Source organism: Aulostomus chinensis, chromosome 18 (assembly GCF_037954235.1).
Source record: "Aulostomus chinensis isolate RoL2024-O1b breed Wild chromosome 18, RoL_Achi_v1.0, whole genome shotgun sequence".
NCBI classification, from domain to species: domain Eukaryota; kingdom Metazoa; phylum Chordata; class Actinopteri; order Syngnathiformes; family Aulostomidae; genus Aulostomus; species Aulostomus chinensis.
Window position 1 is genome coordinate 4,021,548 of NC_141337.1, and position 68,905 is coordinate 4,090,452.

The 68,905-nt window shown below is 43.4% G+C and overlaps 7 protein-coding genes and 1 long non-coding RNA gene across 13 annotated transcripts in view; 1 reads left to right on the top strand and 7 right to left on the bottom strand.

Annotated features, from left to right (window-relative positions):
- Nucleotides 1-9,946, bottom strand: part of ppfia3 (PTPRF interacting protein alpha 3) — a 31,090-nt gene extending 21,144 nt beyond the window's left edge. The window contains exons 1-5 of one of the 2 annotated variants that reach the window (XM_086184379.1): nt 9,865-9,946; nt 7,081-7,721; nt 879-980; nt 475-714; nt 338-397 (exon numbers count right to left, since the gene is read on the bottom strand). In XM_086184379.1, the coding sequence (XP_086040505.1) occupies nt 338-397; nt 475-714; nt 879-980; nt 7,081-7,428 (750 nt within the window). In that variant the 5' untranslated portion in view covers nt 7,429-7,721; nt 9,865-9,946. Of the gene's footprint in view, nt 1-337; nt 398-474; nt 715-878; nt 981-7,080; nt 7,722-8,573; nt 8,730-9,864 lie in introns of those variants that run through there. The other variant, XM_086184378.1, reaches the window with a different exon arrangement.
- Nucleotides 9,947-13,826: 3,880 nt separating this feature from the next.
- Nucleotides 13,827-18,371, bottom strand: nucb1 (nucleobindin 1). 4 transcript variants are annotated; one of them, XM_086184000.1, is made up of 13 exons: nt 18,285-18,371; nt 17,197-17,320; nt 17,003-17,110; nt 16,773-16,905; nt 16,573-16,676; nt 16,237-16,422; nt 16,055-16,145; nt 15,204-15,262; nt 15,038-15,130; nt 14,873-14,962; nt 14,459-14,629; nt 14,237-14,354; nt 13,827-14,149 (listed from the first exon to the last, which is right to left on the bottom strand). In XM_086184000.1, exons 2-13 carry the CDS (start codon nt 17,314-17,316, stop codon nt 14,064-14,066), a joined length of 1,359 nt encoding a protein of 452 aa, XP_086040126.1. In that variant the 5' UTR covers nt 17,317-17,320; nt 18,285-18,371; the 3' UTR covers nt 13,827-14,063. The 4 variants fall into 4 exon arrangements, with proteins under 4 accessions (XP_086040126.1, XP_086040122.1, XP_086040125.1 ...); XM_086183996.1 differs by having other exon boundaries at nt 16,749-16,905; XM_086183999.1 differs by having other exon boundaries at nt 16,749-16,905; nt 18,304-18,355.
- Nucleotides 18,372-18,958: 587 nt separating this feature from the next.
- ccndx (cyclin Dx) lies at nt 18,959-21,736 on the bottom strand. Its single transcript, XM_086185486.1, has 4 exons — nt 21,143-21,736; nt 20,841-21,056; nt 19,280-19,603; nt 18,959-19,188 (listed from the first exon to the last, which is right to left on the bottom strand). The coding sequence occupies exons 1-4, from the start codon at nt 21,383-21,385 to the stop codon at nt 19,045-19,047; spliced, it is 927 nt and encodes a 308-aa protein (XP_086041612.1). The 5' UTR covers nt 21,386-21,736; the 3' UTR covers nt 18,959-19,044.
- Nucleotides 21,737-24,798: 3,062 nt separating this feature from the next.
- Nucleotides 24,799-35,568, bottom strand: tbc1d17 (TBC1 domain family, member 17). Its single transcript, XM_086185669.1, has 17 exons — nt 35,467-35,568; nt 33,420-33,515; nt 33,240-33,317; nt 32,581-32,692; nt 32,315-32,498; nt 31,332-31,443; nt 30,696-30,866; nt 30,496-30,621; nt 30,306-30,409; nt 30,011-30,105; nt 29,786-29,902; nt 29,002-29,102; nt 28,637-28,736; nt 28,260-28,357; nt 27,667-27,783; nt 27,498-27,584; nt 24,799-26,557 (listed from the first exon to the last, which is right to left on the bottom strand). Exons 1-17 carry the CDS (start codon nt 35,512-35,514, stop codon nt 26,408-26,410), a joined length of 1,896 nt encoding a protein of 631 aa, XP_086041795.1. The 5' UTR covers nt 35,515-35,568; the 3' UTR covers nt 24,799-26,407.
- A 2,688-nt stretch (nt 35,569-38,256) lies between these two features.
- Nucleotides 38,257-44,019, top strand: akt1s1 (AKT1 substrate 1 (proline-rich)). The gene is made up of 6 exons (XM_086185659.1): nt 38,257-38,393; nt 39,376-40,143; nt 40,220-40,496; nt 40,579-40,662; nt 40,740-40,915; nt 41,722-44,019. Exons 2-6 carry the CDS (start codon nt 39,754-39,756, stop codon nt 41,857-41,859), a joined length of 1,065 nt encoding a protein of 354 aa, XP_086041785.1. The 5' UTR covers nt 38,257-38,393; nt 39,376-39,753; the 3' UTR covers nt 41,860-44,019.
- Nucleotides 44,020-44,149: 130 nt separating this feature from the next.
- LOC147244730 (tripartite motif-containing protein 16) lies at nt 44,150-51,227 on the bottom strand. The gene is made up of 5 exons (XM_086185660.1): nt 51,189-51,227; nt 46,082-46,105; nt 45,921-45,983; nt 45,449-45,588; nt 44,150-44,826 (listed from the first exon to the last, which is right to left on the bottom strand). Exons 1-5 carry the CDS (start codon nt 51,208-51,210, stop codon nt 44,422-44,424), a joined length of 654 nt encoding a protein of 217 aa, XP_086041786.1. The 5' UTR covers nt 51,211-51,227; the 3' UTR covers nt 44,150-44,421.
- A 6,817-nt stretch (nt 51,228-58,044) lies between these two features.
- emc10 (ER membrane protein complex subunit 10) lies at nt 58,045-64,960 on the bottom strand. Of its 2 annotated transcripts, XM_086184630.1 has the most exons (8): nt 64,823-64,960; nt 64,614-64,680; nt 63,985-64,097; nt 63,737-63,850; nt 60,576-60,760; nt 60,182-60,275; nt 58,795-58,892; nt 58,163-58,327 (listed from the first exon to the last, which is right to left on the bottom strand). In XM_086184630.1, exons 1-7 carry the CDS (start codon nt 64,913-64,915, stop codon nt 58,806-58,808), a joined length of 753 nt encoding a protein of 250 aa, XP_086040756.1. In that variant the 5' UTR covers nt 64,916-64,960; the 3' UTR covers nt 58,163-58,327; nt 58,795-58,805. The 2 variants fall into 2 exon arrangements, with proteins under 2 accessions (XP_086040755.1, XP_086040756.1); XM_086184629.1 differs by lacking the exon at nt 58,795-58,892 and having other exon boundaries at nt 58,045-58,327.
- A 1,154-nt stretch (nt 64,961-66,114) lies between these two features.
- LOC147244732 (uncharacterized) lies at nt 66,115-68,734 on the bottom strand. Its single transcript, XR_015109990.1, has 3 exons — nt 68,562-68,734; nt 68,282-68,407; nt 66,115-66,215 (listed from the first exon to the last, which is right to left on the bottom strand). It is a non-coding gene; the product is annotated as an uncharacterized LOC147244732 (long non-coding RNA).
- Between the last annotated feature and the right edge of the window lie 171 nt (nt 68,735-68,905).

Sequence of the window (68,905 nt, forward strand, 5' to 3'; positions counted from 1 at the left end):
GTAGAGATAATTACAACACAGGTTAATGGCTTATATTTCCTCTGCTGTCATTGGCTACTGAGCGTACACATTAGCAGTCGGGGTGGTCATGACGACTCACTACCTGACAGCGTCCAGACATCATATGTTACACTCCTTCTCACATTTGGAAGAGTCTGTGCCCTTCGCGCACTTTCAGATTTCTGAACATCAAGATCTCAGCTTGAAATATCCAAAAAAATTATCGTGCAGGAATGTGATTTATTTGTGTCACATCCCCAGAAATCTTCCTTTCATGAACAGAGTTGAAGCATTTGTGGAAGCTGTGTATGAGGACTAAGAGGATACATCAAATCACCTCTTTTCCGCCATCCAGTCCTTGCTGTCTTCTTTTGATTTGCTCCCTTAAAGACAAAACCTGAAACAAAGAAGATCAGAACCATCAGCATCGGTTATTTACTGATGCACAAAAACAACACAAGCCCAGAAACTCGCCTCTTGAGAGGAAGTCTGCAACTCCTCCTCCAGCACGGCCACGCGCTCCAGAGCCACCCGTAGCCTTTCTCGAACCTTCTCATCCAGCGCTTTGTGATGCTCAAACAGGGATTTGAGGGCTTTTAGGACCTCCACCTCACTGGAGACCCCTGCCGGAGACTGGGCCTGCCTCTTCACCACCGTCATCCTAAGGCTGCGTTCATGACGAGACACCAGGCACTCCAGATGTTCCAGCAGCAGCTACAAACACATGCGCTGCATGTTAGGAGCTGTCTCACGCCATTAGAGTAAATATTACATGGTGAATCATCTTTCAGCACTAAAAAATAAAACGACTATATTACTTGAATGAATAACACAAGAAGATGAACTTAAGCAGATGTTGAGGGAAGAAGAGCACTGACTCGTGTGTTGTTTCGCTCGGCCTTCAGCTCTGCGATCTCCTCCTCTCTCTCCAGCAGCTGCTCCCGGCAGAGGTTCAGCTCTTTGGTCAGCACTGCAAACTCCTGTAGGGTCACAAGAGGGCGCTATTACTGACCCACATGCGATCCGGATGCACGCTGATCACACACACTCAACAAACTACGATAGATTTTGTTAAAAACACAAAAAAAAAACCACGATTGTTGGCCCCTAAACATCCATCAGTTGCTTTCTCGGGAGGGAGAAGTTGGCTGATTTATGGGTTTTTTTTTCGACCAGTTACACATTTCCCACCATAACAAATGCAACTTACTGTTCATGTTAATTGTGGCAAACAGAAGTACGAAGGACGTAAAAGAATCCCAGCCATTTTTTGTTTTTGTTTTCGTGTCATGTGTTGAGTGAAAAAAAAATACTGCCAATAAACACAGTTCTTTCTACAAGTCCCCCCCACCCCCTAAAATGTTAATCTGAGACGTGTTAGGCGTACATTTCAGATTATCCGATCAAAGATTTTTTTAACAAGAAGTCAGAAGAGTAAAGGTCTTCCATGTTACTACATCTGCACAATCAGTAAAATATATTTTTCAGTCTCCTTCTTGCTTTTTTCATGTAATTCTTCGGTGTACGACTGATAAATGTTGAGTCAGAAGGACTGAAAACAACAAATTACGTCATAATCAGTGAAAACCGTTCCTTAGTGACTGGACTGGAAGCATATCAGCATGATGTAACGTCTTCTAACTTTGGCAGTTATCCAAGGAATATGAGACATACACCACAAAATATTAGATAATAAAAAAAAAAAAGCCCAACTCTGGACTGTAAGTTTTACTGCCCATATTTCCCACAAACCCCCTCAACGCAATTAAGTGCAGCACACAGTTTGACAAACCATTTTTTCATTAGCAAACCTACAAAACGACACCAATTTAAGCTCACGGAATTTTACTGCATTACCTACACACACAAGTACACACGCGTGCAAACATAACGCAGCCACATCTTGGCTGAAGGAGAGAACAACTGAGAGCCCAGCAGCACGTGTAACCTTTGCCATATCCACCACGCAGTTCATAGCCGCCGGGACTCTTAAACCGGTCCTCCAAATAAAGTGTACCAGTCAGGTTTAGTGCAAAAGTTGCACCTGAAATTGGTTTAATTGCACAGTAAGCATGACTGGCAGTGCATTTGGCCATCATTAAAACAAACGCCTGGAGGTTAAACAAGCATGAGCGTAGCGGGATGGAGGCCAACGCAGCACAATGTCTTACAGTTCCAACTGACAGCCGTCCAGTGGAACTGGTGCGATTTTATGTAATTTACTCCAATTATGTGTAATCGTGAGGTTTGCTAGATATGAGTAACCAAAGGGTTTCTATGGTGGCAAATCAAAAGAGAGGACGAGTGGCTGATTGAGTTGAACTTTCAGCAGTGACTTTCTGGCTTGCTGAGATGATGTCATTGGGTCTGAGGTCACCCCCCCCCCCCCCCCCCCACGCCTCTTGGCAAAGTAAAAGACACTGGCTGATAAAACACGCATTCTGTATCAGAACTGCTGGCTGTCCACTGATTGTCCCACCATTTGGACTCGATTATAGCATGATACTTCTGTGACACACAGCTCAGAAACATTCGCCAACACACGAGTGTCCCTATAGAACTTCTATGCTAACAAATGACCAAACAGCACTGACGCTCGTGTCTAGGCAGACATGTCCATTACCTCACACCCTCTTCCGGACAAAAATGTCTTCCAAAAAAAAGACAAAACAAAAAAAAAACAAAACCCAAACATTTAAATATAATATCAATAGACATAATTGATCAATAACTGATCCAGTTTAGGACCAATTCCAAAATCAAATCAATTAATATCGTCCAACCAATTATCATCAAAATCCATCCACAGCTTTTTCAGTTACTCTGGAAATGTACAAACCAACGCCAGAGACCATGTGACCACAGATGTGTTTTTCTTGTCTTTAAAAAACAAGTGTTAGTATTTCTAAAATTGAAAAGTAATAATAATAACAACAATAATGATTAAAAAAAACAGTCCAGGTAGTTTTCTTGTAAAATTTGAGTCGTTCATTGCAAATTTTAGCAATGAATGGAAAAATATTGATTCTGCAATATATTACGATACCTCATATTGATACGATATCGATCTGTTTCTTGTTATAAATTGATTAACCCCATCATCACTTGGTCATGTTCATTTCACGTACGTGTTTGTGTTCAAGAGGCCCTCAGTTTTGCTCCTGCACTTTGTTTTCATCACAGTTGCCAAACTTTCTGAAGCTGCTGCCACAATGTGAGATAGAAGTGTACCGTTCCTGCTGTTGTGGGGTCATTTCTTCTTCCGTCCGACAGGCACTTTCAAGCACCACGAGAAAAGTACGGCGATAGTGTCGTATTCTAAGTTATGAGGGTGTTTCCCGCCCTCATCCTGACTGAGCAAACTCACTTCACATGGGGGGGGGGGGGGGGGGGGGGTCCAGAACATGGAAAAGTTTGGGTACCCCGGTTCTAGGCATCTCACTGCGGGTGGAAAATGAAGATGCTTATTTGAGATGATGGCAGAGAAACTGCTGCGTGCAGATGGCATGTGCTGCACTGGTAATATTATAATTCTGGGATTAATTCAAGTAAGAGATGGTTTGAGGCGGACCGCTGATACCAGGCGCTCTCTGGATTCCTATTAGTCTCCATCACTTTGGTCAGATGAACAACTGCGCTGGCATTCATTTCTTTCACTTTCATGCATCCATTTCAGTCTCCCTTTGTCATGATACATGACATCTAAAACAGACTGTAGAAGCCAGCCGATTAGTATGCAGCAATATGCAAATGGCCTTGATTTGTTAGTCTCTGTGTTTCATATTACCAGGGTTTTTTCTCCCTCTCTCTCTGTGCCATGCTGCTGCTCCATCCATCCCTCTCTCCTATTTGCCTCTCTTGGCAACGTCTCCACACACACAGACGAACCCAGTGAACTCCTCTACAGTCGAATGTATCACAGGCCTCCATGTGTTCCTCTTTCTGTGCTTTCTGCAGATGTGTGCAGCATATTGATCTCCTCTCCGCCAGGCAATATGGCCCTTTAACGTCCAGCAAGGCCGTGAGAAGGTGCGGTGCAGCTACATCTGTTATTTCATTTTGATATTTCAGGCAGAGCGGCAGAGGAAAAATAGATACTAACAATGAGGAGGCATCATCGCTGCCGGAGGCATCCAACAATGACCCGTGCCTGGAAATAGCCTTGTCTGTTGAGTGGAGTTTCAAATTGATTCGGGTGAGGGACGTGTACTTCACATGAGACACAACATCTCTCCCACATCTGCAACTTTGGCATGCAACTTCATAAATTCAAGTAAAAAGTAAACAAGAGACTATTCAGTCATGAGGCTCGTTGTTTTAGTTGCGATTCAGGTGCTCAACTGATATCACTTCTTATTTGTCTCGCAGCTCATTTGTGGTCACATGGCAACATTCATCAGCAACCCGAGGTTGTAAACAAACTCCACGCAAGAGCAAACACATCACTCATTTAGTGCTGCGACTAACGATTAATTACCTCTGCCAGAGCCGCCATGCTTTCAGTGCTGTTTGTGTGTTTATCAGCAGGGTAAGGCCAAAACTACGAGGCAGATTCTTACCACTAGGTGGTGCTATGATGCAAATTCAGCTTGTAGACATCTTCAGGCCAGGACTCTCATCAAAAATAAAAGTTTTTAAAAGATCTGACCATGTGGAGTCCAGTTACAATCGTTCCCTGTTCTATGGTGAAACATTGAATATGGCTGCCTCACCGTGGTAACCACGTCTAACTCAAACTCACTGTCGTCACAGTAACCCACTGGCATGTTATTACGGTGTTTCTGAACAAATCTGAGATGGATCTTGTCGGCCCACGATGAGGAGGACATCAACATGTAAGAAAATTCTGTAAAATAGAAAGTTGTTTCCCGTTGCCACCAGGTGGCGCTTTGATTAATCTTCCCCAACATCTAAGGGCTTCCTCCTATCTAGGCTCGTCACACATCCTTACACCATGTTTGCGGTCAGACATCCAAACATCACCAAAAACATGTCCTCCTTGGCAGAGACGAGAAGGTCAGCTGCAAAAACACCTGTCCACACCTTTCCAACGCTGATTTGGTTTCTGCTTGATAAATAAATCCAGAATATTTATGTTTTTTTAACCTTAAAAAGAGGGTTCTTGTCGGTGCACGTCCCACCCGTCTCATCTCGAGTTACACATGCAGGAGGATTTTTATCATTGATCAATCTACCAACTACTACGACCAGCAAAGATGTTTCCACTTCATCTGTGTGTCTGTTGGCATGACAACTACATAATTCACTGAATAATTAATTGGGTGGATTATTTATCATGATCAGAGCACATAGAGGTGCCGGCTTCAACTGATCTGAACCGACAAAATCCACCAAAATCTTACTTCCATCCATGTTGCTGTGCTTTAACTGCCTCGGTGATGTAATAGAGCAGTCTGACACTGGACCAGCTGCAACATTAAAATCCTGCTTACAGGTTAATGCATCAATAATTCAACGCTCTGATAGGAACATTTTTCACTTTGAGCACTTCTGCTACGCCGCTACATTCTACTGATAATCCTTGTTTACTTTGAGGGAGGTCAGGTTTGAAGCTTCTACTCAGGGCTGATGCGCCCACAAACATGACGGGCTCCTGTAGTTTTCCCTGAGCTGATGTCGAATTGTTGCACAGGTTCAATTGACGTGCTCATGTTTTATTCAGAATGTTACTGTGGGCATCGATTGGCTGATTGATCATTATTGAACTTGGATTTTTTTTTTTACAGTGAAACTCTGCCTGACGGCCGCTCGCCAGCCTGAACCATGCTGGCCCTTCATGTACATGACAACCCTGAAATCACTATTATTATAAAACAGGTAATAAAGAGCTCATTCTGATTGGTTGTCAGCTGACATATAATGAGCGTATCCCTCCGCTATGACATCATTTTCTATTTCTATATACTTAAATAGCACTCTGCAGCGGCACAGAGCTGCCATTCGTGTGTGAGGGCTGCAGGGGAGGTGCGTTTCTAGGGGAGGGGCCCAACATTTTATTGTACAAAAACACAGCGGCTGCTGGAAAGCTAACTCAGTTAGCTGTGCAGCTAATGCTAGCAGTCCTATTAGCTGGCTCAGGCTGAGGTGCCAGGAGCCAAAATCAAACAAGACAACCCCCTGGGCACTGTCACCTTATTCCTTATCGCCAGGCTGAATTCTCTCAGACGTCCAGTTTTACAGTTTCAATTTCCAAGTGTTCATCCAGTCTTTGAATCCTACGCAAATTTGCTTTTTCTCTGGATTTTTGGATTTCTGAATTAAATTCCTATTTAAAAATTTGTGGCCACCAAAAACAAAACAAAAAAACCACAAGTGGCCTACAGTGGATTTTCAGTCATTGCAAAAAAAAAAAAAGAAAAAAAAGAAACTCTGAGGCAAAAATCAAAAATGAATCAAAAACGTACGCTCTTTTGTTAAGATAATCTTAATGGTTCTCAAAGTGAACGTGAAATCACAGTAAGTTCAAAGCAAATATTACTCTGAGAACTTACGACACAGTGGACTCATTACTTGCGCCACACGGTGACGAACTTTGCACTTCCTCTGTTTTCAGTGACATTTAATATCTGTTGCAACCTCTACAGTCTTGTTTGGACTGTTGTTGTTTGAGATGAATAAAATGCTTCAAAACTCACAGGTGTGTTGTTCACCGATGCATTTCAGATCGTAGGACAAAACGTTCATGTAGCTTCGGCTTGTGTGAACTTTCTGGCTTGCGTTTGACAACAACAAACAGGCTTTAAGACGAGGGAACCCAACACTTAATAATGGGAATGTTATTTCCAGGTTTTAGGACTCGTTGCTGCACGACTCAATCTGTGAATCACGTGATGAATGTATAACATGATGGCATTTCAGGCCGAGGGCATTTCACCGGTCTGTTATATAGTTCACACCTTCAGGCTGACCTTGATGAGGCAAACGTGAATATTCCCCCTCTATAACATCTTTTACACTATGGAGGCAGGATGATTAGGAGCTCAGCTGAGGCTTGCATGCGTGTGTGTGTGTGAGAGAGAAGGCTGTCATGTGATTTGTGTGATCTCTCCGTCGCCATACCTGTGGCAGGGCGATGGACAGCTGTCTCTGGAGGGACTCCTTCTCGTGGCCCAGCTCTCGCAAGCGTAGGTGGGCTGTCCCCAGACTGTCCTGGGTCTCCCTCAGGCTCTCCAGCAGCCTCTCCCTCTCCGTCAACATGTTCACCATCAGCGACTCAAGGTTGCCCGTACTGCCCCCCTCGTCACCGCCGCCGCCACTTCCACCACCCCGAGGATCCCGGCTGCTGTAGCCCCCTATGCCTCCCATCCCTCCGCTCATCCCTCCACCACCTCCCGCTGGGGAGGACGAGCCTCCCCCTCCGCCGCCTCGCCCGTCTTCTGAGATGGTGGGCATCACCTCGCACATCATCTTGAGGCCTGCTGTTTAGGACCCCCCAATGGTCACCAGTGCTTTGTTAGCACTACTTTGGTGAGGTGGGTGACCAGGAAGTGTGTGTGTGTGTGTGTGTGTGTGTGTGTGTGTGGGGGGGGTGACGGACTTGTGAATGAATGTGAGGAGGGGAGGGGGGGAGGATGTAAGGTCCAGTGGAAAAGGAGAGGGGTGGTGAGGAGGGGAGGGGGGTAGGGGTGAGAGGGAGAAGTGCAGGTTGGGTAGGTGACCTCTGACCCCCAGCCCAGGATTTACTGAGACCAGAAAGGAACCTGAGAGGGAGAGAGAGAGAGAGAGAAAGACAGACAAGAACGGGAGAAGTGAGACCAGGCAGCAGCAGGAGGCTTCCAGTGGATGTCAACACGCAGAAAAGAAAAAAAAAAAGGACCCGCGCATCTTTTCCAAACCTGACCTATCGCTGCGTCCTAACATCGCGATATCTCGGAAGGAGTCATTCATCCATCAGTCTGTATGTATCCCAGCCTCCATCGTCATGGTGCTAATAATGAATGCGCACGAAAATGACGGCAGCTTGTACCTACAGAGCAATTAGCAGGCCTGTGGGATGGATGAAGACGCGGCGCTGCTTCATACATTCATGTGTAGGGAGAAAAGAAAAAAAGCGAGGAGAAAAAAAAAGGGTGTCATCATGAATCGTAATTACGGGCAGTAACCAGGAGGAAACTGGCTCCTTCCCTCCGGAGCGCATCTGTTAAAACACTCAGGAGGTTTCGGGTGCCGGTGGATGGTTGTCTTGAAGAAATAAGAGGCCTAAATAGAAAATACTCTCATTCCCCCCCAGCATTGGGGTTGAACAGGACAGCCTGACACCGCTATCACATCATGGTGGGAGGTGCCAATCATCCTGTAAATGTAGGCCTAATTAAGAGATTCATTCAACGATTTTACGCCATTTATTTTTTTGTTTTTGATGTACTTCGTATTGGCCTCTTTAGCTTCCCGACTGCAAGGCGTCTATTTCCCATCAACACCCCTGCTGCCCCCCGCGCGCACACAGCACCCCCCCCCCCCTCCGTCACTCCACCACCCATAAAAACAGCTGGACGGTCTAGGATCAGCGATCCGCTGATTCCAGCCACCACCGGAAGGTTTGCGAGTCTTACCCGTTCCATGATCGGACAGAGTGTCGGACATTTAAAAAAGGCGTATCGATCCCGGGTTTCACTCCATCAGAGCATCCGAGAGGCGGAGGCTGCAGGTTATCCCCGTTACAGCCCGGTTACCAGCCTGCCCCATCCCCTCCCTCCGCTGTGGGAGCGACGCTTCAGCTTCAGCCGCGCCGTCAAATTGCAAGCGTTGCGCACACCACGCCAGGTCTTTGTTACCACTTTCAGAATAAAACGACGAGACATCCTCCAACAGGCACGAAAGGATGAGTGGATAGAGACACATTATTTTTGTTTACCATTTTGATCAGTAGTTATGCAAAAAAAATATAATAATTTTAGTAATACAAAAACAATTCAACTGATATCAGTGTTTTCTCATAAAGTATTTTCTTCTCCTTCAAAGCAACCAGTGACTGACTGGCTCAGATAGTGAAGTAAAATTCACTTTTAAGTGTCGTAGAATAAAACTGCAAAGTGCCTTTAAATGCAAATACTCAGGTAGAGAGCAGGTACCTCCGCATGGTACTGAAGTAAAGCGCTTGTGTTAAAATAAACAAAACAAAACAAAAAAACAAAAACGTGCACATCTACCAAGTCACACTCCCTCCTCCCAAGACACCACACAGTTGTGAGTTGTGTTGTGAGTGGTGGGAGGATTTATTTTCACCTAAATTAACAGTCAGTTTTTTCAAATTAAATTTTCATGACTTCTCCACCTCTGTGAGGACCACTTTCATGACTGTACATTCTCTGCTTTGCACTACTACTCAGGTATTAGTGAAACAAAGTCCCATGGCTTTCCCTAATTTCTATTTTCTGGCTCTAATTATCTTTCAGAAAGTTTTTCAGATGTTAAAATTGCTCTTTTAAAACTCCAGGACTACCCCCCCCCCCCCCAGGTTTTTCATGACCAAATGAAGCCTGATAATAAGTCCACACCCACTTTTATTTTCTCTTCAGCCGCTTTATGATAACAATTTAACAGCAGCATGCATGGCCCTGGTTGCGCTGACAACAGTGAATCAATTCAATCTCAATCTATCATCACTAAATGTAGGAAAACTGTATTTTGAATTTTAAGAGTTTTTTTTTTTAATTTAGATCAGTGACTCTCCGTCAGATTTCTTTTTCTTCTTAAGAATGGACAGATACTTTCACAGTAGAGTATGATGCAGTCGACTGAGCAACACGGCAAAATTGATATCCCCAAAATACCCAACACTCCAGACCTGCAGTATGTTGACACTTTATTCTGAAGAGAAACAATGCTACTTCCGCCCCCTACCTGATCTTCCTGTGTAGCTTGACAAGCAGTTCCCATCATTTATCTTCCCTTATCTCCGCCACCAAAAGATGCTGGGTCTTAAAGACACGAGGCTTCACCAGCTGTCAGCATGCCGCCCCCCCCCCCCCCCCAACACACACACACACGCGCGTCCTCTCCGACAACAAACCTACGACAAAAACAAACAAGAAAACACAAACAAACAAAACATTAACTGAAACAAATTTTGAATGAGCGTGACGGTCCCCTGCTGAGTAGATGAAACTTGGTAAAACTACTTAAACAATTGCGCCCCCTGGTGCATGGACAGGAGGAATGTAAGTTGGAGTCTTAAACCAAATGTTTAGATTCAGACAGACGCCCAGGTTTGAGTTGCAGGTTGAGGCACTTTTTAGAAGGCCTGAGAGCAAGAAACTCCAGTTAAAGTTTACATTAAAGCCAAGTATTTGGCTTTAATTGTAGAATTGTAGAAGTATTTTTGTTGTTGGGATATTTCAGACTCAACGTGGCAATTAAACAATTTTATCAGAACTTTTTTTTTTTTTGTATCATAAATACCTTCACTGTGACTTTATTTCAGCAGGAGACAGATGTCAGTAAATTAAAAAAAAAAAAGTCACCGTCAACTCTTGAAAAGCTCAATCCCTCAGCCAATCAGAGATCAGGAGGGGGGTGGGTCTTAGGCTCCACGGTTGGGAGGGAGGACGAGAAGGTGATGTAATGTCCTCTTCACCCACCATTGAGGTTCCAAATTACATTTTTCAAAAATAGTTCTGACATAAAGAAAAGAAAACATTTTTACAATCATGATGTTGGCTGGTTATTGCTGCTGCATAAATATGGGAAAAGTCGTTTTAGTGTTGTAGCTGGTTGAGGAATTGAATTATATTGTAAAGTTTGTTCGATTAATGTCCCATATATTAGCATCTTAATGTTTGGTAAATAAAAAAAACTGAATTCTCAAAGTCGCATGTGACACACAAATGCAGTGTAAAAAAAATAAAAATACTAATTGAAAAGAAACATCATTATTTCAACTTCAGTATCATTTTTGCAGTATAACACTTTTAATATTGTACTATGTGTGAAACTGGTAAACTTAAAAGTGTTATTCCCTTATTCCTGAAATTACATTTGTTCCGTAAAAGTGAACGTTACGCAAAAAATATCTACAAAGGATTAAAAATTTGGAGATTACGAACCAAAGTACTGTCGCGTACGTTCTCCCAAACCTCACCTCAGCGTCACTCATCCGAAATTCCATCTTCAGCGTTTAAATGAACAAGCAAATTGTTCTTACAATTTTGTTTTTGTTTGCAGGTAAATACATTTGAGTGGCCAAAATCAAATGCAACTCTTTATTTCTGTCCTTGACGACATCAAGGAGGTCAAGCGCTACGATTTGGGACTGGAGTAAACAGGCTGTTTTGAACAGCAGCCATTTTTAAACGTCATAGCAGGGTAAACAAAACTGATACAATCAATTAGGGTCCCGCTCCGTGCAGCTTCACTGCCATCCCACTGAGCAAGCACGAACAGTACCAGGTCCTCGGCCCCACTAAATGGAACGGGGCCATAATTAATGTTATCAATTACACCTGCTGCTGTGTAACAGGCCTCTGCTCTGATGAGGATTTAGTACTCTAAGTACAGATTTTCAGTGCTTCATTCCTCTCCGGGTAGAAATGCAGAGTTTCCTTCTGACACGTTTTACTGCAGTTAGACTGCAAAGGGAATGCAAAAAAAAAAAAAAAGTCCCGATATAGTAAAGTAGTAAAAGTATTTTTACAACTGTGAGCCTTTCCCTGCTGATCAACAGTGTGCCACATCCTACCTTGATGTTTTAACAGCCTCTCCTGCTGACAGCTTCACTGCCTCGTCTCCAGTCAAAAACTATCGGATGAAATGTCAGAGCTCCTGCAAGCACAACACGCCAAACTCCTGCCAGAGTTCCCCAAGTTTCTGAGAAAATCCCATCATGAGGAACATTTGACATCTATAAATGCAGAGCAGGTCACCAACTAAAGATAGAGACACTCGCGTTAAAGTTATGAACATATAAATAATTTGATCTCTGTACATATGAAGGGAAGCAGCAATAACAAGACTAAAGCTTAGCATTTGTTGTTTTTGAGTCCCGGTTTAGGTTCTTTGATACAAGCATTGTAAAAAGAACATTCCACATCACAAGTGGAAACAAAAACCTAGTTAAAAAAGATCTTTCCTTCAGTTTTTCTGGCTGGTTCTGGCTAATTTCAACTTTTGCTGCCGTTTCACGTAGTTGCAAAAACATGTCAGGATACAGTGTGAATCACCCAGCACGAGCCATGAAAATATATATGAATATGAAATATTCCAGTACTATTTAACTGCTTTATGGGGAAGTATCACCTTAGCTGTACTTTAAGAATTAGCATCATCATTTTCCATAATGCGCCACTTCTGTCTAATCTGTCAAATAAAAAACTTTTCTGACTGTTTGGGTTGAAGGATTTGTTGAAAAACTGATTTGAAAATCAAAATTCCAGAGACAAATTACCAAGTTAAACACGTTGTTTAAAAGGGTTAACAATTTCCAAAAGGTGCAAATATGCCAATAGTAGCAGGATGGTAGCTCTACAACAAGTATTCACCCTGGAGAGGATGTCTAACGCGCCGCAGCCCAGCCCTTCTCTAGAGTGATGTACAGGCTCTGAATGCACCAGATTGCACCTTTAGGACAGCTTCATCTGGCTGATATGACAGCGGCGTGACTGACAGGAGGCAGCTGCGTGGACACCAGGAGGGGAGGGGCCATGTGAGGCCGCCAGAGGTCAGCGGGTTGGAGGAATGCTGATAGGAATGCCCTGAGCGGCGGCCAGGGGAGCATCGCCTCAGCGGGACAACAACAAGGATCAGCGGGTCCCTGGGGAGCCATGACAGTGGACAACTGGCGCCCGGCGTCTGGTGAGAGGACAGGGTGATACCAAGGTGTTGTACCGTTAACACTGCAGGACATTTGCCAGGATTGCCTCTTTCAATTACCCAGACTATTTATTTCATTAAAGCCATTGCATCAAACCATGGGAGTGAAAGAGTTCCATGAACGCATCAGGATGGGTCAAACACAGGGTCAAGCATATTTGATCAACATTTCTATCCAATCTCATTCTGTGCTAAAGTGGCACATTTATGGATTTAACGGATCTGATCTCTCGTCATAAAATTGCAAGTAAGAAGTAGCACCAAAGCTAGATAAAAAAATATGAATGAGACAACATTATCTTCCATTCATCCGTTTTCTACACCGCATATGCGTCAAGGGTCGCGTGGACAATATGATCTTATTTTAAGAAATTTAAACTAGCATGATAAAAGGTTAGTTGTGCTGTTGTTGAGAGCGAATTATCTGGTTACAAGCACAGACATGACAGCTACACAGACAAGGCCACGCCGGGTTCAACCAGTATCTGGACGAACTCCAGGAACCTCCACGAACAACCAGGAGCTTCTAGGTTACACGTTGAGGTCTCAGTCTCGATTCCTACATCCGTCGGTGCCCTGGGCTATCCATGAACTAGTCTCATTGACAACAGACAGCATATTTCCTGAAGTTATATCTGTAAACGTGTAATATTTCATGGGATGGATGAAAATAAGAAGCACAATTTTACGACAGAAAGCCTATTTTTAAGTGTTGCAGGATATGATGTATAATCAGTCTGTCATATTTCCTGGGAGAACAATGAATATCACTCCAAGTGTCAAACGTTTCCCTATCTGTTGAAGAATCCTTCAATCCACATCTGACAAAATTCAATGGGTTCTTCTTCCTCCCTGGCTTAGACACACGCCTGGCAACATGTTCAATAAAATCCATCCTGCAAGTCCTGCAAACAGACAGACAACCAGAACCAATCACAGAGGAGGTGAAATCTATACATGATTAATTCAGACATGTTACACGTTTAGGAGGCTTTAAATTAAGAATTTATTTGGGGGATGTTACAGTGGAGAACCTGCATGAAATAAAACTTCACCGATACTGAAGATTTGAGAGACCTTCAATCTAATGTAGACCACAGAGATGAACACACAGTACAACATGTCATGATAAAAACAAGACGCCCATCTGGATATCTGTGTCAGTGCAAACACAAGAGTGTGTGTGTGTGTGTGTGTGTGTGTTTGTTTGTTAAGGCTGCGAGAGCGTGCTGCCCTTAAGTGTGTAAAGGCAGATTCTGTGGAGGCTCCGCCGGCAGATTATTCGGCGCTTCAGCTTGATGTTCAGCTGGGGCTTTCGCCTCTGTGAGAGAGAAGAGGATGATTCACTCCCTGGAAATAATTGCAACACAAATCCAAACGCTGGGTTTGTCACACTCAGACTGTTTACCTTTATCTTCCAGTTTTTGTGTCGCCGGCTGAAACTGTAGCTCTCCGTTAGGCCCCGCGGGAGGCTGCCCGTCTGCTGCCTGCTGTTCCTTCTGTCTCTGCGACATCTCCAATACCGCCTTAAATTTAAAGATAATTGCATATCTGAAATCTGGCTCTTCACTTACTGCCATGTAGGTTAAACCTCCAACACAACATGGTTCAGTTTCTGTCAGTAGATCACCTGCTGGTACTCTCTCCTCTGAGCCTCCAGGGCTTTGCCTCGCTCCTTCAGCAGCTCCTGCTCCTGACGCAGCGTCTCTGCCCTCCTCTTCAGCTCTTCCTCTTTATTCCTGAGTTCAGCCTCGAACCGTTGGAGCTCCTCCTCTGTGTACACCGGCTTTGTGTCCAGAGTCTTGAGAGAGCAGCAAACAATAATTTTAGTCTTGCATCAAAAATGAAAATGACATTGAAGAGGGCAGTTTTGGATTTGTGTTAAGTGCCACCAAATGTGTCACATCTTGGCAAATTTTAACAAAATTTCCAGGAAAAAAACAGCCTATTTCACAACTTCCCAGCTCATACTGGGATTTGAACCACAGACAATTTCATCATCTGTCCACTTCCCCATCCTTCTGGCCACCACTGAGGTCTTTACCTCCCACTCTTTTGGATTATTGAACTCCTTCTTCTCAGTGGATTTGAGGAACTCCTCCAGGCTGACGAGGCGGTCTTTATTTACATCCACCTTTAGCACAGAAGTGAACACCAGTCAAACCACAGCTGAGGAAACACTGATAGGATGCAAAGAAGAAAGACTGACATTCTTCATGACATGTTCCCTCATCCTCAGCCGCTCTTCCTCCATCTCCATCATATCATCTTCCTCATTCTTGGGGTCGTAGACCTTCTCCAGCTGGAGGAGGGAAATGACACGATGTTAGCAGCTGTGTTGATACTCTGTCGTAAGTTTTAAGGAGGTTTCCTACCTCTTTAGTGAAGAGAGCCTCGAGTTCCTGCTCATCTAAAACACCATCTTCATTTGTATCTATGGAGTGCAAAGAGACAATGTTTCACATATCAAACTACACATGGTCAGTAGTCAAGGGGGGGGTATCAGCCTAATGAAGGGTGGTCATCAGTCAACATTTCTCCTCACTTCCCATGAAACAATACAGACATCATGAACGCAAAATCCATCAAAGCATGAAAGAGATGTGAAATATGGCGTCAAGATCAATAATCCTGGAGGGCTGAAATAGAAAGTTAGGAACCGAAAAACAATCGGGATCCACAAAATCATATAAATGTGTGTTCAGGTCAACGCATATCAACAAACGTTGCATGCAAATACAAACTCGAGAGTGAAAATTAAAGGGAGGTTCTTCCTTTGCATCCCGTCTTGGATCTGACCCACAATGCAAACAGCGTTCACTCAACTCTGGTCAACTGCACTTTAAATGAGTAAAAGCAGGTGTAAAGAGCTTCAGTTTTTGTTTGAATGAACACTATTTTGAGGTAGCACATCTTAGAGAGACTTCTGATCAGATTACACATGCAATCATTTATAACGGCTGTATGAAGCCAACTAAAAAGGTCTCAATAAATAACCAAAAACAACCAAAACAAAACAAATATTGCTCACTCTCTCAATCACTGATAGAGCTACAGGTACTGGAGAAGGGGAAAAAAAACATTACAGCTACAACAGGATGTATGGCCACACTGAAATCCTGTTTAAATATTTGGTGAACAGGTTCTTGAGTTATACAGCAGACGTAAACCGTGAGCAGCAGCAGTAACAGGGGATACGGCAAACAGACAGGAAAGTGTCACTCACCATGAAGTTTAAAGAAGGTCTTTGGGTTGAACTCCTGAGGATCCAGTCCGTCCGTCTCCTCCCACACTTCCCGCAGCTGAGCAACGCTACCCTGCAAGTGAGAAGGTGCAGCAGCGGGAGGAAGATTCAGCAAAGAGACTTTCACCACTTGAAAAATCAGCATGAATTCATTTGTTCCCTACAGGTACGTTGACTTTGGGGTGCTGGCGATGTTTCTGCTTCAGCTCCTGCATCCTCTTCTCCTCTTTCTCCCGCTTCTCCTGGTCCAGGCCCTTCAGATACTCCCGTCTCTCGTGCTCCTTCAGCATCTCATAGCGCTTGAACTCTTCATGTCTCTCGGCATCATAGTTCTCTAAGTCCCTGGTGGCCTACATGAGGAGACAGAGGCGTCTCTCTGAGATTATTTGCAGGAACAATCAGTACCTGATCAGCCATCTTGTTTTGATGTGTGATTGTTGCCCCCCACCCCCCCCACCCCCTCGGAAATCAAGCATTCATTTATCGCTGCAGGATCTTACTGTAGAAATTAGCAGCTCAAGGTCTTTGGCCTCAAAGGTGTTTTGATTATGTGGATCCAGATGTTCAAACTGTTTCAGCAGGGGGGTGTGGTCCATCTGCAGGCCTGCACAGCCGACACATGAATTAGCAAGTTAAAAACGCACTGTCCTGAACATTTCAGTGAACACAATCTCACTTCTCACACCAATCCTCCACCCACTCTGTGTGTTTGTGCTGTCAAGTTTGGCTTTCAGCAGCATCCTGAGGCGGGAAACCTCCTGCCGCTTCAGCTCATCCAAGCGAGTCCTGACATTGTGACTGACCAGGTCCAGCTCTTTACTGAGACGCCCGTTCTGACAGAGACCACAGACATCCAGGTGAGAAAAAAAACACATTTAAGTCAGGTCCTTTTTAGGGGTAAAAGGTAAGATGTGCTATGCCGATTCAAACCTTTATGTCCTCTGTGTTTGCTGTCTGCAGTTTCTCTCTGAAGTGAGGGTCTGTCTCCAAAACCTCAATCACCTCCCTGAGGTATCTGTCATAGTACAGGCCAGTGTCCTGCAGAAAGGTTGGTGTAAAATTATACCCATCTTATAAAAAATGGTAACGTGTCAAGTGGCAACGGAACAACGGATTGCTGTTACCATGCTCTCCTCCTGTCCCTCCTCTTTGACCTCCTGGTTAACTTCATTGCGATCGATAGGCACTGCCCAGACAGCGGCGGAGATGGAGAGAAGCAGCAGGCAGGAAGGTTTCAACTTCATCCTCCTTCAACATCAACACAGAGGAAAACTGTTGGGTCTGATCACATTCAAACAGTGAAACAATACTGAGACTTTTGAATACATTCTACACACTACAAATACTTCTGGTCCTTCTCAAAGCGTAGAGTAGTAGCTTTACTCCATGGACATCTATACATTCTGTATTCCATCACTGTCTGCTGGATTTCATTTCCGCCATTTAAAGCAACCAGTAAAAGAGGTGGGACTAATGACTCATCGTCTATGTTACCAGTGTGGCATATGTGGCATTACAGGTTTAAACATTGTTTATGTATACGTGTCTTTATTTTCTTCAGATCTTCAAATGATACATGAGTACAACAATAAGCCTGATATAGTAGTCGAATTAATAAATGCATGGCCCTGTCGGTCCAAAGTGAACGTTATCATTTTTGTTGCAGAGCTGTTGCGTCAACCCATGATTATCATAGCTCGTATGCTAATTTTAAATAAATCACATGTCAACCCGATTAGTTAGATTGCTGGTGAGTAAATTATATGCCGAATTAGACAGGGGGGCCTGGTGATCACTAAAATGTGTTGTATTCCTATCTTTTTAAAAAATGTATAGATTTACTGATAAAAGACAACAATAACATACAGTTTAGTAAGTGGAGTTTGGCTTTCCGCTCATTGTTGGATAGCATTCTTTGCTTCCTGAATGAACCGGATACCACTTCAAGACAGCAGAAGAGCTCGACTACATAGACAGGTAAAAAACAGGAAATGGGGTATTTTCCTGTCTAGAGGGTTTAGCTAACCTTATTAGCAAACTAGCTTCAGGAATAGAAAACCGGAGAAGGAGCTAAACGTCTTGCGAACACGAACCCTCCTCCTTCCACCGGCTCCCACATCTCGCTGTGTCCGACATAAGTCATTCTCACTGAGAAATCATTATTTAACAGTGTTAAAATTTGATGAACTCTTTTAAAATTTCAATTTCTTACCGCAGAAATGCCTTAATACCTGTGCCAGCGCCGATTCTCAAAACTGACTGCGTCGGATGGAATGACGTCACGATACTGCAGTGGAAATTCAACATGGTGCCTTCAGGGACGGTTGGAAATAATGTATTTATGCCCGATAAGATTTTTTTTTAATTACTAATCTATGAAAAAGGAAGAGAATTCAACTGAGGATGTTAGAATTTGTTTTAAAATATTTTACCCCATAATCATAAAATCATAAAATCGGATTAAAATCACGCGCATATTTTAACCACCACCGTGAAGACTCGTGTGTACATGCCTACGATTGTCACTTAAAGGCAGCATTACTCCCATATTGAAAAAAAAACCTGATGGGCAAAGTCTGTTCAAAATGTTTTAATTGCTTTGAAAAATAAATTTGTTGTATATTTAATTGAGTACATAAACACAATAGCATGGCAGATTGAAATAAATTAACATCAAGAGTCAACAATTGCACGTGGTAAATAAATTAAAGGTATAAATAGTATGCATTGAAATAAGGTCGAAGTCTACAAATAAAATTAATAGATAATAGAATATGGCACATTGGGAAACACATGGTAACAAAATGGTTCACAAATAAATATGAAATAAATTAACAGCACAGTCACTCAATAAAGTGATTTCATTGTATAAAAATATGTCAGAGCATTTTGAGGTCATATTCAATTTATATCAGTTTGACTGATGAACTTTTGATTGATTCACACTCGCAACACAACAGCTGATTCAGTGTTTAGAAATCAATCTCTCTCATGTCAGTGGGTGTCCCGGCTCTTTCGTCCTCCACCTCATCGCCTTTCTCCATGGAAAGAGCACCACCCCTCAGCCGCTGTTGGAGGGTGCGCTCGATCATCTGGCTGTAGGCCTGCAGCACCACCTGGGATTCAAGGCAGAGAGAACATAGATTATTGTGGATTTAAGTCTGGCTGGAAAGAAAATGCACCCCACCAAACACCTCCCATCCTCACCGGGTCAGTCTGGCACAGCTCAGCCAGAGTCTCACTCATGAGAGACAGCTCAGAGGGTCCCTTGTTGCCCAGACCCCGCAGGGCACAGTTCAGCGATGCAGCAGCAACAAGTGATGGAGGTGTTCCCAGAAAACGGGAGTCACAGACGCACATGGCTGCCAGCGTGTCGCTGTGCCTCCGCAGGGTGGACAGCAGCACCTCAGAGTCTCTGCTGTCTCTGTCTCCTGTCTCCTGCATGGAGGCTAGAAAATGTGGGAGAAAGTCCTGTGGAGTCACCGCTGCTGTGTCCCACCGGAGGGTGGCAAGGATGATGCGCTCCATTTCCTGATGGAGGGAAGAGGGAAGGACTTAGGCTGTGTGACAGTGAAGCAGGAAGTTATTGTACCTCAATACAAAAAGTGGACAAAAGTGAATACAAGTATGGCTTTACTTGAATATTATATGTTGGATATTTTCATATATTAATATCAGCCCAGGTTTGCTCAAGTCTCTTCTTCTCTGCTCATCGTCTGTTGTTCACTCCAACTTTACTGAGTTCAAACAAGTAAATATTGTGATGAGAACTTGATTTATATGTTTAAGTTGGTCTGATGACAAGGAAACTATGTACAGAAAGAGCTTCACTGCCTCTGATTCATAGCGTGGTACAAGAATACACACAAGACTTTGCTGTTCTTAACGTTGAGTTGAAGACAATATTTTGGGGCGAGTTGAGAGGAAACCTCCAAGGTTTGTTTTGTGTTGGATTTCTCTTCGGGACATTTGTGCAATTTCAGTGCAAATTGAATTGGAAACAAGTCTCATTTATATATCTAAACATGACATTTCAGAAAACTCACACAAAAACATTTTTAAAATTTTTTTTTAATGCAGCCTGTAGTGTGTAATGGTTTGTATGAATTTTTTCCAAGTGTTTTTTTTCCATGTGCCCTGTGATAAAGCTCCACTTGCACGAGTCCAAGTTTTATTGATCTATAATCTCCTCCCATTATTTTATCTATAATTTAAAAAGGTTTTCGCACAGTTTATGTAACATTTGATTCCTTAAAAACAATATCAAAACTGATTTTTTTTCAACAGCTGTTTACAGTCATTTCTAATCCATCTCGTAATAAAAGGAGATCCAAAATTCATTCAATATATTTTTTTGATTCTTTTTTGATCCAATGTTCCTTTTAATTTTTTTGGTCTGGAAATATATGCAAATATTTTAATTTTAATGAGAAAATGCCTCCTTTGCATTCATCTGAATTAATGAATTACTTCTTTTTGAGTGAAGTTGAATGAAGAACCTCCTCATATCTCTAGTAGAGGGTGCTATGGCGTCCACTGTCCAGATTAACAACACAATCAAGGGTGTAAAACAAGCTGGGCTTCTAAATCTCTGTCACTGCAAGAAGGATTTTGGCTGGTTTTAGGGCCCAGAGCTGCAGGGGCTTCTCTCTGAGGGAACAGGTCTGCAGGGGTCTCTGTCCGAGGGACCAGAGCTGCATCTGTGTCCACTGCAGCCCTGATGGAGAGCTATGATGTTTAGTACCAGCGTGGCGTGTGACTGACTCACCCGCAGGCTGGAATGCTGGAAGCTGTACTCAGCTGCAGCGCAGAGCGTGTCAGCGCTGACATTGTCGAAGTCGGAGAGTTTGGAGGCGATGAGGATGCAGCCGGCAGCCAGGCAGTATGGAGAGACAGGCAGGGACAAGGAGGCAGACAGGAACCTATCCATCAGAGAGACAGACAGGGGGAAGACCGCCTCATCACAACTGCACTCACAGCACACCTGGAGAAGACAAACACAAGACATCAGCTGGGACGATGACACATCCTAACCTGGACAAACACAGACTGACAGAGAGTGGTCCCTACCTCCAGGGCCCATTTAGCCAGCTCCTCCCTGCGTTCTGGGTCCCGCTGGATGAGGGTGATGTAAAGGATAGAGGGCATGTACCTCTCCTCTACATGGAGCAGCTTCTGGATCACACGATGCCCCGACACAGTGGGGTCCCAGGCGGCTCGCAGCTGAGATGAGCCCCCCGTGAGGTCCTCGACCGGTGCTTCCATTAGGCTCTGGTTGTCCTCCACCTCCTCACACCACAGAGACACCGACATGCCTCCGTCCGTTTGTCTGCTCGGTTAAATATGAACTGATTTATGTCCAATGGAAAGAAAAGCAGCGGCAGTGTTCCACTGTCCCCTGAGGAGGCTGGTTTTCTTGAGGCAACTGTAATCCTAGATCCTCTTTTTAACTTGTTGCACTAGTCGAGCCGCTGACTTTCACACCTCAGCTGTCCTCACTGAGTTTTATACCAGAGAGAGAGAGAGAGAGAGAGAGAAAGAGGAGTGGCTCAGAGGGAAGGAAAAAGTTGGCAGAAAGAGGCGGAGACCCTCGCGAGTGACATAAAATAATAAGAAGACAACAATATGGTCCGTGCAACAATTGCTTCAACAGGTGGGGAGAGGGAGAAAGAAGGAGCGCAGGGGAGAGAGGGAGGCAGGGGAGGAGTACAGAGGAGCAGACAAGAGAGGGAGTGACCCGCAGGGACCGAGCAACAGCTTGTGATCGACAGTGAAAAGGAGAAGAGGGGAAAGAAAAGGGCGCGAGGGGTGAGAGGAGAGAAAAGGTCATCTCCAGACTCTGACAATGGGAATGGATGACAATAGGAAGAGGGTGTTTGTTTACGCTGGAAACGTGAGGAAAGCTGTCAAACCCTGGATGGAGGTTTAATAAGAGATACTTCTGATTCGTGGGTGATTCTATTCACTTCTACGACCATTCTAAGTGTTGCAGCTAATTCATTTCTATTCGCGCATTTACACATTCTGAATCTCCTTTGGTGGGGGGTATTGAAAAAATTGGAGTAGATTTCTTGAAAGTGGAATGAAACTCATTAAAACTAATGAATAAATGATCCTCCCCCTTAATATTTCAGTCCAATAAACAGATAGAAGTGTGCAGCGAATATTATGAAAGTCCTGAATTTTTGTTTTTATTGTTCGTTCTCAGATGTGGTACACGACAAACGCCACAGTAAAAGTACCCAGGAACCTGACAAACTGAAGGATTTGACAGAATACTCATTTCATGGATTCATAACAAGTAAAACATCAAATATACGCACTCTTATGCGGTGTTAATCATGCATCGTATTATCATATTTCATAAGGAAGATGTTTAGTTAAACGTTTTAGAATATAGAGTACCCTACTTCAAATATCACGACTCTGACCACTGGTTAGCATGTAATATTCATTTTAGGACGACTGAGCATACAGCAGTATAAATACCAGATGATGCGTTTGAGAGTTTTGGCAGTTTTGCCGTTACCATTAGCTTCAAGCTAAACATACGTGGCTGAGTCTTTCTGATATCTGGGGTCACGAAGAAGCGACGCAGGAGACAAAAAAAAACAAACATCCTTTTGTGAGTCTTTAAAAGGCAAAATGTTCTTTTTCGGTGAATTGTTGCTTTAACCACTCACCTTATTTCAGCGAATTAACTGAACACCTGTTCAAAAATGGGTTTTTTTGTGTTCATCCCTGATGCATGGAAAGAGTAGATGTCATTTTCTTCAATGATGAATTATTTTTTTATATTTATATATAAATAATATATACGAATACATATATATATGAATATAAAAATAATATATACTAATACATTTATATATATATAGATATAGATATAGATATTGCCTTTAAGTTTTAGCCAATGGCACCTCTGGCGTTTCTTGGAGGATTCTCATTGTCAAAGCAACCCGTGTCCTCCTGGCCTCCCCTCCCTGCGCCTGTGGCAATCTGCTCCTCGAGTTTAAAGAGCAGCGGAGCCAGCGGGGAGGGCTGGGCGAGGTATGTGCAACAGACAGTGGAGCCGTGCAGGTCAATGAGCCGTATTGTCTCTCTTTACAAATCAGTGTCAGACAACAGCCCCTGGCCTTCTGCCTGCTGCTGGCTCCTCGCAGCACACACATACTTCACACATTCATGGGGTAGACACACTTTTCACACACTCCCCAGAGACCCCTCTGACGGTCACAATGGGGTCGCACTCACCCAGTGAAGAATACAGATTATATTTGACACAGTCATTACAGGTGGCTTTCACACCACGCTTTCAATGGGAGCTCCTCTTACAAATAGGAGTTAAATGGACGGCCAGCATGCTGCCGTCACCGGGACCTGATTGGAGCAGCGCATCAATAATTCATACGCATTCACAACAGAACCGGTTTCACTCCAAGTAGATGCAGGTTCATATACTAAGACTTGTGAGTTAAAGTTATATACGTGTAGTGAATCTCCTCACCAGGACGTGATATTTGGGCCGTATCACATCAACGTACAGATAAAGATGAATCTGATAGGATTCTCTGATTTAAGACTTTATTTAGTGAAGTTTTGTGATTCCCGAAAATATTCAGTGTTCCCATGAATGAGTAAAATACAGCAACACTCAACACAGTTCCATATTCCATCAGACGTTTTCTAAGGGCCCTTCCAAGTAGGTGATGTTTTTTGGGCTGTCAGCAGGATTACACATAAACTCTGTTTCAGCAAACATGGTGGCGGGTCTAGGATGGATCAACGAAGAACCCATTCAACTATGGGGCAGATTAGTCATTGTGAAACAGAAAATGACACAAAAATGATTTTGTTGTTGTTGTTGTTGTTTGTTTCAAATAGGACATAATCCTGGATCGCCAGTTCCACCTCAAATGAGGTCAGAATCCCCAGCGTGTCCAGAGGTGCGAGGGCTCATTGCTGCTTGCATCTTGAGTTTGAGGCCAGGGGCTTGAAGTTCACCTTGGTGGAGGCGCAGGTTCGGTGAGGGCTTCTTAGCTGTTTATGAGTCCAGAGAAACCCCATAACTTCCCTGTGAGCGAGAGTGACAGAGGCCAGGAATATTTCCCTTTGACGGAATCATGCTTTACCAGTTATGTGAGATTAAAAACTCAAGTCTCCAGCTGCACGTTCATGGCTTCAAATGTGTGTATTCCGATCAGCTGTGACAACATTTGCCTGTTTTCACCTTGTGTATTATAGTGATGAGGAGGGGAGACACCTGTAGCAGGAACCACAGCAGAGGGGGGGGGGGGGTTTGCGAGTACTTTGAATTTTTATATTTGTTTGTGGGCGTCACAACCGAGCAAGACGCGGTTACAAACTTTACCGCTGCGTAATTTGAAATAAAGAGTAAACAAACATTCATAAATCCCCCAAAAAACCCAAAACAACAACTTGATGCTGCCAGCGAAGAAACAGAACATTCCAGTTCAGTGCGATATTTGCGAAGACGCACAGTTGTTACTGAACACACTCGCTGTAGCTGCCATGACATCATACTGAAAAATAAAGTGCATATAAAGAGTGGATTGCTGCCCTGATACAAATACAGGTTTAGATGTTCTAAGTGACATTCTCCTGACACACACACACACACACACACACACACCTCGGACTGGAACATGAGGCTACACGCATCAACATTCTGGACTGCAGCGTGTCTAAGACGTCCAGCATAATGACACAATGAAGAGCGAGTCATCTTCCAACACTCTGTTGACTGCGGCATTAGTGAGAGAATATGGGGTTTAGAGCTGTCGACAAGACTCCGGCCTATAAAACAAGCTTTGAGAGGGCCTGAAAGCAGATTGACTTTGAATGAAGGAGTGAGTAAGTTTTGCTCTGCTGGTCAAGTAAGGTCAAGATGGGTGGGGGGCAGATCGCTGGCCTGTTTAAGCACCCTGCTAAATTCATACATCGCAGCTGTATTCAAACAACAAGGACGGAGGGGGAAAGAGACAGAGACCAGCCAAAAGAGGAGTGCAGCGGGTCCTGAGAAGGAGGTGTGGCTCCCCGCCCCTCATTTTCCAGCTCATTTCCCGGGACAGTGAGGAACAGAGGTTCTATTTTCCCCTCGGCCATTCACCTCACACAGACACCTGCTGGCTGCTGGGGGAGGAGAGGGGAAAGGCCAAAGTTTAACCAGTTCACAAGTTAAGACGCAACACCGTAAACAACACAGTCGCTCTGACACTGGAATTACTGAACGTTTGGGTTTTATTAGCCAGGTTTTTCATATTCATAGATGAAGAGGGTTTCACAGTAAAGAAAACACTGAATTGGGCCAGTGAACATCCCCCCCGTCAATCAATCAACCTCCAGCTTTTAGCAGCATAAAGCTCAGGGTAATTAGAGACGACTTGTTAACACATACCCTGCCGATACTAACGGCCTTTGTTTTTTCCTTTCCCAGACAGCTATGCAGTGACTCCTTTGTACAGTCGCACTTTATTTCACCTTAAATCTAAAAATCACAGGTAAAGGTTACACAGATATTCCACTAATAGCTGGACAGATTTTTGTTCATGCATAGAGAGGTTTATCCATCCCATTCGTGTGAATCTGAGTTGAGTACTAGAACTTATTTAGATCCTGTTTTAAGCAGTGTTTTTACCTCTGGACTTTAATGGCATTTTGAGTTTTGGACTGCGTCGTTGTCGTGTTACAGAGTGCGAAGTCAACGTCAAAACAACCTCTGCTTCATTAACCATTTATTTGGTCATCATCAGCAGATTAAAACGGTATACTGTGTGACATGAAACGGAGTATTACAAAGCTTAATGTATTACCACTCCACATGTGACGTCTATGAGGCATGCAGATACTTTGCATAGGAGCATAATGGCGTCATACAGTACTAAGAAGGTGGCTGCTAGTGACCACAGTACATCCTTCATCGTCTTCCCTTTTCAGGAACGGCAGACAAAAAAAAAAAAAAAAAAAAAAGACAAAGACAAACCAACAAACCACACTGATAGCATACACTGGAACACAGGTGACAAAGGCAGAGTGGGAAAGAGTTAATGGATGTAAAACAGCAGCATTGATCAGCAGTAACATGGAGAGTAGAAAGGATGGCAGAGCGACGAGCCGTCGCATCAGACAGTAAAATAGCACTGCAAGTACATAGCAACATTCATGGGTATACATGGAAAGAAAAGCCCCAGCACCGCCCCCTGTTGCTGACTAATGGTAGCAACCATTTTCAGTTTTACTCTCAATGATTTAATCATTTATCATGTGTATATATATTCATATATAACTGTATTCCATACATTTTCTCTTTCAGATTTAAGGACAAGGACCACACGCTGCAGCACCTCCAGCTTGGGACAGGTCGAGGAGGCGCTGTGTCTCACTGGCGTGGGAGTCTGGGCTCTCCTCCTCAGAGCTGGAGGGGACGTAGAGACCCAGCACTTCCTGCACCTTGAGGGGTAGATCCTGGTGGGAGATTAGGAGAGAGGATTAGGTTACAAGGTGCTGAGAATCTGCTCAATCTTCATGTTTCTGCAAGTTATAGTAATTTTTCCACATTGGAAACATTTAGATATCCATCCATCCATCATCGTCTTCCGCTTATTCCTTACTAGTAAGGATCGCAGGGGGGCTGGAGCCTATCCCAGCATCTACGGGCGAGAGGCGGGGTTCACCCTGGACAGGTCGCCAGTCCATCGCAGGGCCAACATACAGAGACGAACAACCATTCACACTCACATTCATACCTACGGTCAATGGAGAGAATCCAATCAGCCTCGTCCCCAAATTGATGCCTTTGGACGGAGGGAGGAAGCCGGAGTACCCCGAGAGAACCCACACAGACACGGGGAGAACATGCAGACTCCACACAGAAAGATCCCACGCCCGAGCCGGGACTCGAACCCGGAACCTTCTTGCTGTGAGGCCACAGTGCTAACCACTGCACCACCGTGCAGCCCCAACATTTAGATATGTTGAACACTTTGAGGACAATCAGAATTGTTTTCAACGACCTTTACTGCCAGAAGTTACCTGAACACAGCAGGCAGTTTGCAGGCAAGTTCTAACGTTTGTCTAGGAAGTCGCTAAAATTCAGTTTTTTAAATGTGTGGAGGTGCAGCACTAGCTTACAGAATTAGTAGGAGATATGGTTTGAACATTTTTATATTTACACAAGCCTAACGGTAACTTTGAGCTAAATTAATGTCTCAAGGTGTTCACTGATACTGTGTGCAACAACCTGAAAACCACAATACCTCTGGCTGTGACTGTAACAGACACTGGAGCGTGATAATACAGGTAGAAATCTAGCAAATAATTTATTTTCCTAATAATAAAAAGCAGCAAGACCCCAGGCGGACACAGGTGAAGATATTCCAAAGACATCAGAGGACCCACGTCCTACCTGACACTGAACCAGCTGCAGGTAGATGGCCTCGGCTCCACACAGGATGCTCTGCAGGTCCAGCTTCATCGTCAGCTCATTGATGTGCTGTGAATAACCCGCAGTGAACAAAACAGTTCCACAGATGGAGACATTCCAAAAGCTACCTCGCGGGTACGTTGACACGCACCTTCAGGATAGTGTTGAAGTCGTGGTCCGAGCCGATCAGCTCTCCTCTCTGAGACTGGAGGATAGAGCAGGCGATCAGCAGGTGGAAGTTGTCACACGGGAGACGAGTCCAGAGAACCTGGTGGAGAATGTAGGATAGAAAAGGGTCATTGAGGCTGTAGGTGTAGACGTTTGTCCAGTAGAGTGCGCTGTGCTCCAACGCTACTCTGATGTCATTTTGGATGACGGAAGATAATTCAACTCTAAAACAGTTTGCCTCCAATAGACAACTCTGTCACAAGTGTGTGAGCCATACTTGAGGGATCGCTGCTTAGGCATTGAATGCATTACTTTTAAAAAACAAACATACAGAACGTAAGGCGATTAATCAGACCCGACAGGACATATCACCAACTTTCAATGTTTACCGTTTTAAAACATTATGTCAGACAATTTGAAATGTGTCTTTATGATGTAATACTTCCCTTTTCATACAACACAAATATCAATTTAAACAGGCTTGTTTATGAGGACCGTTGCTGGGCTATCATTTCTATGTGGAGGAGGTAAACGAGACACGTCATGCTGAAGTAAACGCCATTTTTTTACGCCCACCTCCCACAAGATGAGGATATCCTCAAAGGAAAATTCTCTCTTAAACCAGATGAGCAGCCAGCGGAAACAGAAGCACAGCGAGCCACTGTCCTGAGAGTCTGTCGGACCAAAGGAGAACAGTTACATTTTGTTTGGTGATGACTAAAAGAAGAAGAACCAGCTTCCTGTCGTGGAATAATATCAAAAGTTACTTGGGATTTCATCCCTTCCTCTAACGTTTCCATTCTCATCCATGTGTGTCTTAACAGACTTCATTCACACTTTCTTTTGCAGTATCCTACCACTACTACTACTACTACTTTTTGTCCTAATTTCCCTCAGGGGGTCCTTATCATTTATTTTAATCGAACACTGTAACAGATAATGAGCCGGCTAACCCAGGAAGTCGCAGAGCTCCGGGTCCAGAGCCTTCAGCAGGACACTGAGCTGAAGAAGCTGCTGCTTCATCGCCTCCTGAGACTCCTCAAAGTTCTGGTGCTGAAGAGAGACAGAAAAAGGGAAATATGAGTTAGTCACGGAGTACTTACAGGGTTGGGGTTAACCACAAGCTCGCTGCAAAAGAACAGGTTCATTCATCCCTCAATTAATGAAGCTTGTGTCATACTTCCACATGTCGCAATGATATTCAAAGTGTTTGCTTTCTGTTCAACAAAGTTGGCGTCAGCCTGCCAATCATCGCAGATCTTAGCTCCTTGTTGTTTCAGTGATTCAAAGGTCACATGTGAAGGATGTGTCGTCTTACCACCAGCTCCATGAAGCCTGTCAGACACCAGAAGGACTCCACCTCATTCTGGGTGACAAACAGGAGAGGGGACAGGAGGTCACTCATCCCCTGGACATAACCTGGATGGTTGATTAGCAAGGAAAAGTGTCAGAGGGACATGAGGTCTTCTGAATCTGGCTAAGTGCTGAAATCTCAGTTGAGTAAAAGTCCCTCCAGAGTTGTAACAGTGTCACATTCAGACGAGGGGAGAATGTCTCCAGATAGACAAAAGCTTTAATTTGTGAAGTTGGATAATTTGTGTGGCGTCCTTTGTTCAGAAGTCTTCAGACTGGCCTAATGGCCTGTTACTTGATCACTTCTGTCAGTGGCTGAGTCTTTGTCAATGACTTATTGACTAAGTCCAAAACTGTCCAGCTTACAAGAATCTTTCCAATAACGTTTGACCTCTTTCCCTCGTTAGATGTCAATCACAAGTGATTTTTTTCCCCCCCTAGTGTTCTTCCCTCCATCCACATCAACTATCAACTGGTTCAGACACAATAGCCAACAGCAACCCCACCTCCTCCTCACTCGTGGGGCTGCGTGATTACGGCCAAAAACAGGCTCACAATCCATAATGTCATGCTTTTTTTGAATTTTTAAATATGGAGCTGGAGCAACCCACGTACCTTTTGGTTATATACACCGGTAAGCACAAAGTTCTTTACAGCAGCTACTTTGGATGCATTACTAATACATTATAATTTCTTTTTTAAACTATGTTTTTTATTTGTTGGTGCACCAAACAGTAATACAAACCTACCCAGATCAAAGTTGTACATGCAGTACGTCATCAGGACGTCATGAAGCAGAGTCAGTCCTGGGTTGTCGTTCCCGGAGAAGAACGTGTTGTGTCTGTCCGTCCTGCTGACATCCCTCTCTGTCACAACAGAACAAAGGCAGTTAAACTTCACATCCGTTTCTCTCACCGGCAGCTGACCGTCACAATGAACAGACCGTCTACGATTTGACTGACAGCAGCACTGACCAATCAGACTTCGGTATCCTCGGAGGAGGGAGTTCCTCATCTCCTGCTCCTCGCTGACTGACTTCCACTGCACCTTCATTCTGAAGTACTCATCTCTGCAGATACAGAGGAAGATGATGCATAATTGCAGGCCAACGCGGAAGTTAGCAGCCCCATGGGTTACCACTATCAAAAGCTAATGGGGTTTTTACTTGGGATTTTAGACAACTGCTGAAAAAGAATCAGCTCTTGGGAAACAAAAGTTAAATATACATTAAATTTTTTTCATGTTATCCTGATGCACAGAAAAACTAACGTTTTGACTCGCAAAATGTCCTCCCTCTCTTTGTAGGTGCTGTTCCATGGATAAAAGCCCAGGAGGAATTTCCAGGCCTCCTTCCTTAGTGATGGTGTGATACCCTGCAATAATCAAGAAGAAGCAACAAAATCAGACTGAAGGAGCCTAACAGGCTTCCACATGTGAGTCCCTGTATCTGCTGTCCTACCCCTCTGAACACCAGCTCTTTGATTCTCTCTGGATGCTTCACCCGCCCCTCAGGGTCCAGGAACTCATCCCATATGTCCAGAGGTTGTCCCCTGGTTACGTCTGGTCTGGGGCCGAGCTCCACCCCCTTGATAGAACATAACACATTACCAAACAAATCTCCACAGTATGTGTCACACACCACAATAACTTTTTTCTTACACAGGTAATGAGCTCAAAGCCGGGCTCATCATCTGCCTGAAGGGGCAAGTTCGGATCCTGGGCTGTACGTGCGTGGAGGGGTGAATCTGGAGGCCGAAGCGCCACCCTGAAGAAATTTGTGACTTTGGAGAACCCACCAAAGGTAGTTGCATAAGGGTCGTGGATGAATCTCTGTTCAAGTAGATAGAATACAAACAAAAGCAGATACGATTTCATTGATCCCTCGAGAGGGAAATCCACAAAATGCAGACCAGAAGGAGGTTTACCAAACTCTCATAGTCAAACTTGCAAAACCTGGATTAGAGTGCCTATAATGCTGCAGGGTTTTTACTCAACAGACAATCCAGCCAACTGCTCTTCATTACTAATGAATGACCTACAATGTGACTATTGTGTTCAGGTCAGGTCCCTCCTTAGGCTGAGGGCTGCTGGGGAACCCATCTCCAAACATCCACACTTTGATCTAAGACCTATACAATATTAAATTGGGCTCAACTGGAAAAAAAAAACAGAGGGCTGCTACTCATCCAAATAACTTAGACTGGGAACTCCAGCAGTACACTCGTAAAGCCTGAATAGATTCATTCCTTTACAGGTAAATTACAAATAAATTACATTTAAATCACATTCAAGTACCGAGACAAGATCAGAGCTTCCATCATCAAGGAGCTGCAGCTTATCAGAGGACTGGGAGAGAGAGCTTGGGTCCTTAGGGTAGGCAAGGAAGAGCCGCCCATCAACTGGTGATCTGGAGACAACAAAAGCAGCCATGTGATGTTTTTTCTGATCATGTGATTCATCAACTGAAATATCATCCGCTTTTTCTTACACGGCACATAAAACACGGTCATGAGATGAATTCTGTCACTGGGAGAGACACCAGGGGTCCTATTTTAAGCACGGCTCAAGGTTGAGTGCAAGCATCATTGCTAGTTTCAAGCTGGTGCTTCTGACATTTTCACACCAAGCGCCCTCACCCTTTAACGAGCAAAACAACCAGTGCTCCACCTGCACTGACAGGAGCTTAAGTATGTTCATGAGCTGAGTGCAACCGTGGTACAAAGCTATTTTGGAACACCAGAAAACATTTGTGTCATAGCCCAGGTAGAGGCTGATCTCTTGGCAATGGTTTTATGTCTGAAGAGCCATTTTAAGGCCGCAACATTCAGACGAGCTGCATTGTAGTCCGGTTCTATTGATGGCAACAACCTCAAAACACTGGACGCGAACTCCTCCCAGACTGCTTCATCTCACAAGGCTTCAGTAGATTCCTGGTGCCCCTGTATACGAATACAAGACATGCTTGTGCGCCCTCACCTGGCGCACGAGGAGGTGTGTTTCTCCAGATGAGAAGCGCTCACCTCCTGGTGCAACCTTGGCTTTGAAAGGGATGACATGAGGTGCTCTGACTGGTTTGAGTGATGTCACACATGAAACACACCTATGAATAATGAGGTGTCTAATGACTGCCTCTTTGTACCGTGAGCCAATAAAGAAATGAAGCTGAACACGCCCCAAACCCACACACAGCACCATCCGCCAACCGCCTGGCACCATAGATCTCGTAAATATGGCCCCATGACAGAGACAGGTGCTAGAATGAGGTCAAAGAATCTTACTGGTCCAGGACAATGTAATGATTCAAGGCCCTGAGCAGCTCTCTGGTTCCTCCTCTGTGGAAGTGAAGAGGAGGCAGTGGGTGGCCTCCTCTACTTGTCAACACCAGGAAGTTTCGACCCAAGGAGAAGCGGGCCCTCCGAAGAGAGTACAGCTCTGACAGCGGCAGAGAGAACGACCACTGACCTGCAAAAGAAGCACGAGATGGTTCCACACATCCATACCTCGAAGAACTGCTCACCACAAGAGACAGAAAAGTTAGTGGCACCTGAATCTTTGACTGGAACATGCTCTCGATCTTTGGCCACGGTGCTGATGACTGCCCAGTCTGGCTCATACCCAGGGTCGAAGTTTGTATCCTCCTCCCCTCCTTCTCCATCCTAATCAACAAGCACCGGGTTCATGAGTTTGACAGAATCTTTAGAACCAAATCTTTCTTAAGGGTGTAAATGATAAGTTAAATCCTAATGCTATCCCAAGATGTCTGTGTAGGTTCTCATTCATCCAGGTCAGCGTAGATCGAAGCGAAGTAAAATCTGGTCAACTGGAACTAAACTTACGTCCAGTTGACCAGATTTTACTTCGCTTCGAATGCTATCCCAAATACATTCTTCACAAACATGATACGATGATTCTGAGTATCTGCTGCTACCCATGTAGGAGGGGCTCATGCAGGTCTTTGCTCTGCAATCCATATTTGTGGGTGTTGTTTGGTGGAATAACAGGGGAACATTCAGGAAGTTTTGGGAATCCTCGGAGGATTATGTGGGGGAACATATGCAGAATGTTCCTGTAAGTCTCTGCACACAACGTTTCCAGAACATTTGCAGAAATTTTAGTGACATTACAGGAACCTGATCAACATATACGCGTCAGTCGTTACAGGCCTAATCCTTGTGTATGTGCATCCAACAGATGATTACTGACCTTTTTGGTGTAGAGAACAGCAGGGGCACAGCGACCCTGATCCTCCAGGGGGCTCCACTCTAAAGCTGGCACTCCAGCCTGCAATAAATGTACAATTAATCATCTTTGCGTCTATTTGTAGCTTTACAACATTCACACACACACACACGCACACACACGCACACACAGAGATTTTCTTACCCGCTCCACAATGCGGATGAACCCTGGGATGGTGGTGTCCTGGTTACTCCGCTTGGCATTTGTGTGCAGGTACACCCCCTCCTTCTCAAAAATCAACTGAGGAGAAAGGAATCACACATGAATATATCATAAACACAAACTTTACATTTATCATACCATGCAAACGCGTGTGACCAAAAATCTTAATAACATGGTGTCACGCCACTTTAATATTGCCCCTACCCTGTTTGAGATGTGCCTGGTGGAACCTTGTTCTTGTGGGGGGGAGTTGTCATGCCCCAGTGGGTCGTGCTGCTGTTCCCCTCTCTAGGTGTCCCTATCTATTTTTTTTTTTTTTTTGTCCTGAGTTGCAGGATTGAAGCTGATCAGCTGAGTAAGCTACACCTGGGCCCGGGCAGATGACTGGAGGCTGCCAGTCGTCTGCCACTCTTTTTTTCGAGCCTGCGTGCTGGTTCCGTTGTGGGCTATGTGATCGGCAGACCAGATGCCAGCAGAAGCGTCTTTTTGGTTATTTTGAAACATTATCTTTGCTTTGTATATTTACTATTTTTTTTGTAAATAAATTATTAGATTTTTCTCCTAGGCTGCACGGTGGTGCAGTGGTCAGCGCCGTCGCCTCACAGCAAGAATGTTCCAGGTTCCAGTCCCTGCTCGGGCGTGGGATCTTTCTGTGTGAGTCTCCATGTTCTCCCTGTTCCTGTGTGGGTTCTCTCTGGTACTCCAGCTTCCTCCCACAGTCCAAAGACATCAAGAGGGGACGAGGCTGATTGATACTCTAAATTGACTGTAGGTGTGAATGTGAGTGTGAATGGTTGTTCGTCTCTGTATGTTGGCCCTGCGATGCACTGGCGACCTGTCCAGGGTGAACCCAGCCTCTCGCCCGTAGATGCTGGGATAGGCTCCACCCCCCCATGACCCTTACTAGTAAGGAATAAGTGGAAGACGACGATGGATGGATGGATTTTTCACCTGCAACCCTCTCGTGTGTTGAGACAATGGAAACAGAAATGACTTGAGGACTGTAGCTGTTGGGGTTGTTGTTATTATCGATTAAAGATCTGGTTGATTGATCTTTTTTTTTCTCTTTTAATAAGAGGTGCTGTTTCCTTTACTGCAGCCACATGTGACTTTAAGCATAATTCAAACAACAAGAACTGGTGATAAAGAAAAAAAGGCCTGTTGTATCAGTATCAGTATCAACAGATGCGAATTCGAACTGAAAAAATGGAAACTGGTGACGTGTCTCACAGGGACTGGAACCTGAAGCACCATATACCCGAGTTAGTATCCCATTATTTGTTTTTTCTATTCTTTTCTTTTTTTAAATAGATAAATACCAGTCAAATACTGTCATAAAATACTGGCATGTCAGATAAAAATTTACAGTACAAATCCCCACATGGTGCATCCATAGCATGAGTATTAAAACTCTAATCTTAATAGTATAACAGTCTCAGACTATAAACACATCCTCTTGATGACTTTTACAATCACCTTAACTGTAGGACTTTGACTAGCAACAGAAAACTTTCACATTGAGATGTTAGTTTTTACTGAGGTACAGGATCTCAGTATCATTACTTTTTAGCAATTTCAAACATAATTTACCAATAAGACAAACAGGCAGGCGAATTAAATGCTTCGTCACGGCTGTCAGGCCAGTGAGGTGAAACAAATAAAGGAGATCACATGACTACAGTGTGGCCGGTCTGTCAGGTCAGTCGGTGAAATCCAGATTACACAGTATACTTCAATGTGGTTACCTGGTATCGACTGAGTTAGCTTAGAGGCTATTACATCTGTAAGGTTCTAGATGAAGCTGTCGGCGAGGATCAAACCACACTCCGACATATTACAGCCAGTTTATGGGATAACTTCATTAACAATACTTACCTTTCACCGCTCTCTACTGAAATATGAGGACTAGCTTAACACGCTAGCAACCTTCCACGAGCTCATTCAGGTGAAAATATCACACACAAGAGTGAGCAAAGGTTTTAAACCATCCGGAATGTATTCATATCCATGGCACAGTAAACGGGAATACCTTGTAATCTTCTTTTTGTTCCATCTTTTCGTTGCTCTGTCTCTCCATCGCTTTACCAAAACAATGTTACGTCACACTTCCTGTTTTCACAAGGCCCGCCCACAATTAAAACGTCATGCCACATCAAGCCAATCAGGTTGCTTGTGAGCCTACACTCGATTCAGCTCGGTCACATTTTCAATAGTTAAATATTTTGAAATCGTTGACTGGAAAATGTGTCATAACCAACTTGAATCATGTTGAATTTTATTTTAATTTTTAAATGTATTGATATCACGGACATAAAATTCAGTAATTAAACTGAAGAAGACGTATACTACAAATTATGAAGAAATAAATATGTGTGGAATTCAACACATTGTTTTACAACTTCATCTCTCCTTTTAGTGACCATGTCCTTGAGCTTGTCTTCTATTGTGTTCAGTCATTAACACATTTTCCTGCCTTTCAAAAAGATACGTGATGAAGAGCCGTTAAAAAAAATAAAATAAATCAAGCTGTCAAGCTCTGAATGACAAAAGTAGCTATGAACACAAGGGTGTGGCAGGTCGTCATTCCAACGCAAGAGGACAGCTAAGGCTATTAATAAAAACTACAATGGCCTCTTTATAGAAACAATGACCATCCTCACACAAGAATATTTGTGCTTATGGAGTTTTATATTATTTTTTTAAATTATTAACTTTTTTAAAAATTTGGTAACAGGGCAGCATGGTGGTGCGGTGGTCAGCACTGTCGCCTGACAGCAAGAAAGTTGGAGCCCCGGCTGGAGCACGGGGTCTTTGTGGGTGAGTCTGCATGTTCTCCCTGTGCCTGTGTGGGTTCTCTCTGGTACTCCAGCTTCCTCCCACAGTCCAAAGACATCAAGAGGGACCAGGTTAATCCAGACTCTAAATTGACCGTAGGCGTGACTGTGAGAGCCAATGGTTGTCTGTCTCTATGTGTTGGCCCTGCCATGGACTGGTGACCTGTCCAGGGTGAACCCTGCCTCTCACCTGAAGGCTACTGGGATAGGCCCCAGGCTAAGAGGCAGAAAAGAGATGGATGGAAATTTGACAACATTTTTAGTGGCATATAAAGTCTGGAATATTTGTTATATATTTTCTTTAAATGTTTTTTATTTTATCTGAAAGTATCCCTATTTTTGTGGTATGCGTACCCAGCACAGGGACATTTTGAACTTCCTGAGACTTCTCTTCTGGGAACCAAAACTAGTGGGCCCATCATTGCCATCACCTGTTGTGTTGATTTCTTCAGTGGCTCCGTCTCGAACGATAAACTCAGTGGGATGAAAAAACAAGCAGCGAATTTACAGCTGCACATAGACGTTGAAATGTTCCTTACTGCAGACCACGCCCTCAAAGCTGCTGAACCTTTGAAAAGTACTACTCAAGCAGAGCGAGTAAGATCAAGTACCCACTTGCTACAATAAGAGCCTGGTTCCCCAAAAGGTTCCTATGGTTGACATGCACATTAAGACTTTTTTTTTATATATATAACTTTAAATTAACTTAAACCTGCTCCAAACTGTAACAGCAAAACTAAAAAATATCCTATCATGGTTGTATAACTGTGCGATGTGTGTGTAGCACAGTAGGGACCTTTGACCCCCAAAATCTTTTCTGTGATTCCATCAAGGTGTTCTTGATTCATTGCTTTAGCAAGAATGGTAGGTGAGTGTGTGGTTGTGTGTGTGTGTGTGTGTGTGTGTGTGTGTGTATGTGTGTGTTTGCCCCCCCCATGTCTCCTTTCCTCAAGTTCTTCCATTGCAAGTGGTTCCATTACCTCCCCCCTCTCTGTTCTGTTCATTCAGGTCAATATATTTCCTGAAAAATATGAATCTAAATGGCAATAAAATCTCAAATAAAAAAGAAATGCATATCTGCAAGTGAAGGCATTTCATGAATGTGGAAATAGTTCCAAAAATATTTTGAAGAAGAGGAGATTTTAAAAAAGATCCATAAGATGGTTCCTATCAAAGTTTGCCCTGTCTCAAAACTAAATATTAAACTGCACGTGTGTTGTACAAATCTGGAAATATCAGTAAAAATACCACAATTCCTTCAAATAGGTCCATGCATTTCCTGCAAAACTTGACAACGTGGGTCATGAGAACGAATAAACAAATAAAGCCATATCAGACTTTGTTGAATAAAATGAAAAATGATTCCTGGTAAAAACCCGTAACAGTGAGACAAACCAAACCAAACCAAACCAATCCTATAGCGAATCAATAATCAAATGTTAGGGCATTCTCAGATAAACACATGGTTCTTTGATATGTTGATCTAAGAGTGTTTTTTTTTCTATTATACGGCAATTAGGTGACAGCAAAACTGTGTTTTAGCAGATGAAATCTTGGCCAACAATCTCGTCACATGTGAGCAGCTGGTTTGTGGGTTTACAGTAGCTGAGTAGTTGGGGCGTACACGTGCACGAGAGAAATTCGAGGACGAGCCCGCCCACAGACCTCGGGCACGTGTACAACGTGCGTCCCGATTGCAAGTCAGTAAACAGGTGACGTCGGGCAACCGTCAAGCTGCCTAGAGCTACGTCACAGAAAATCTGAAGCAGAGAAAGTATTTCCTTCACATTAAAAACACGTAGTGGTTTGCTTTTCGACATCATGTGAAATTGTTGGATGAGTCCAAAAATCATAAACTAATTCATCTATTAACATGTTTCAGAGGAGCAAAGGATATAGTCACCAGAAATATAGCCTCAAAAACGGTAATTCCTCATTGACTGATTTTATTTTGAAATTCCCAACAGGAAAACATACCCGCGATGCCTGCAAGCTTTCCGCTGGTGAGGAGCCTAGCTAAGGGGAGAGAGACCGTGAGAGAAAGCAGAATACGTATGATTATAAAAAAGTAAAGTTTAAGCTCGATAAATAACTGGCAACGTGGAAGAAAGAAACGGAACAGGTAGGCGAACGTCTCCCCTCGTTTCTGCCATTTATACTTCGCGTCTCGGCTCCTGCAAAAGGCTGAAAAATGGAGGTGAAATGTGGGTCCATCATGAGCAGGCTGCACACAACAGTGAATAAACAACAAGATCAACAACAACAACAGATGCAGCTGCGACGGCAGCCACACGGGAGGGACCGGGCGTGAAGATCCACTTTTAACACCAAATATTACAGCCGGAAAGGCTGACATTGATGCTAAGGGTATCCATTGTGTGCAGGGTCCTTAAGTTAGGAGGCTACAGTAGTTAGCATGCTGTCAAACAGCTCATGGGGGGGGGGGGGGGGGCTGCGACAGTCACAGCACAGTTCGAGGCTTAGCACAGATATTTTCACTCAGTTAAACAAATGCAACCTGATTGAATGGATGATTCGAGCGATGCACGCTATGGATTTTTTTTTTTTTTGCCTCATACGTGATTTGCCGATATTTTATTACCAAATTGGCCGATAGCCAAGGTCGATGAGACCAAATAATCTCTCCCTGTCTTTCTGTATTGATTGATATCGATATTTATCCTGATTTATAGTCTAAAGAAACCAGATGGTCGACTTAGAACATAGTCCAGCATAAGAAATACCCAGACATGGTGATTTGGACACAATCGTCTGCAACGGTTTAATGGATGTAACAGCTATGTGGCTAAAGGCAAATACTGGAACATCTACAACGGGCTGGAAAGTCCAGAACATGACATCAGTTTTACTGTAATGTGCCTTTTAAAACCAAGGCAAGACAAGATTAATGCTATATCTCACCTGAAGAATATCTAACATCTTCAGCTGTGTCTTCTATAACGTCACTGCATTATTACTACTGTATTTACTGCATGTGTACAACAGATAAGACCAGAGAGGAAGACACTTGGTCAAAACGTTTCCAATTGCACTGATATTTTCAGGTTTTCCAGCTAACCTGGATCTTGTTCTACTTATTCCAGGTATCACCAGCAACTTGGCACCATCTATTCTCTCCCCTGGCTCTCCGGTGTGAAAGGAAAACACCCATTTTATCATATCTAAAGTCACCTAGTGCCTCTCTACCTGACCCATCAGAAGTTTCCTCTACATCTTCACCAGTGCAAAAAAACCCAACAACAACAAAAAAACATTCACCAGCAAGACAGAAGACTCGACATCAACAGCAACGACAACAGCCCGACAACACAACACGACAGAAAGTAAATAGCCGCCAAAGTCAAAGTTTGGTGTCCTGAAATCAAAGCTTCTGATTGGTTTGAACCCTCTTCATCAGCATTCTCAGCTCTTTCGTTAAGCCAGTCCATATAAGACAGTTGCACACACTACCTAGCACCATTATGGCCTCCATCACCAAGTCATCGGAACTTGAGATCCTGGACAACCACAGAGATAGCTGGCTAGCGCTACTGACAGCTGCAGAAACGTATAGCCAAAAATCTGGCTGCGACCTGGCCATACTCACAGCGTGTAAGAAGTTCCGGTCATCGACTGGAGACGGAGAAGTGGGGAGGAAACAGGAGAGCGGTGCCTTTCCTAGGGAGTGTGATTTCTCATACAACGTATGGGGTCAAGGGTTCCTGGCCGAGTCTGCACGCCGCTATATAGATGACATTGGAGTGCTGCACTCTACAACCTTGCTAACAGCCCAAAGGCACACACGTCAGGCCGGGGGAGAGGGAGGAACCAAACTAGTGGTTGACCTGACCTCTGACCCTGGACACAAGGGGGTGAGTGGCCTGCATGTGCCGCAAACGTCACTTTGGCATTCATTCAAACGTAATGTTTGATTCCCTGTTGTTTCAGAACTTAACAGGCGACGGAATTGTGAGCGGAGTCAGTCCTAATGGAAGACTCTATTCCCAAAGCTACCCATCGATCTATAGCTCAGGAGCTGTTCCCGGGCAGGGCGTCGGGCAAAATGGTAACGGAGAGAGAGAACGGGAGAAAAGTGTGCAGGAGGCAACCAAGCAGGGGAGGCGGAGGTCTGGAATCGTGGAGTTGGATGAGGAGTGTGAAGATGAGGAAGAGGAGGAGGAGGAGGACATGGATGAGAGGAGAACATTCGGGAACGAGAGTGCTGGTGTGGAGTGATGAAGTTCATCTGTCGGTACATACTTTGGAATGTGTTTGCTGTGAGTTTTCTCATCATCATTTGCTTTCAGGTGTCTTCTCCATGGATGAGGATTCTCTGTCTCGCGACTGTGAGCCTTTCTTTGAGTCTGATGGCGAGGAGGAGAGCACCGATGGTAAGAGTTTGGTCACGCGTGCATCAATCAAATTTATTCTTCATCACATTGAGAAATCACATCTAACTGTTTTCCAGGCTCATTGAGCGAAGATGCTCCTCCGCCCTCACGCAGCATGGCTGTGGGTCAGGCTGCCTACTCGTCCCGGCACGCCCACACCATGTCTCTGGCCCGCTCTTTGCCCGTATCTGTGCCTGTATGGGGCTGCAGAGGAAACAGAGCGGCCCAGGGAGAGGGCAACAGTGGAGAACGGGTGAGCGGGTTTGCACATTGCATAAAAAAACAGATCTTAAAATTACGGGCCTACCTGAAACACAACGCGGGATTAGCCTGTTAGCGTTGGGCTTGACTCACAGGTCTGAGTTTCAACACATAGCTGACAGAGACTGAGGACGATCTCCCAGGTTTTGTCGCAAAAATTGGTTTGAAAAAATTAGATTTATTTAAAACACCTGCATCTCACAAGCAATTTTGTAGCTGGCGCAGTGACATGCGGAAGTTGGGTCCTTGTAAACGTTGTCCTGCCAGCCACACGTGCATCATAGGACGTCCCAGCCACAGGCACCGAGCAAAACGCCTTCTGTTGCATTTGCAAACAACTACCTGCCATTCCTGAATCTCCTGACTGCAGTAGGCGAAGAGCTTTGATGCCTGGTATATCAAGACTCGCCCTGTTGGTGGTGAGGCCCAAAGTAAAAAGAAAGTATATTATATGTACTAAATATAAATACTACATACTCAATAGATAGGCTATAAGTACCACATATTTCATCAAGAATGTTTCTGTCATTATATTAGATGTTTTAGATGTGTAAGTGTTCAATAAGTTTTATTTATGATGAATGTGGTGCAACGATAGAAATATGTCTTCATAAGCACAATTGTCTACATATCCTTCCAACCAACAGAAAAATTCATGTAAAAAGTGTATGAAACAACACACCACCAGTTCAAATAATAGAACCTGCTGTGGAACACGTGCTGTGAACAAGTAACAAAACTGAATGAATTTTTTTCTACTTTTATTGTTACATAAACATATTTTTGTTTGGCCCTCAGGTGGGCTGTGCTGACCTGGAGCATATTGCAGCCAGTATGAAGGCCCTACTGGTCCCTGGAGCCACCGACGGGACAGAAATGTTCGGGGCCCTGCCTCGGCCCCGGCTCAACACGGGGGACTTCTCTCTTAAACACTGAAAGGGAGTTGATCAGAGACACAGAGAAAGGGATAGAGAGAGTGAATCAGAGAGCAAAGGAGACGTGGGGAGGTTGTGGTGGCAGAAGCAGACCTGGCAGATGTGACGCTCAGTATGTCAAATACCGTGTAAAAGCTAGCACCCCCATTTATTTCTCATTAATCAAAATTAATGGCACATGCTTCAAGGAGAAACTGACAAACGAACACTAATAACATTCTCGACGATATACCCTCCCACTTCTCACTATACATTTCGCAATACTAGCTCGTACACCCCAACACTACATTGGACCTCAACATGCGTGACCTGCTGCACTGACTAACAAGGACCTAACGCAAGGTAGCGGGCAAATGAACCTTGTGTGCTGACGAGTGGGTCAAATTACCTGTGAAGTAACAAGAACTTTTATACACCAGCCACGTGGACCTGGGTGACCAGTAACTCCAGTGCTACATGCTCATTTTCTAAACAACTCTGCATTGAGCAATTCTACAATGTAAAGCTAAAGGTAGCCGCTGTCTTCCAAGACACTGTATTTGGAGAGGTGTTGCATTTTGGTTTTGGGAAACCAAAGGTACTCATAAAGATGATGCTAAGGTGTAGGCGAGTTTTACTTTTTGGTATGCGCTGACTCTGAGAGTTAGAAGACCATTCTCTGCTCGAGTTGGGAGACAGTTAGCTTAGCTTAGCATCCCGACTGGAAGCATGAATGAGCTAGTTGCCTGGATCTGTCTTTAGTACAGAAGTATGCCTGCTAGCCCCTCCATACATCATATTTATACATTATGTCTTGTTGCTCTCTTTCATACACAAGCAGAAGTAAAAAAAAATGGACTACATGCTGGAACAGTTTTTAGGACATTTAATCAAGTCTTGCATCTCAGTTCACCCTGCTATTCTTGTAATTTCATCATAGCTACAAGACTTTTTGGGAAGTCTGTTTGCAGAGAAATTTAACATAATTCTTCAATAGAGCTCAGTAGACGGGTTATGACTATGAGCTTCCTGAGATTCTCGTTCCCCAAACCCTGTGTTTCTGAGAACCAAACTTGAAATTAATTCACCAAAATGCATGCATTTGTACACATAAAAACAAAAAAAGGGTGCCAAAAGGATGCATCATTAAAATACTGGTTGGGAAACATATCGCTAGTGTATAACAACAACCAGGCTTTACAAGCTACAGTAGAGTAGGCTCACTAGCTCTTGCTAGCTGCTATCGTACACTGCTAGTGGCTCTTGATTCTAGACCAGCCTTGTTTAATGTCCCGGCAGTTTCGTTTCCTAGTATAAAGAACTGTTTCGAGATGAGGCGCCAGCCTTAAATCAGCCTGAGCCTGGCTGGAAAACGGGTGACTTGACTTCTTAACTTTGGACTGATCCGGGCTAGCTATGTTCCCTTTTTCTGCAGTCCTTATGCTAAGGTAAGCGAATTGCAAATTAGCTCACCGTGTTAGGAGAAAAGTATGAAACTTCCCAGAAAGAAAGAGAAGAAATATTTCCTAAAATGCCGAGTAATTGTATAAGGGCAAACAAAAGTGTTATATGTATTTGCTGTGAGTTGATGGTATAACATTCAAGGAATATTTTCATCCGTAAACTTTTTTTTTTTTTAACCGCATAAAATAAATTCCCCACAACTGTAAGGCCCTTCCATGATTTCACACCTGCTAAAGTGTTAGCATGGAGCACAGGAGCTGGTGATCTTCCAGGACCATATGGATGGTTTCTCCCATTTTTAACGAGTAGTTGACCAACAGGCCCTTTATAATGCCCCCCATCCACAATATCATTTTATCCCTTGAAAGGTTAATAACCAGAGAAGTGGCTGGTTTAACTCAAAGCTTTTCAAAATAAGAGGGGAGAACACCAGCACCCACTCATAACATGCCTATTTGTACTTTTACCTTTGCCAATGAATGACTGACTGATAGAATGATTGTAAACCAATAGGAGATGTTTTGTTTTGTTTTGTTTTGTTTTTTGGCTCCGGATATCTTGAAATGACTGAATGATGTGATCGTGTGTGTGTGAGAGAGAGAGAGATCAAGAAATGGTTTAATTTGAAAGGAAAGAATGTCCCTCTGTGACATTTCAAAAACAAATGTTTTGTTAAGTACTTTTGTGTTTCAAATAAAGGAGCAACACTAAGAGCAGAGATGTGATGCGTATGCAATGTTAATAGATGCCTCTAGAGGTCATCGGCGCTCTGTGAGAAGAAAATATGCACAATAGTTTTTACATAGCGGCTGAATTTATTGACTACATTTGTCACTCTTACAGGCTATAACAAGCACTCTAGTACATGCAGGATTCTATGTTATAAAAACATTTACCTAGCCTTCAATTTTAAATAAATGACATTACTAGATATACATTAGTACATAAAATATTTCACCATTTTTATATTTAATAGGAAATAAATAAAATTTTCCATGCATCAGAGACAGCAAAAACATTCTACGAAGATGTCATTGCGTGCTTTACTACTCCAACACTTGTTCCCCATAATTTACACTACTTGACCTTCTTGCCCCTGGAAGCTGAACTCTCTACTGCGTCACTGATCCTTTTTCCGAATGAGGCAGAAGGAATTTGTGCCGACCCAGACTCCGGGGTAGAGCCTCTCCTGGGTGTTGATTTTAAACTTGTGAATGAGCCGGACCTCCTTCTCGCCCTCTCCTTCCACTATGAGGAACTTGATGATGCCTGCTGGCTGGTCGACGTAGATGCCCAATGTGGGGGACAAAGGGAGCTGGATGTCCACGTTCTCACCGTTGTGCCAAACTTGATAGCAGGAGCCTGACCAGCCAACTCCCCAAGAGCTGGTGTTCTCCCCAAGGCCGCAGGGGCCATCCTGTCCCTTCCTGGGTGCACTCTCGCCGACCACGCCGATCACCACCCAGCCATCGCTGTCCATCTCCCAGTACCCTCGAGAGCCCTGCAGGAATTCTTTACACAAGACCTGCAGGAGAGAGGACAGGTGAGCTACAGGCCCAGGTGAGCCTCCAATGAGCTGAGAGCATGTGATGAGATTTTGGAGTATTATGCAGTCTGTAGTGAGCTTTTACTATTTCATAATGTCATATGTACTTAAATGACTAGTAATATCTGTCCTGCAATGTACTCTGAGCCAGATTATCCAAATATGGCCTCCAGGGGCCTCAGGAACGAGTCGTAAAACCCAGAAGCAAGGCTGAATGTGTGGTTCCCACACAAAAGTCGCTGAGATAATGTCAGTGGCCACTTGAGCACTAAATAATTTAATGTTTTGTTCTACAGCATAAAATGCATCAAGAAGAACTAAACTCGTGAATTTTAAAGCTTTTTATGCATCTTAAGGATGGCGGCTGCTAACAAGCGGCTTAACTAAAAGTTTAAGTCGTAAAACTTTTGTTTCCCATAGAGCTCATTTTCGTCAAGAATCCAAAGTCCCAGTGCAAAAATCTGGTAGGATTTGCTTGAGGGGATTTATGGAGATGCTAACTTCCGGGTTAACCTACTATATATTGATATACCAATCAATCAATCAATGACGATACATCTGATCCAGTCCGTCTCCGAAGGCAGACCTGGGTCTACTCTACCTGTGGTGAGTGTTCATATCTCTCAGGTCTGTTGGGATATGGGCAGACGGCGTCTGAGGTACGAGCCACCTTGGCTCCGCCCTCTGATATCCACAACAGCTTCTGGGCTGTTTTGTCATCCAGGGAGATGGGGTACCAGTCTGTGTGGATGGAGAGGGATATAAGTTCAAATATTTGTAGACTGAACATGAAATGTGCCTCAAATCAAGATTTCTGAAATACCTTTTTTCAAACAGTTGTTTAGTGAATGATGATAAAACAGTTTTGTTTTTTTTTGCTCTATAAAACAATAACACTTATTGCACTGTTGGGGCAGGGGTTTCACATGTCCAAGATGACATTTAATACATAAAAAATGTGCAGTTATGGAATATCCTGCCATCCTGAAAAGCAGTGTCATGATAAACACGTGTCATTCGTTGACGATGAGAGCAACTTCAGTGAGACGGGTGTAGGTCCAGTGCAGGCTTACATTTGAGGAAGTCTGCCCTTGTGGTGGGTTCAGGGATATTTGGCTCGTATGGAGGCAGCTTTACTGTGAGGATGAGAGAATGAAACAAGTCTTCATCTGTTGATGTGTGGATCTTACTGGTTGTTTACTACACGACAGTGATGCACCGCGTTGCTCTTTACCTTCTGCGGCTCCATTTTTCCTTCCTGTAAAAGACAAAAGATCAAAGTGTCATTTATTTCTAACCAACATATTCTTGATGAATCGCTCTCACACTGGAATTTTAAGGACTATTTGTGGAGGCAACGAGAGGTAAAATTCCATCCAGCTATCGTGGACCCGCTGGCTACCCTTCATCTCCAGTAAATAATCTGCTGCTCTCAACATGCAGTAGATCACAAGCTAGCATGTGTGCTCTGTCAGCTTAACACTGATTCATGAAGTTTAGGTTTCAACATATGGAGCCCAGAGGCCCGAGCAGCCCTTCCTGAAGGACAACTATCCGCACTGACAGCAGGAATCTGCGTCTATATGTGATGCTGTTCTGTCACACCGCCGCCGGCGTGTTTGTCATGTTCTGGGGCGGGTGTCTAATCTCTTTCTTTTATTCCTCCTTGCACTTGGTGACTGAGTGTGCCTTCTGACATTCTGAGAAAACGACGAGCCAATACCAGCCGGTCTGGCCCTCCATTACCTCTCCGTGAAGGTCACCTCTGCTAAAGTTACTGATCCTCAAATTTCACACCGATACCTAACTCCTCATCATTCATACTCACATATCACGAGGTTACATCACCACATCAGGCTGATATGTGTGTGTGTTTGTGTGTGTGTGTGTATCCTTGCTATGGCCAAAATTAGACAGAAAGTCCTTCTAAATCATCCATACTGTAGGTGTGATTCTCTGATTGTAGGTGGCGGCGTAGTGAACACATCATTGACCGATACAGAAAACGTCATCAGTCTCACTGGAGGTGAATCGCTTTGAGCAGGTTGTTGGAACATAAAAGGGCTAAATGGGATGGATCTGTGTTTAAAAATGAATTAGATAGATTCAATAAAGGATCAAATAACAATATCCAAACAACCTTCATAACTAACATAAGAAACACACTCATACACACACACACACACACACACACACACACACACACACACACACAAGCTATGTATCTTGTATCAACTGATTCACCACTCAACAAGATTTATTAGGGATGGAATCCAGCGGGTCTCATTTCAGGTGAATATTCAACCTCGGGGAAAAAAAGAACAACAACCCTTCGCACCAGAAACACGTTCGAATGACTTTTGCTTATGAAAGGTAAATTGGTAGCTATTTAAGCTTTACTTACATGTTAATTTACCGTAAATCAACACTACTTATCAGCAGTAATGCTATTATTTATGGGGGTTTTTGTCATTAGTTTGCATCGTTGGTTTGAAACAATAAGAGATCTTCATTTCAGATTACATTAATTAAGTGTAGACAGTTTACTGTTGTACACATACATTCATTAAAATAATTGCCTGAGTCATTTTTTGACTTTTTTTTTTAACCTAAAACAACTCCTTCTTTTATGTTTTCCGAAAAATACTTGAAAAAGTAGCAAAGGTGATTGTTTAAAGAAGGCGACCATACATCTATATAAGATATCAAGCACTTGTCGTTGATTTCAACCATACGTTTTTTTCGGGGAGTGTGAGTAAAACTTTGAGACACTATGGATGGACTACTTTCAGTATTTGTAAGACTGTATTCCATCCATCCATCCATTTTCCACCGCTTATCCTGTTAAGGGTCACAGGGGGCTGGAGCCTATCCCAGCAGCCTTAGGGCGACAGGTGGGGTTCGTACCCAGAGAGAACCCACGCAGGCACAGGGAGAACATGCAGACTCCACACAGAAAGACCCCGTGATCCAGCCGGGGCTCCAACCTGGAACCTTCTTGCTGTGAGGCGACGGTGCTGACCACTGCACCACCGTGCCGCCCAAGACTGTATTCATCGTTGATAACTGGTGATTACTGCAAATGATATTTCACTTCTAGATATTACACATCATCATTTTGTTTCATTCTTATGAATATGTTTCTGTATGTTGATTTTCAATTTGCTACTCTCTATTTTGTCTTTTTGTGAAAGTGTGACTGAGAAGATTAAGGATTTAATGACATGTTTATCCACTTTGGTTGTTGTCTGATGATATAAATATACTTAATAACCCCATTTCATTTTTTTAAGTGACTGTTGATCTTTAATTTTAACGATGCAAGCACTTACTTGGAACAGGAGCTTCTCTGGTGATAAATTGCATTTATTTATATAATATAGGCAATATGACCATTCCAGCTGGGATGCTGCAGCTGGGCTGGTCCATCCCTTCACATGCCTGAGGAAATATAACTCCTCCAGCCTGCGTGGCCCCTCCGCTGGGGAAGATGCCAGCAGCATGTCAACCAGGAGGACTTATGGGAGTCCGGTGTAACATCTGCAAACACCGGCTTATCAGTGTGGCTGATGATTTAATAACGGCTGCGGTGTCCAAGGGTTGTTAGAGCAGAGATCCACTGCTCTTCCTTAAATGACTATAAAGCAGTGTGTCAGTCGGTGCTGTCATTAAAGCTATAAATACACACACAAGGGGCTATTATGATGGTTATGTCCAACGCAATTTAGCTGACCAAAGCCATTAAGACCAGAAAATCTGCGAACTGGCCAGGCATACAGGAATAATAATTGCACCCTACCGAGGCTTAGGGTCCTGTTACTGTCCAGCTTGGATATTCTGCACACGTCTTGAGAAGCATGCATGACTTCAAAGAGGCACATTGTGTGGGAGAGAAGAGAGCACGACAGAGGGGAAGTTTGGCAGGATGGCAAGACTGAAGGTCACACAATGGCAGTGACAGATCGCTTCATCGGTCCGTGGGCAGAAGACGAGATGAAAGACTCATCAAGGTATGAAGGAGAAAGATTAGAAGACAGATGGCTCGATAAACATCAATAAATTAGTCTGCAAATCTATGATGCTCCTGGCTTCTATTTAAGGGAGGCCAGCAACTTAAATACCCTCAGCGTGGGCCCACCAGTAGGTGGTTGGGGTGATGGGGGATTTGCCAGTTCAACGCTGTGGGGGTTAAACCCGGCAGAGGGCTGTATGCTTAGCAGGATCAGCAGGAAAGCTCGACGGGAATAAACAGATACTCAGAAAGATTGATGACTTGACATCCCAGCAATGAGATGTGGTTGGATACAGGGGGGGCGAGCGGTATCAAATATTTAAAGGCAGCGATACTATAAAAGAGACACCTCATCCATCAGCTGGGGGTTACCATGGCGGTGTTACCACTTCTCAGAACGAGCAAAATCTGACCGCTTCAAAAGGATCTTTAGGGAGATATATCTGTTTTACAGCTACACACCCATGACAAGATGCAAAACCTGTGATTCATCATTCTCACCACATGCATAAATGAGCGAACAGCTAAACAAGACGCTGCCAAAAGGTCAGCAAGACCCCCCCCCAAACTTCTCCCCGATATCGCATGAAGGCAGTTTGTTTTGGCCCGTCACAAGGTAGACATTTCCCCTCCCAAGATTCCCCTTACAGTTGGACAGCGCTGTATGTGTGGATCAGGTTAAAAACATCCCACTACGACAGCAGGATCAGAGGAAGCACTGATAGCGAGATGAGGAGAGCTGGCGTGAGTGCCAGGATCATCCCGGTCAAGACTTCCTGGCAGGAAGCCCCGCGGAGCGCCTGAGCAGGTGAAGACGTCAGGCAGGGAAATCAAACCAGGTAGAGAGGCAGGAGGATAGAGATTCTGGGAAATTGAGGAATTCCGGGGCTGTTTAAAGGGCCAGTGTGTGAGGAACTGGAACCGTGTTGGTTTGTGTGCGTTGCACCGTTAAAAACATGATCGCGTGAATCAAAGACGAATCACTTTGGGGATTTTTTAGACCTGTCATAGCTCACTATTTCATTTTTAGGGATACGTCAAAGGAGTACCGCAGGTTACATAACGTTATACAACACCGGCCTGGTTTACTCGGAGAAGCTTGCAGTTGAGCGACTATTTCAGTCAGCTCCTCCCATTTTTTGCTGTTTTCCCTCTTGCTATGTAAAACAACAAACATGGAGCTGGCAAACTAATAGCAACTTCTGCTTCATTTTATTTTCGTGAACAATAGAGATCAACAGCTAATATTAATAACTTTCCTGAAAGAACTCGCTTTACCTCTGATGTTACTTTAAAAGGGCACCACCTTGGTTTAGCACCGCCCCCAACGTGTATACAGGAGTACAAAGTGTACTGAGTACAGTGAATATTTTTTCAACTATAGCAGAATTTTAACAAGTTAAGCCAGACGTTTCCTCTGAGCTGTCACAGTGCACCGGACTGACGTCTGCCTGCGTGAGATTATATAATGCAGGTGATAATCTGATCTGTAGTTGAGAGAGCGACAGGAGCATCATGTTGTGCATGAACAGGAACAAGAAAGGCAGGAAGACGGCACAGAAGGAATTCAGTGAGATGAAGAAGTAGGAGTGGAGGAATGCTCAGGGGCCGACTCCAGATTTTTCTGCCGGTGACTTGGTCAGTAGCAGTGGCCGGAGCATTATCCTGACATACGTGTTTCTGATGGTTAGCGAAACTCACACAGACACGGAGAGAACACAACACGTTAACTGCACAAGGACCCGGGATGACCAAGACTCCCATCCACGACTTTTGTACCGTGATGCAACGGTGCTAACGATTGTGCCATCGCGCTGTCAAAGCACAGTGACAATATGAATGTGGAAAATCTCATACTGTATAATCAGTGCTTAGTTATTAGAAATGGTACTTTTCGCTAGTTAATACACAGAGGTGAAAAATAAAAAAGCGAAGTGATAACCGGGCTCACTTGCATCGCACCATCTGTGCTTTGGCCTGCTTGAAATCCTTTACAACTCACTCATTCATCTTCAGCCACTCCACCTCCTTAGCCACCGAGCACAAAGAACGTTATGAATGCTTTAATTAAAACTACAAACAATAAAGTGATATTGTATGCAAATAGAGCTTGAGAAGGAAAAATGGAGTGCAAGAAGAGCATCTGAGACTTCAAAGGCCGTGTGGTACTGAAAAAAATGAAATGTTGTATGGCAAAATCTAAACTGCAAATTAAAAACTGTCAGTTTTCAGTGTCACGTTTTTAAGTGACCCACCAGTTCTCGCACCCATGCCTCTCTTGTGTTACTTGCTAGAAAGTCGGCTGCCAGGTGTCGCGATGCTTCCTTACCTGCTTTCTTGGGCACAGGCATGATTCCCTCGTAGGTCTCCGAGCTGATCGAACTGGGAGGTCTTGTGAAAATGCCCTGGGGGTCTCTGGAGGATCCCTCTTATTAACTTCCAAATGAGTGGGGAGGGGGAGAGGGGGAAAATGAGCTGGGAGGAGGGAATATGTGTCAGTTTTGGTTGGATGCAGCGGTCACCCGAAGGGATGGCCCTGTCACATGAAACTCCTGATCCTTTCTAGGGATTAGCTGGAGACAAGCGAATACCCAGTATATCCCAAGTATGTGAGCACATTTGCATACACATGGACTGGGCATGTGTATGGGGCGCACACCCCGAGTTTAACAAACACCCCCCCCCCCACACACACCCTTTCAAAAGGACGTAAACAAATTTAATCTTGACTGAGGACATGTTCCTCAGGCTACAGCGGCATGTCTGGTGTATTTCTAGAAGTTTTGCGGCTCGGTGTCACACAGTATTTTTTGCTTTGTTTTGTCCCCTTTGCGATCAACTTTGACCCAAGGGGGGACGGGGGACGACAAAAAAAAACACACACACACACACATTCTAAAACAGCAAGCAACTCAATCTGACCCCGACACAGGGTCTAGGTGTAAGATGGCAGCCAGGGACTCACTGGAGACCTGTCATCAATTCCCAGTTTTTAACCAGTCAGCCGCCACTTTAAATGCACTCTGGCAAAGAACTTGAGTATAAACTGGACCAGCGATGGGAAACCTCCGTTTACTAAACTGCTTCTCAGTTGTTTCAAACATTTAAGTGGATACACTCATTAGTTACAAGTGCTTCCGTCTGACATTTTTGCAGGATTTAGACTTTTATCTCTGAAGAACACCAAACAAGAATCTTGTGGTAAATAAAGGTAGCACACAGTTAAATGTATTTGGATAAATTTCAGTTGTTCAGCTGCTATACTTAACCCCCGAGCTGTTACATAGGAGTGTAACTTTGCCACCTCATGTCGTGTCACATGTGTTTGTGTTCATACAGTAGCAGTGACATAAAACCACTGGTCGACTATTTCATAAAAACCTCTTTTTAATGCAAAAATGTAAACTGAGATGACACTTTTTTAACATGCAAACATAATCTTTTGATCTTTTGGATGAGCCCCGAGCGGGCCAGCAATGTCCATCAGGTCTTGTAATACCACTTGGTTCTTCAGAAGGTGATGGCACGTGACTTTAGATTGAAATATACAATCCAAGTAATCAAGTAATCCAATGTTTCAGAACACATTTCACTCCCACACCAACAGGGGGCAACATACTCTATTTAAAGTTCCGAGTTCTTTTGTAAGAAACAAAGGAATGCTAACTTCCTTGGGAGGACCTGACGATGAAATCCTCAATTTCCAACGTTTTGTTTTTTGTTTCATTCGCTCACTCATCTTTGCTCATGTGATTCTGGAAAAGACCAAAGCGGCAGCAATGAGTTTCCTCTCCACGGCGCTCATTCCTGCTACAGTTGTCACATTTCAATGGGATCCACAGAAGAGAATGGAACAGAATGTTGACACCCGTCTGGGCTGTAGGAGGAGGCTCTTTGTTGTTCATGTTGGTTTCTGATGTTGCCTAGCAACTTGGATGTCTATCGTATAATGTATACAACTTCTCGTGTTGAACGCGAGTTCACGTGTTCCATCTGAAGAGGTCAGGTGACTCACAGCTGTCATCAATTACTGCCGCTAAATATTTCAGATCCCAGAAGTGTGGTTATGAATTTTGATACATCATGAGTTTTTTTTTGTTTTTTTTTTATTGGTCAAAGTTAAAAAGAAGTTTTAGTCCACAAAATGTAAACGGTAGAGAATTAAACGCAAGATTTAGTTGACAGAGAGCCTGGTGGATACAATGAGGCCTGCAGGAGCTGAGATCTGTCGGATGGATCATTTTCAAACCAACATTCTTTTTGTTTTTTTTTTTCTTTTTTTTACATTGCATGATCCACAGAATCAAAATCCTTAGATACAGGCTGTCCTGTACTGATGGTTGTCGTTTTAAAGATTCAGTAGAACGCCGCTGTTGTTGTGTTGCGTGTGAGTTTAGAAACCAGCAGATTAGTTGCACTGTAGCCCCTGAATTATGACTCCTTTTGCACTATGATAACTCATTGATGCCTCCTGAGGAACAAAGTGGCATTACAAGAAAAGGCTCAAGCTTGTTCAGGTGCCTACAAATTCTTCTTTTAACTAAATATATAACGGTTTTGGGGGGGGGGGGGAAACAGGAATTGCGATTTGATAGCTTTCAAATACATCTTGTTTCATGTATTCATGTAATGTGATTGATGGTAAGAATAAGCTGCTGCCCCACCAATAATCTCTGAAACATGCTGGTAAGGGCACGATTTTGGTAACTGTTTGTCGCTGAGTGGTATCAACCAATCATGTCTGAGCTGGTTTTTATTTCCCAGCACTTTAAAGGTCCATGTGAAGAGCAAAACAAGCGGAAGGCAGTGATTGAAACGTTATCTCGTAACCGATCTGCCTCATCTGACAGTGATTTAGCTTTTAGTTTATCTGCCTTCATATCTAACCAGTGAGACAATCCAGTTGAAGACATCATCTCTCATCTCCAACTCCACTCTCGCATCTCAAATGGCTAATCGGACCGTAAACTATAAACAGCGAACATAAAAAGAGGCCCAGATATCCACTGGCTGCTGCCGAAGCTCCGAAATTTTGGCCGTTCCGCCCAGCGGCTATTGATAGCCGATGAGTTCTGACATCGCTTTGCATTTAACAATACCAGAAGTCCTGCATTATACCTGAACTATAGCCATTGTTTACCCAATGAGAACAGAAAAGCTCCCATGTACTGATTACATGGAGCCGTCAGGGTGAATTTAGGTGTCACTGGACAATTTGGGGGGGCTGAAAAACGTACAACAGGACCGAACTCAAAGGCAAGCAGCAGCTTGTTTCCGATTATCTTGAACTTATCCACCAAAGGCACTCATAAGTGTTTACAAAATGAGAAGCGATGAATATTTCAAGTCGTGTTCAAACACTTTATTCCCCTAGTGACGGCCCCCGCGCGAGGCTAAACTGCCTCTCTCTTGGACGTCGGAGCCGTGGGGGTTTCTTTAATTGGCACGTCAATTGATACAACTTAATAGGAAATAACTCCCTGTCACGACAGGGTGCCTCCGTGAACTTCTTGGATCTGGGGACGCAAGCTATTACAAGAAGAATTTTAATGAAGTGTAACTAAATGCTTAGCGCCAGCTCCTCTAATACCAGATATGCTCAGTATACAGTATGAAAACAAATGTCAACACCTGCTGCTTATTGCTGCCAGTCAGTGGGCTTAAATAGTATTGTGCAGTGACCTTTGGGTGTGTTTAGGGTTTCTGTGCATGACACCCCACAATAACTATGTAATGGTCAAGTACCCTGCTCCCATGTTATCTCATTACATGCTAACATGATGCCGCTATGGTGAGACGTGAAGCATGATTGGGGGACGGAGGGGATACAATAAGTGTAAGGCTGCAACCTCATGTGTGTTTTTCATGGTAGCGTCAAAACTTCCCCTTGTCTCGCCTTCTGCTGATTGACATGGCAGCTGCCTTCTCCTTCTCACTTCCCTCTCAGCGCGGTTGTCCACGTGTGTTTGGCTCTCGCTATGAGTGCCATGGAGCGTGTTTTTCCCCGGAGGGACTGGACTGAAGGCTTTGGGGCAAATATTTAATATTTAATGTCAAACCTCCCCGGACGGAACTGCAGCAGCTCTGAGGTCACATTTGGGGTGTTTGATGGCGCGCGCGCGCTGAAGAGACAAAGCACACATTTTAATTACAGATCGCGGTTGAGCATCTTTAATAAACAATTCATGGTTTAAGTGTCGAGATTTACAACGTGAAAACGACAGGCCAGAATCAACTGGCCCCTTAAACCTTAAGTGCAACATAAACCTTGTAACTGCTCCTAAATCACCTCTTGCTATAGGATGAGGAGGGGTGTCCTATAACACGAGGTGTCAGGCTGACATTGGTGGTCTTCAAGTGACACAGGACCCTGAGATTTATGAGCAACCACTGCTGTGCATGAGCATGGCAGGCTTTCATGTATGGAGCCTCCCCTGATCGCATCACCCTGCCCGGTCCCATCATGTTATATTACGTGGACATACGGATATCAAATTAATTAACTATTTAGGGTAATAGCAGCGATAAATAACTTGATTTACAGCCTCCACTGTGTTTAGTTTGTGTAAACCAAGGAGGTTTGACTTTACTCTGTTCTGAAACTCTGTAATGATGACATAATTAGCCCCGTGAAGAAGGGTATGTCCACGCCCGCATCTGTCAGCATGTTCATTTGTATGTCCATCTTTCAACAGCTTTACCGATCCCAGTTGCACATCGCAGGGTGAAGCCCGATCAGCTGATCAGAAGAGCAGTCTGATCAGCTGATGAGAATCAACTGAAAAAAAAAAAAGTCTCCCTATTTTCTAACGGGTGGCTTCATTAAATTGCCTGTACAATCAAAGTTCGGTACCCACACTGACCACTGTTTTCACTGTATTTCGTGAAAAAAGTCAAAATTTTGTCCAATATTCCCCCCAAAAATGGATTTCAGAAGCAGTTTGTCCATCACAGCCAATGGAAATAATGAATTATAGTTATATGACTCGGCACCCCTGCGTGAGCCTATCCCCAACCCCCCACCCCAGAGCCGTTTGACAGATAAATGTTGGTGTTTTTGCCTTAAATAACTGATTCACACGTCTGGTTGTACTGAGGGACGTCCCAAGGTCAAGAGACAGAGGCTGATCGAGATGAATGTACAAGCAGGAAGGAGGATGGACGCAGACTTGCAGCCATGATGTCATAATGTTGCTAATTAAAAACAACAACAACCCAACTTCTTCAAGTTCTTGCATCACGGCCAAGTGCTCGTCTGACATTCTTCCTTCCAGGTTCCAAGGTGAAGACATGGCACCATGTCATGTAAATGAGGCTGCTGACACCAACCCGAGCGCACGCCCTCCTGAAAATGAGCCATTTGACCCCTGGAGGCCTCCCAATGAAGCAAATCACCCACATATCTCAATTACATCCAATCTTTGAGCTTTTTCTCATCAAGTTACGACGTTGCTCTGACAAAATCATGACATTACTCTCAAAATCTCCAAGCTTTTCTTCTCGAGCCGGCCTTAATACTCTGTCGTCTATTACTGACAACGATCCACTGAAAAAGCCTCCTGGGATTTTGCCCTCTGGAAGCGTGTTGATGCTAACAGTCGGTAGCCAGCGATTACAAACACACTCCATCAAACAAATCAGCGGTTGATGACTCTGCTCTTCCTGGGACCCTCATCGCTGCTCGCGGCTACTTTTATGTAATGTGATATGACCTGCACTCATTTCTATATTCATTAACAACTTGCTGAAAGCAACATATGTTCATGAGTGTTCTCAGCGTAGCTGCAAACATGTATGATTCCTCTCCTAAACATCCCAACATTCACGTGTCTCAGGGTCAGTGTCCCTCCGTTCCCTGGTAGATGGACATACATCACCCTCCATGTTGATAGGCCTCCCATAATTCATCAGTGTTGGTGCTGAGAGTACAATCACACATAGCTGGGATTTTGCAGTGGAAACAGGACCCAGACTGCTTAACATGAACATATATAAATACATATATTAACTCATCCCACGACTGTGCTGAAAATACATGAAAACACAGACTGATCAGCAGCTTGGAAGAACCTCGAGCCCCCCCCCCGTGACGGAGACGTATCTCTTTACAGGCTCGCTTTATGTAAACTCTCCTGTTTACCTCAGCTGTTATTATCACTTTATCCCTCCTGTTATACAGCGATACAGGAAGAGCAGCCCATTGAAAATGTAGAGGGCTTCTGAGAAAGGCCTGCCTGGTGAATGGACGGGCCAGAGGGCACCGAAGTGTTGAAGCTCAGCGCTGAGCCTCCTGAAATAAGAGGATATTCATCTCAGCTGGACATGTGGACTAAAAACAGCCAGGCTGACAGACACGATGAGCAAGAGGATAGGCAATGTTGACACAGGGATATTTTTTAAAGCATTCTAGATCTAAAGCTCTGCCGCTGTGAATCTGCGATCTCTCTTCAGCTGCTGATTATAAATACAAAGATAAATGGCAGGATGATGGAGCTGAGACAAATACATCTTCCCCAAAACATCCTGAGCCAAAACCACAGGCAGCCGGGGGAGGGGGGCATCCTTCACTTTGGACTGCTTGGTAGATATGTCATCCGCTTGACGTTTCCCCGCGGCTGGACTAAATTTCTGATTGTTAAAGCAATCAAACAACGTTAAAAGCATGAGGCCATGATTGGGTTGGATCCTCATCATCCTCACGACATTCCCAGGTTTTTCAAGCTCACCCTTGAGGTGTCTCACGTCCAACCTTGATATCAGGAACTGTGCGTTCAGCACTGTTGAAATGCACTGACGTCTGGGTCGCAGAGTCCATGCCATCAAACGTGCTGTTCTTTTCTCAACTCAACTTCAGATTTCAGCATTTTTTCTTACCAGATTACCAATTTACACAACTTCAAATGTGTGGTTAAATACATATATATATATATATATCTCCCTCTCTCTCTCTCTAGATATATATATGTATATAATTTCGGTCATTCATAAAGTGAAATTATTATAATTATGATTGTCATGCTTGTGCAGTGCTCAGCATTTTCATCATTGATGATCAGAACATAAATCCCATTGTTCACTAGTTATAGCTTATAAACACAGGAACACATGGATGTTTGATTTACTGTCAGCAGCTTCAACAGCGTACACTAGATGAGATCTAAGAAGTGGTAAATTAAAAAAATCAGTCTAAGTAATAAATACTTTATTTTCACAGTGGTGTTAAAAGCGCAGTACTCTTGGACACGTCATTTCCTCTCAGCTGTACATGTGTTGGAAGTTGCAGGTGACAGATCATTAATTTCCTTAAATAGCATTATGTATAGCAGTTAAAATCTATTCCAGGCAATTACTGTTAGCATCTGATCATCGGCCTCCTCCGTTAGCGGCTCCGCCCCCGGCCCCTCCTCCTGACTGGTCCTGAGCCCCCGACATCATCAGGAAGAGAACGAGAGGCACAATGTACATCCACTGGAACAGACAAGAGGAGAAACAGACGTAAATACAACGAGGCCTTATTTGCCCTCCTGACAAATTCATTCTGAGAGCTTTTCAAACGTTGCAGATTGGTCACCCCTGATTAGGTTAATTTATTATCTGAACAGAAGAGAAGCAAAAGAAAAGTGTTGAGGTGGGTGAGAAACTGTAAAGTGAAGAAGAAATCTCAGGGTCAAACACCAAACACATGCCGAGCAGGATGATCAGATCAATCCACTGATTTGGCGGTGGTTTCGATTTGAGGCGGCCAAGTATTTCCTCACACCTTAAAATTGGGGATATTGGGGGAAAGTATTTGGTATTGGATCTGGGAATAAAATCAAGAGTGGGGAGAGAGTGGGAAAAAAGAGGTGGGATTTAGTTAGTCAGACTGCTTACAAGTTAAATAGGAGGAAGGAGGGAGGGAGGGGGGCAGAACAAGCCACAAATAAGAACAGTACTTCAGTGGGATTCAGCTCTGCTCTCTGCCGCCCCCTGCTGGGGGCTGTGCCGAATTGGTGGCCATGAGGAAGATGGCACCTCCCAGAATCAAATACCACTGGAACACAGCACAGCACCAAGTCAACACCAAGTCACGAGATGCAGCACAGAGTTAACATGTCACTGAACACAGCAAGGTAGTTAGGAACAGAGAGATCAGATGAGCCAAGCAGCAGGATCAGGGTTCTCCGTGGGAACGTTCCCAAACATGAGGCTCGAAGGAGAGAGCACAAAATCTTTGCAGTGTTTTTGCAAGACATTATTTTGTATTAGATTTATATCATCATCACTTCATATATTTTGTTATGTTTATGCTACTGCTGACGTTTAAAACTGAACTTGTATTTGCTTTTTGTTGTTTTTGCCTCTTTTGTTTCTCAGCACTGGACCGGACTGTGGTGGGGAACTTTGCAACGAGGTGTCAACACACTAAAGACTTGAGTGCTCAAACAGACCACGGGTTTACATCTGCTGTTTATGTTCATCAGCTGCGTGGTGCTATCCATCCATCCATCTATCTGTATACTTGACCATAAAACACATCTGCAGAATAATAGCATATGATCATAAATACATTGTAAAATTGAAATTATTAATGTCCTAATTTGGCAAACCCACCGTGAGAATGTGTGAATATAAATTGGTAAAGGCAAGGATGTGTGTGTGTGTGTGTGTGTGTGTGTGTGTTTGTGTGTGTAGGGTGATTGTAGCACCTCCAGTCCACTTGGCGCTAATGCAACTCAAAGCTTGTTTGTCAACTGCCAATGAAAACTCATTACGGAGATGCAGAGAGTGAAGCGGCACCACTGCCAGTAGCACAGCAGACGCCATCTTTCCATTAGACCGTGTGTTCGCAAGATTCAAGCTTCAACGAATGAACGAGCACGTTTTTGTAAAAAGCTGAAATGTTTTTGTTTTTTTTTTTTAAATCAAAATTCAAAGTATCTGTCGAAAGTTAAAGGGATGAGGAGGAAAGGAGGTGTGCATGCATCGGGGAGATTCCCCATCGAGTTGCACGTTTTTAACCAGCATACTGCTGCAGCTCTGACCGTAGCAGCTGTTAGGGCTAATCCAGTAGATTATACAGAAACACTCAAAAACAGGACAACTTCCATTTTCTTCTGCTTCGAGCAAATTGAGATGGGAGGGGAAAAAAGCTCTCGGGTGCATCTGAACGCATGCTGTAGACGGTGGTGGGTGTGACAGAGCAAGACAGATGAACTATGAAGGCCTTTTCATGGGTTCATTAACTCCACGGGGCATTATGATGATCAGAGGTCAATTACTGAAGGCAGGGAGGATATCTGTGGGCACTCAGCTGGCCGTATCAGCTCTTTCAGTACTTACATATTTAGCAAAGAAAGATTTCTGCTCTTGTGGGTTCTTCCCTTTCCTCTCCGATTCCTGTTCCATTCGTTCCAGGAACAGAGCGGTTTCAGGCCTAGAAGAAAATTGGTAATTAGCATTCAAGCAAATCCTAAAACACCAAGTACATCTGAGAGGAAGGAGAGCACAGAGAGACTTCCTCTACCAGTTGGGAAATGTTGTGAAGTGGCAACAATGAGGCGAACATAAATGAATCAAAGACATCTGACAGAGCTCATACACACAAGAGGATCTAACTAAAGTAGACAACACAGAGACGACAGTGGCAGGCGGCGCACCGCCACAAGCAGGCGGAGACGGAGGAAAACAGGGGCAGGATTCTTATCAACAGCGAGGAAAGCGTGACAGGACTGACCCGGGTGCGTTGACAGGAGCCATGATGCTGAGTGTGGTGTTAAAAACCTCCAGATCAACCTCATCTTCGACCTCTGTGCCCCTGCAGGCACCAGGTAATGTCACTATGGAGACGCCAATGAGGTATCCGGAGACGTCAGTGTGGAGCGTGATGACATCACTCAGATGGGACTCGACCATGGCACACTGACGGTAAGGACGAAGTCAAATTATTAATATTGCATCACATTTTATCACACTGTACCCTCCTCCCCTGAATCTGATGATACGTCTCATTATTAGACCAAAACTGAATTAACGTTAGGAAGCGCTAAACACTCTTTTACCTTGAATAAAACTAGAAGGAAAACGTTCATTCATTTCAGCTTTCGATAAGAAGACGAAGCAAAATGTGCAAATTAGGGCCGCAGCTATCGACTGTTTTAGTCATCCAGTAATCTATCGATTATTCTGGCGATCAATCGGATAAGAAGTATTGCGCATTGTGCAGTTTTTTCGATTGTTACTTTGCTCTATCTAAGAGCAATGGTATTATACTGAAGGGAAAATAAGACAAGTCTCTTAAATTGCCAAGTATGAAATGCTAAGTACTAAGTAACTTTACTTTGACTGTACTTTGACTGTTTTTACTTTACTTTTTACTGAAGTACAAACAGAGGCAATAAAAAAAATGTTGATTTTTTTTTTCCAACAACAACAAAAAAAAGGAAATAATTGCATGCTAGATTTTTAATTGTAATCAGGTATTTTTACATTATGGTGTTAATGCTTTTACTTCAGTTAAGGATCTGAGTACTCTTTTCCATCACGACAGATCAGTGTTTCAGTGACTCTGCGGCTCAGTAAGTAGTGTTTTATTACTGCAGCACTGTGACATGAGTTTCTATTTTTGGAGATGCGCACCGTTCTCGGTCCGTCTAGAAGGTAACTCTTCATTTGCACATCTCTCGCGAGATTTGTGCCCGTTGTTTCTACTAAAATAATCAAACTCACACGATCTTTCGCAGGTCTCGGGTTCCCTTCTAGACACGACCCTCTCTGTCTTCCTGTCACACGAATGACAGCAGCCTGTCTGTGACCAGCATGATGTTACACTCTGCAGCGTTTCACACACACAGACTTTTGGCATTTTAATTTTTTTAATCAGTCCAACAGGACGACGGCGTCCGCGATTCATTAATGATCAGTTTGCCCTCCTCTCCTCCCTCACCTGTTCGCTCTGCTCTGAGGAGGTCTGACAGTTTCTGACGGAGAGACACAGACTCTCCTGTTTCATAAAAAGACCTCCTTACACAGCTGTTTAATCTTGTAAGTACACCTGCTTGGTGTCCATATCATTCACTATCATGGTAGCGGCCACTGTTTTAATAAAACTCTGTCATTAACAACAAGCCTCCTCCACATGAAGCTTTCTGCTCTGGCGGGTGAATTTGTACACGAAAAACAAAAATAAAGGCGCTGGGTTGTAGGGTGACTTCATAAAACATCCCGCTGATGAAGAAAGTCAACAGATTAGACACAGACAGGGTGAGAGAAACACACTGATCTCCTGTGAGCGTGTGTGTGTGTGTGTGTACTGCATGTGCATGTATGTAAGAACTGCATTGACTCCGAGAGCAGAGATGCTGCAGCCGTGTGATAATCAATTATGTCAAAACTTCAACTTAAGCTTATTAATGCTCTGGTCTTGAATAATTAAGCTGTTTCATACTGAATTTCAGTGCCCACCCCGACGTCCAAAACAAAGTACAGTTCAGATTTCACGAGGAATTTTCGTAATCAAATTACTCAAGTTAGGGTTTCAGCCCTAATGCAAATAGAGAAGTTGCATTTTGAGATGATTAAATATTCACCAGTGGCTGTCAGATCCAATCATACTACTGTTGAAGTTATCATTTCAAAATGTCTCCTGAACACAGCACTCAAAGAATACACATCCACAGTTTGATTTGAGCGATACACAAACTAACTGTTCCTCCTTGCTCAGCGCTACCAGAGGGGATTTAGCGTGTTTTTATCTCAAATCAAACTGTTTGTGGATTACGGAACATATGGCTGGATGAAGAAGACATAGATTGCAAAGAATGAGGGACCTGCAAGTTTGTAACTTTTTGGTTAGAGGGGGAACAAGGAGGAAGGTTGAATGTTTCAAGCGGTATAGGACATGCACATCTAGGGACCACTGTACCCATCAAATTGTACCAGAAGTTATTTTGCAGCCTAAACCTGAGCACAACTGCTGTTTCCTAAACAAACTGCACCGGAATTTGTTTCAACTGGACTTAAGAAGGCAGATGTGAAAGCCCTCTAAAAGGGGAGCAGCACCGCAACACTCTCAAGGTGAGGTGGACACAACAAGACCAGTACAGGAAGAAAGGCTCATATGTAGACTGACTTAGGAAAGGTAAGATGGCTCTGTGAGTGTCTGCAGATAAATAGTTGTCATTAGCTATAAAAGCTCGTAGTCTGTAGTCTTTAAAAGCCTCGTCTCTGACTACCTCAGCCAATCAGGTTGGGAGAAGCTGCAGTCATTCACTAGCGTGTTGCAGCTCAGAACAGGCTAACAGGAACAATACTGCTGGCATGGTTGGAGACAAATGAGCTAATGCACCCGCGTATGCGAGCAATAGCAGTCCACCAATTGTGAATCATACAGCGTTTCACAATTATTGACCTCTTGTCGGCTTTCCTACATTCACCTAAATACAGCTCCATCTCTCCTTCACTGCCGTTGGAATTAATGATTAAAAAAACAACACTTCCTGAACGAGAGATCGATCCCTCACAGGGCATGAAAACGGAAAAACGACAGGAGAAATGTGATTTAGCGAGACAAAATTACATCAGATGAAGCAAGAGCGAGGTGACTGGTCAGCTGACAAACAGAATGAATTGAGTGTGAGGCCTCAAGTACATGTCTACATTTCAGTTGTTAAACTCAACCAGGATTCTTTTGTGCTTCGGCACCATGTATATTGTTGTTAAGACACTGACTGTTTTGCTGTTCTCCTGCCCTCTGACCTCCTTTACAGACCAAAGCAACATTCCCTGAATTTTAAGTGGCACTGTGGGCTTTACAGTCCACTTGTGAGTCTTTTTTTTCCCCAGCAGTGTTACAACAGTGTTCTTCAGGCAAGAACAGTAGATTGGTGAAATACGTACGGCTCGGACAAATGCTGTGAGGTAACCCTCCATCTGCCGCTCTGTCTGTCTGTCTGCCTGCAGGAAGACGCGAGGTACTCGGATTCGGTACAGACCATCCACGCCAGCCACTTCCTGTGGAGTCATCCAAGTTCATTAAAGCTGAAAGTCATTAGAGTTGATGATGACGCTCATATTGGTTTGTCAGTGTGATATCAACCAGCAAAATGACAAGTTCAAAACATTTGATCCGCTGCTACATACTTCACCTTTAGTTTGACTCTGTCCTCCTCTGATAGCTGGTTCTGATTTAGCGAGGCACTCGGCTCCCGTCCGGCTTTCAGCACCAGAGCTCCTCGAACCCGAAACTTTGCTACATCATCTGAAACAAGACTGACAGTCAGTGGAACTAGAAGACACAGCAGTTAGGTGACTGGAGGACAAGACTTTAGCTGCATATTCATCTGATGGTTTTCAGAGAGGATGATCCTGGAAAACCACAACCTTTATTCATATTTGCCTTACAGTAATTAATTTTTGCATTTGTGTGTAGGAGGAAACAGCAAGAGTGAATCAAACACCCATTCAATCTGGTAAACTGCTTAAGGAAAACATAAACCAAATATGTCACTCATCTAAATTCAATGATACCTTTGAGGTCAATTCTACATGTCGTGTGAAGAACGTTAACATCTATGAACATTTCAGATCGTATCTTGAAACAGGTCAAGTTAACAGATTTTGTTACGGGATAATAAATAATCATCATTTTACAGTATAGTTTGGTATGCAAGTTTTCCTCAACGAATTTAGCTTTACTTCAGATGGTACTAGGTGACTGGTTTGTTTACCAAAACTAAAATATAAAATTAAATAAGAAAAACAAACTCTTTCTCACCAGCTTCAAATGAATGTTCAAGAGGAACAGAGAAACCACCAAATTCAGCATCCAAGACATCGCCAACCTGAGAAATACAGAAGCCTCTAGCGTTAGCTTTTAGCAAACAAGGCTAATGCTAATAGTAGCTAAACAGTTGCAAATAGCTACCGCTTAAATGCTGTCGAAAACGACTGTCAAATAAAAACAAAATTGAAATTCGCGCTCACCCTCCTGCCATTGTTACATCCGACAAGATTAACGCATATGAACCCTAACACGGAAGAAACAACAGCAACGTGAAATGATAATAACCGAGCCATTCTTGACAGAAAGGGTATGAAGGGTGCCGGTTGGGGACAAACTCAGTTTCGTTGCGCACGCTCGTTACTTCCTAGTTGCTGTTTCATAATAATCGTATGGAACTATCACTGATACTTGATTTATAATTACATAAAATTGAAAATATCTATTATATATATATATATATATATATATATATATTTTTTTTTTTTACCAATTTCATTCAAGGGTCACTGTAGGTCTATGATGATACTGAAGCAAGATATATATATATATATATATATATATATTCAGCTTACATTATTAATTGGATCCTCCCTTGGGGCTATTTGCTTTTTACATTCATAAATTATCACCAGTGGTTTCATATGTTTTGCCCATAAAGATGAGAACAATTTTAAAACTTCCAATCAAAAAAAGATACATGTTTTAAGCCTTTTGGTATTTACAGTAGCTCTATTGTTCATTCAAACAGCTCAGTTATTAACAATGAATATTGGCCAGCTTAAGATGACAATAATAAAAAAAATTATTTCAATTTTGTGGCCAAATTAAATCTCATGTCACTCTATTTTTAAGCATTGTAAAAAGATAGACAATTAACCAACCAGACAAGTTTAGGTGTTGTTCCGGAATCAGATGAGTTGTTTTAATTTTCTTTAGTTTTTTTAAATTTTTCAATAGAAATTCCTCCATGGAGCCCCGGAGTGACAATTGAGAGAGAGCAAATAATGTGAGCAATGGGCATACAGGATATACCTTGTTAATAAAATAAGGGAAATTCATATTCTGTGGCCTTAAAATAACTAAATAGTGGGCAAAAATGTTTGTAATGGTCTCAAAATATATTTTTCTCTTTATGCCCACTTTTTTCTTTTTGTACTGCCACTTCAGAAATCTATGGAATTCTTTTAAGTGGACTGTATACTGCCTAAAGCTACGGTGTGAATATTGATCGTAGATGCACTGATATCCATCACCAGCAGAGAGTGCTAATACACCAGTAATGGGTTCCAAGCCTCCCTTTCCTCTCACCCCTACTTCCTACAAGCTGAATAATAGATATTTCTTTGCTGTGATGAGGAAGGTTATTCATACATTTGAATTCTTCAGGAAGCATTCAGCCTCAGCCTGGATTTAATTCTCCTGAAAAAGTGCATCCACTCTGACTCATGTCGACCAAGAAACCCACGGCTGACCTAAATACCAAAATCAGTGTCCTACCCATGTTGTGTCAGGGTCCACCTGGCATCAGAATGCGTAACAAATGTGTCTCCAGTGACCTCATGTGATCAGATTTCTGTTCCCTGGAACAGAGCACTATAAAAATACATAGCAGGGGTTACAAGGTGTATAACAAATGGAGAGAATTATTGCAGTTTCTATTTACTTATGGCTTGATTTGTCACCTCAAGACCTAAAAACTTTGTTATTCATTCAAACTGTAAGAAATTTGATTTTATTCACTGTTTTCCTTGTCTTAGCCCATGTGGTTTCGCTGAGGCATACCCTGATGCAGACTCTGGTACTCAAACTGGCATCTCTATACCTTTGCTGTTATGTAATTCTGTGCATTACTGATCTTTTAGTATTTGTGTGGTCTTTATTTTCTATTGTTTTTATTATCTGATTGAGGTTCTTTTCTAAATAAATTTCCCTCACTTACTCTGCTCTCTTAACATAAACCATGTAATCAGTGTGAGACCCTTTCAGGGTTTTTTTTTTTCCCCAAACATCAGCAAACATAACTCCCTTCGCCTTATTTAAATCTTCTTTTACTCCTCGCCGCAGACAAAGATGGAAACTGTCGTTATCTGGTGCTGACACTGACTGTGGTACTACATGTCATTATGACAATGCTTATTTGCTGAGTTACAGTGAGTTCAAACAGCTCCGTCTGTTACAACAAAGAAGTCTGTGTAATATTTGCAAAGCAAAGCAGGCCATTTCAACACATGTAACCTGAGGAAACACCTGGTCAAACAAAAAACACACAAACACTTAAAATTCGACTGTACTGGATTTGCTAACATTAACGGCGCGCCTGGGAATGGAGACATTTGAGCTTATTTTTTTGCAAGTTCGAGTACACGTTTGTTATTATAGTGAAAGTACAGTTAGAGAATAAAAAAATATACAAAAATGTAGAGGACCATGGCGCTAAATTTAATTTAGAGGCATCAGCATCCCGACTGTCAGATCCTGAAGTACCACTGGGTTCAAGTACTAAAGTCCAGATACTAGTGAATATACTGATATGTATGAATGGTACACAAACCTGGACAGTTAAAGTCGAGTTTGAAGTTGCCATAACCCTTGTTGAACAGTCTAGGGGTGAACTAAAGGGCAGAATGGGGGCGTGGCCGGCAGAAAGTACCAAACCAGAGAGAAGCAGCTGCAGGTTTCTGCCAAATGTGATTGATGTGATTTATTTCTTTATGCTCATTCCTGGATGAAGAGATCTGCTGACATGCAATAAAACCTCTGTGGATACAAGTAAGAGGCATCCATCATTTGAAACTTCAACATTTCAGCATCAAAGAGCTGAAAAACAGTTTTGAATCCAGTGTTAATCCTGTAAAGTTTCAAAATATCAAGAAGCCGAGGCTTACTTTGGATGCCCAACATGTTTTCACTCATCCTTTGACTCTTTAACTCTTACGAAAAAAATGAGAAGTCATTGGAGGCTGTGAAACCTCAACTGTGTAATTTTTTGCTCTGACATTTGTCAAAAATGACAATTTGATAAAGACAGGGACGTCCTAGATGAGGCCAAATACACAAGTGGAAAAGGAACACTCCAGAGGAGAAAGATAATAAGCCTAGTGACGTGAGGATCAATATTTATTTGGGGTGGTAAAATCAGCCATTCAAGTGTCCAATGGGTTCCAACTGTTCAACAATACTGTTTAGTTCTACTTTAAAATGGCTAAAAAAGTGTTGAGTAATTCCTACATTACATGTTCAACTTGTAAACCATAAAAGGTGGTAACATATTAAATTAAGGTTGACAAAAACAGGTTCGGTAGCAAGTAGCTAACCATCAGGTAACCTACCTGTTAGCAAAGTACTACCTACACACCATGTGAGCTACTTGCCTTTTAGGTAACCGCTAACTACCCAGTAGTTGATTTCCTGCTAGCTAACTGCTACCCACACATAACCTACCAGTCAGGCCTCTTACCTGTTTGGTTAACTACCTGTCAGTTATCAGTAACCTACTTGTAGTCGTACAACTTGGTACCTAGTTACCTACTAGCTAACCTCACTGTGAGGTAATCCTACCTGTTTGTGGAGCCTGCATTGTGGAAAATGTGTGTTGATGTGTCACCTCTCTAAACAAAAATAACAATAAATATAATTAAAACAAATAATAACTTACGGACCTTATTTAAGCAGCTTTGTTGTTTATTAGTTTAGATTTATTCTTAAAAATTAGGGTGACCTAATTGTTGATGCAGTGACTGCGCGGCCCCACTTGTCAGGTACTTCCTGTTGTCAGGACGTTGAACCTGAGAGGACCGGAAGTTTAACACGAAAAAATCCCCGTCAAAAACAAGGTTAAATTTGATATCTGTCTTTAAAACAAGAGTAGTATGATTGTTCTAAATGAGTCAGTATGGCGCCGAAGGCATACAAGCACCGGGTAAAATAGTAGCATCTCACCGACAGCCTCGAAAATGCGGCCGGAAGCCGAGGCGGGAGGAGCGGCAGCAGCTGGCCAGGTTCACCGTCAGCCGGAGAGGCAACAGGTAGGTACTTCCACCCCCGCGGCCGCGGCTGCAGCTAGCCGGGTCAACCAACAGCCAAGCAGGAACAACAGGAGGAGGTAGACCAAGTCAGAGTTCACATTTGTTTAAATTACAACGAATGTCATTAATTAAAAAAAAACCCAGAATTTTGCCTCCTGCTGGCTGGTCATGTAATCACAATCCATCATTAGGATAACGGCTACAGTACCGACCCACAAACCAACCATGACCCAAATGCTACTGAACCAATTGTTGTGT

Bases quoted from the DNA above. Each gene is read 5' to 3' on its own strand.
- nucb1 (XM_086183996.1), bottom strand. From the start codon at position 17,316: ATGAAGTTGAAACCTTCCTGCCTGCTGCTTCTCTCCATCTCCGCCGCT. The intron at 14,963-15,037 runs GTCAGTCTTTCT...TCTGTGCTAAAG, and splicing joins GGGAACATGTCATGAAGAAT to GTGGATGTAAATAAAGACCG. The intron at 14,630-14,872 runs GTAAAGACCTCA...TGCTCTCTCAAG, and splicing joins ATAATCCAAAAGAGTGGGAG to ACTCTGGACACAAAGCCGGT.
- ccndx (XM_086185486.1), bottom strand. From the start codon at position 21,385: ATGTCGGTGTCTCTGTGGTGTGAGGAGGTGGAGGACAACCAGAGCCTA. The intron at 21,057-21,142 runs GTAGGGACCACT...TGTCTTCTCCAG, and splicing joins TGGCTAAATGGGCCCTGGAG to GTGTGCTGTGAGTGCAGTTG. The intron at 19,604-20,840 runs GTGAGTCAGTCA...TCCCTCCATCAG, and splicing joins TCCAGCATTCCAGCCTGCGG to GAAATGGAGCGCATCATCCT.
- tbc1d17 (XM_086185669.1), bottom strand. From the start codon at position 35,514: ATGGAGAGACAGAGCAACGAAAAGATGGAACAAAAAGAAGATTACAAG. The intron at 33,516-35,466 runs GTATTCCCGTTT...CTTTCTCCTCAG, and splicing joins AACAAAAAGAAGATTACAAG to TTGATTTTTGAGAAGGAGGG. The intron at 28,358-28,636 runs GTTAGCCGGCTC...TTGGTCCGACAG, and splicing joins GGAGCTCTGCGACTTCCTGG to ACTCTCAGGACAGTGGCTCG.
- akt1s1 (XM_086185659.1), top strand. From the start codon at position 39,754: ATGGCCTCCATCACCAAGTCATCGGAACTTGAGATCCTGGACAACCAC. The intron at 40,144-40,219 runs GTGAGTGGCCTG...CTGTTGTTTCAG, and splicing joins CTGACCCTGGACACAAGGGG to AACTTAACAGGCGACGGAAT. The intron at 40,916-41,721 runs GTGAGCGGGTTT...TTTGGCCCTCAG, and splicing joins AGGGCAACAGTGGAGAACGG to GTGGGCTGTGCTGACCTGGA.
- LOC147244730 (XM_086185660.1), bottom strand. From the start codon at position 51,210: ATGCCTGTGCCCAAGAAAGCAG. The intron at 46,106-51,188 runs GTAAGGAAGCAT...TGTCTTTTACAG, and splicing joins GCCTGTGCCCAAGAAAGCAG to GAAGGAAAAATGGAGCCGCA. The intron at 45,984-46,081 runs GTAAAGAGCAAC...TCATCCTCACAG, and splicing joins GAAAAATGGAGCCGCAGAAG to TAAAGCTGCCTCCATACGAG.
- emc10 (XM_086184629.1), bottom strand. From the start codon at position 64,915: ATGGCTCGGTTATTATCATTTCACGTTGCTGTTGTTTCTTCCGTGTTA. The intron at 63,851-63,984 runs GTGAAGTATGTA...ATGACTCCACAG, and splicing joins AGGACAGAGTCAAACTAAAG to GAAGTGGCTGGCGTGGATGG. The intron at 60,761-63,736 runs GTACGTATTTCA...CCTTACCGTCAG, and splicing joins TCACAGCATTTGTCCGAGCC to TGTGCCATGGTCGAGTCCCA.